The following is a 72,089-nucleotide window of genomic DNA, read 5'->3' as shown; positions in this document are numbered from 1 at the left end:
CCCTCTTCATAAGAGCGAGGATGTCAAGAGCTCTTCCAATTACCACACCATCATGGTGAACCCTCTTTTGGGCAAGCTTTACAGGAGTATGTTAGAGTGTAGAATCAATGGTTGGGCAAAAAAATAGGGAAAAAAAGCAAAAGGGCAGGCGAGTTTCAAACCAAAACACTCCACCATCGATCATTGCATTACTCTAAGATATCTCATTAAGAGAGTGTGGGAGAAGCATGGAGAGGAGGCTTTTTTTACTTTGTTGACTTTAAGAAAGCTTTTGATACCATCCCTAGGGATAAACTATGGAATAGAATGGAAGAATTGGAAGTCCCAATAGAGTACATGGTTTTTGTTTATAAGCTTTATGAACAGGTTAAAGCAAAAATCAAAACCAAAGAGGGCATGTTAAAGTGCTTTGGTAGAAATGTGGGGGTCAAACAAATTTGTCCACTATCCCCCACCTTGTTCAGCCTCTATATTGACAAGCTAGAGGATTGGCTAAACAAAGCTAATGGAGAAGGAATTCAATTAGCTGGTTATGTGATTAGGTTGCTTCTTTATGTTGATGACCTTATCCTCATTGCTAAAATGACCCATGGAATGAGGGAATATTTGAGTAATTTAGAAACCTTTTGCATGGAGGTGGGGATGGAATTCAACACCTCTAAGACTAAGACCATGGTCTTTTCCTTGAAAAAAAAAAATAGTAACTTACCTTCATATTTAGGGGCAACACTTTAGAAATTGTGGAAGAATACAAGTATCTGGGGATCGATTCCCATTACCAACTACGTTGGGAGACATGCAGATCAAAAGCAATACAAAGGGATGGAAGACCTCTTACCTTCTTCAAAATAGATGTAGGAAAGCAAATTTATAAGATTGGAAGACTAGAAAATCCCTCTTTTGGTTGTTGGTGACTCCAATTGTTCTTTACGATAGCAAGGTATGGGGGAGCAACATATCAAACCACAAATGGTGACAAATAGAAAGAATTAAAAAAACATTCCATTACCACTAACCTCAAAGTCAAGTCAACAGTCCCCTACGAGATTCTCTTGGCAGAGGTAGGCATGTTCTTGGTGGAGGCCTCGACAATTATTCGACTACTGAACTATCTAAAAAAAAAAGGTAAAATGGATGCACATCACTGGCCTAGAATGGTGGTTGATGAGGAGCTAGATCGTCGAAAGAGGACATGGAAGAAATAAAACAACAAATGGAACATTGACTACCAAAAGTGCCTAGAAACCAACTTAGAAATATAAAAATTGGGTAGTAGAAAAAAATCAGGTTTGCCATGTGGACAAATCAAATAGGTAGAAAAAAAACTTACTATGTCAAAGAATTTAACCCTACATGTGAACATGGTGACAAAGAATACTTAGGAGTTGAGATTAAAGGAAAGGCAAAAAAATTAATCGCCCAATTGAGCTCTAGATCACACCATTTGAGATGTGAAACTGACAGATGGAAGGTTCCTAAAGAAGAGTCGGAGGACAGAATTTGTAGGTTTTGCAACGAGGGAGTGGTGGAAATGGAATGGAATTATGTGAAAGATTGCACCACATATGAGGATATATGCAACCAATATAAGGACACTTTACAGGTAAACAACATAAAAGAGCTTTTTAAAGGGCCAAGACTTCACAAGGGGGTCATCTTACTTATGCAGATCCACAACAAAAGGGACAGCCTAGAGAATCTCAGCTGACTAATTAATGGGTCTTCTTTTGGTCCCTTAGACCATTGGTCTCATGGACATCATTAAAAATCTTTCATTTCATTTTACTTTAACATTGATATTATGCATTATAATATAAGTATCTTTCACTATTAATTTGAATATTGACTAACCATCGCTTAAAAATCTATGCACGTATCTTGAAAGAGGGTTCTAAATACTTTTATATGTCTCCTAAAATATAGGAGTGTGTCTCTATACATAACTATAACCTAAGAGGCATATGAAATATTCATTGTTAACACTGAAAACAACTATAAATTAGGAGTGGCCAAATTAACCCGAGATGAGCTAAGGTTACCTGATTGCAGGAGACAAAAATGTAGGTTAGAGCCAACAAAGTCTTATCGTTTATGAAGAGGGACCTACCAACCAAAGATAAGGTCAATACTAGGGACTGATATACTCAACCATATCAAACCCATTGACAAAGCATACAAAGAGGTGGGTCCATGTTAATATGTTAGGATAGTGATAAGACGAATAGATAATATAATTAGAGATTATAATTGTGTGTGTGTGTGTGTGTGTGTGTGTGTGTGTGTGTGTGTGTGTGTGTGTGTGTGTGTGTGTGTGTGTGTGTGTGTGTGTGTGTGTGTGTGTGTGTGTGTGTGTGTGTGTGTGTGTTTTACACTTATACTATTACATATTATATATTATACCACCAAGAATTAAGAAAAATATATCTAATGAATTTAAGTATATTAAATATTATCTGACATAAACTATAAACATTAACAAGTAGGAGATATTTTTCTACAATAAGTTAAATTGTGATATTGCTATCAGGATTTAACTGTGTAGTTTTTGAGTCGAACTCATTTGCACATGTTTAATGAGTAGTGATTCACATGAATCCATCTCTCATGATAATAAATGGAACACTTATCACTCATTGGATCTAAGTGACTCATAGAGTTGAAGCATTGGGACTTCCCAAGAGGTCATGCATCCCAATACTACTCTAGCTTGAGCACGCTTAACTACAAAGTTTCCTCCATGGTTAAAATCACTCTACTTGTAACCCCATTTTCAAAACCTTCACCAAGTGTTGTGCCTTATGAACCATTTATTATAAATCCCCTCAAGCTCATCAATTGATTAGTAGGAGATATTTTTCCATGGTGAGTTAAATTATGATATTGCTATCAGGATTTAATTGTGTAGTTTTGAGTAAAACTCATTGACTCGTGTTTAATGACTATTGATTCACACAAATCCATCTCTCAAGAGAATAAATGGAACACTTAGCACTCATTGGATCTAAGGATGCTAGTAGAGGTGAAGCACTGGGACTTACTATGAGGTTACCCATTCCAATACTACTCAATTTCGAGTGCGCTTAAGTGCTAAGTGTTCCAATGAGTCCTGAATGTTCTATTTATTCTCATGATATATGGATTCATGTAAATCTATACTCATGAAACACAAGTTAATGAGTTTGACTCATAAACTACAAAATTAAATCCAAATAACAATATCACAATTCAACTTATTGTAGAAAAAATATCTCCTACTTATCAATTGATGAGCTTTAGGGGATCTATAGTAAATGGTTCATGAGGCACAACACTTGTGAAGGTTTTGAAAATGGGGTTGCAATAAAAGTGGGTTTAACCATGGAGGAAACTTTGTAGTTAAGCGTGCTTGAGTTGAAGTAATACTGCGATGGGTGACCACCCAGGAAGTCCTGGTGCTTCACCTTTGTGAGCATCACCTATTTTGGAGAATTGTTATATTCTCATTTTGGGGACAAAATGGGAATAAAAATTCCAATTCCCAAGTCCCATTTGATGCACCAAACCAAGAATTAAAAAAAAGTTCCAATTCCCACATGTGAATCACAACTCATGAAACATGAGTCAATGATTTTGACAAAAAAATTACATAGTTAAATCCTTACAAAAATATCACAATATTTGTATATGTGAGAGTTATTCTTCTTTGTATTTTTTTATTAGAAAGGGTTTCCAAGTAAATCTAATGTTCTGTGTGTTTGATGATTTCTCTGATATTCATGTTTGCATCTTAAAGGACCAAAGCAAGTTTGGCAAAACTAATTTTTAAACATTGATAAGTTTTGTAGAAAACCGATCCCCCAACCCCAACAAGAAACACCAATGTCAAATCACATAATCTACACATAATTATTAAAAATATTTCCAAATAATCACACTCCTCGTTTTGAGCATATCTCTACAAAAATTTTATTTGTAATTATAGCACCACAAACTTTAGTACTTTCCTTAAGAAAAATAACCACATCATTCTTGGAGTCATAAAATAGACAGTAGTTATATCCCATAAAGATACATTTCTCAAATGCATCTACTTTGAAAAGGGAGGGGAAAATAGCTTGTCACTAAAACAGTCCTCTTCCTCCTCCTCCTTCTCCATCTGCTTCTGCTTCTCTTTCTCCTCCTCTTCCTCCACCTCCACCTCCTCCTTCTCCTTCTACTTCTTCTCCCTCTTCTCCTTCTCCTCCTCCTTCTCCTTCTCCTCATCCTCCTCCTCCTCCTTCCTCTTCTTCTTCTTCTTTCTCTTTATGTTCTTCGTCCTCTTCTTCTTCTTCTTCCTCCTCCTCCTCCTCCTCCCCCCCTCCTCTTCTTCTTCTTCCTTTTAGCTACATACCATGTTTTTGTTGTTAGCATCAACAAATCCTTTTGGTTGTTCTATCGAAACCTCTTCCTCCAATATACCATTAAAAAATGCAAACTTAACATCCATTTGATAAAATTTGAAACCTTTGTATGCAGAGTATGCAAGCAGAGTTCTTACCCCTTCTAATCTTGCAACAGGAGCGAATGTTTCTCCATAGTTTATCCCTTCTTCTTGTGCATATCCTTTACAAAATAATCTTGCCTTATTCCTTGTGACTTCACCATTTTCATCTAACTTGTTTCTATACAACCACTTGGTGCTAATCACATTTTTATCTTCTGGTCTAGGAACTAGAGTCCATGTCTTGTTTTTTCTTTATTTGTTCAATCTCTTCTTTCATGGCTTTACTCTAGTCCACATCTTCTAAGGCATATTTCATTATTTTAGGTTCATGCATGCTAAGAAAATATGTATCATTTCTCAAATTGTTCCTTGTCACTGGTCTAGCATCTTTATCTCCAATGATTTGTGATGCAGGCTGATGTCTCTTGACATACTTGATAGTCTTGGTTATGCTTTATTTTTTCCTCATTTGGTCTCTCAACTTCTAAATCACTATGTACATCTCTATTGGGTAGTTTAACATCTCTTTCATGTATGTTAATCTCATAACCAAAATGTGCCTCAACTTTATTATGTAACTCAACACCAGAATGTAGCTTGGTTCTTGAATTCAACTCAACATTCATAGTATGTGACTCGACAATCACTAAAACTTATTATTGATTTACAACATCTTCTTCAACAATCATACCTCCATAAAAATATACAAATGATTTGTATTCCTCTGGTTCCTTCATAGGTTCAACCTCATGTACTTCTATATATTCATCAAATTTCACATTTGCACTTTCCACAACTTTGTTAGTGTTAGTATTTAAACACTTATATGCTTGACTTCTTGTGGAATAGCCAAGGAATATACCTTCTTCACTTTTTGCATCTAATTTACCATTCCTAAAATCCTTGAGAATTTAACATTTGCTTCTGAATACCTTAAAATATTTTATATTGGGTGAGTATCTATACCATAGTTCAAAAGGTGTTGAATGAGTACCTTTCTTGACTTGCACAGGGTTCAAGGTATAGACAGTTGTTGTTATAGCTTCTCTCTAGTATTTCAAAGCAACATATTTCTCCACCATTAGTGTCCTTGCACAGTCCATTACAGATCTATTCCTCCTTTCAACAATTTTGTTCTATGGAGGGTTCCTAGGAGCAGATGTTTGTCTCTTGATTCCTTTGTCATTACAAAACATCTCAAACTCATTTGATGTAAATTTTCCTCCTCTGTCAAATCTCAAAAAGTTTAGACTTTTACCTGTTTCCTTCTCAACTCTTGGTAAGTACCACTTAAACATTTGGAAAGCATCAAATTTATGTTTCAAAAACATAACCATCATCATTCTAGAATAATCATCAACAAATAGCACAATGTATTTATCTCCTTTGTAGCTTTGCACATTGATTGATCCACACAAGTTAGTATGAACAATCTCTAATATTCCTTTAGAGGTATGAGTCTTACTCTTAAAATTTGACTTTCTCATTTTGTCTAACTAACATTGTTTGCAAATTATATTGTCAAGTTTCTTCAACTTAGACAAACCTCTAACTCTTCTCATGTTACTGATACTAACCAAGTTATCAAAATTAACACGACATAACCTCTTGTGCCATAGCCACACATCACCAAATTCTACAACTAAATAAGTAGCATCATCCATGTCAAGGTAGAATAGATTACCTCTAATTTGATCACCTTTTCTAATCAATTTTCCACCAGTATCATATATCTTAGCAATCTTGTTCTCAAACTCAACCTTACAACCTGAACTATTCAGTTGTGACACACTTGACAATTTGTAGTTAAGTCCTTCAACATAATAAGCATTGTCACATAAAATATTTTCTATCAGTTTGATGGAACCTTTTCCTTTTATCAGACAGGGTGCATCATTACCAAACCTTACACTATTTCCATCATAATAATTCAAGGTAATGAACTTACTTTTATCTCCAATCATGTGATGTGAAGACCCATTGTCAATGATCCACTTGTCATTCTTGTTTACATAAGACACTAGTGTAGTTGCCTCATCCTCATCATAATCATCCTTTATTGTAACATACACCACTTCATCATCATGATCGTCAGATCCATCTTTAGTTTCCTCTTCAGCAATGTAGCAAGACTTCTTGCCTTTATCTCTGTAATCTTTGTTGTCTTCATCTCTTCTACTTTTGTACTTGTCTCCACCTCTGTAATTCTTCTTGTTTGTACATCTAGAAACAATATGACCAACCTCATTGCAATTGAAACATATGATAGGTAACTTGCCTTTGAATTTTCCTTTTCCTCTATGAAATCTCCTTGCTAGTGCTTCAAGTTGTTATACATCTTCCTCATCTGTATCACTATCACTGGGCACATATTTTACCTTTTTTGTCTTCTTCTCATTAGGTTCCTACAATGACAGCTTGGCTTTGAAAGTAGGTTTAACATTGTTAGATTTGAAATTATCAAAATTAGATAGCTCAAAAGCAGTGAGCTTACCTGCCAAACCTTCAAGAGTCAAATTAGAACCTGGTACACATCCTAGTTCTTGTATTACAGAAAGTCTAATATCATAGATGGGCATCAATGTTCTCAAAACTTTGCTTAGTATAGTCTGATCATCTATCTTACTAGTAGATCCCCTTATTGCATTAACAACATCCTTTATCCTAAAGCAATATTAAGCAACATTCTCAGCTTCTTGCATTCTCATATCATCGAACTTACCTCTAAGACTTTTAGATTTGGCTCTTAAAATATTTGCATCACCTCCATGAATGGTGTGTAGAGCATCCCACATTTTATTTACACTATCACAACCCTTGATATCATCAAACTCAACATAACTTAGGGCAGATGCAATCTCCAACATTGTCTAATTGTGTTATTTCTTCTTTTTTAGATCTTCAGCAATTAGGGTTCCAGTGGGATCAACATGCTCATTAGCAATGGTAGATTGTGCAGATCTCCAAGACCTCCCATATGTAGCTTCATCAGACTTTTCCATGCAGAAAGGTTATCTTTATTAAGCTTGGGTACATCTCTTTTTGATATCTTGATCTTTTTGCTTCTAGCACCTTCAAACTAGTCCTCTTAAGCAAATGACTTTGTTACCAATTGTTGGAATCCTTTAGAATAACTAAGAGGGGGGGTCAATAAGTTATCCAAGGTCTAGATATACAAGTAAATTTTTTCATAATTTAGTGAACCCATATCCATAAAACATATTCATCATGCATGCATCCATTAGATCATACAATCACTTAAACTTTATAGGTTACTGTCAAATCAACTTTGCAAAAATGTAAGCATGAAACATAACAAATTCAATAACACATTTGACATAATAATTTAATGTGGAAACCAAATTTGGGAAAAACCACTAGTAACATGCTGCTATTCTCACTCTTCTAAAGTGATGCCCTATGAAAGGCCAACCCTGTTAAAGGTTACAATGTACACTGTTAAATGTGACCTAGTTAAAGGATTTCAATCACCCTATTAGGACTGAGCCTTTTTAGAGGACTTTAGATCATTCACTTGGAATGTCACCCAATTAGAGGATTTACAAATGACTATTAGGTCAATCTTAATCCAAAGAATTTATCTTATATTAATACAATGATTAGAAAGTAACAATAAGGCTTGATTTGATAACAACTTACAACTCCATTTTGCAGATTACAAATCTTTGTTTCAGTCCTCCATTTTGCTTGGCTTTTACACACTTCAACTCTGATAGCTTGTTCACCCTTCAAGCATCCATACCCTTAAGCCTTCTTACTTTACTTAACAATAATAGTCTCTTCTCTTAGGTCACTGAATGAAGCAATACCTTAGACTCCTTGTCTTCCTTAGGTTCTTGCACATGACAACCTTTGCTTCTAACCAATTATCTCTATAAATAGGAAATTAGGATCTTTTTTTGTTCATCCTCCACTGTCCATTTTAGGGTTAGGTTGGATTAGGTAGGATTCAATGAATCTACCCATCTTTTTCATTTTATTCCCTTCTATAAACTTATCTTTCAATCCTCTTTGAATTCACCTCAAAATGGTTTTTCTTGAATTTTGTGCCACCAACTCATCAAGCCTATCTTCCACATGGTTCACAAAATCCAAGAAATCAAACTTGTCAACTCAGATTCATCGAATTCGTGATCTTTCTCATAATTTTAACACTCAACATTGACTTGTTTCTGATGCTGGGCACACACTATGTTTCTTGGCATCCACTATCAAAACACTCACACAAACAAACAAAAAAATTGGTGCTTGACAATAACTAAACTTTACTCGGCTTGCACTACATCACTCGTCATATACTGGAATTTGACTTTGCTTAGCTCCAATGAAGTTTATGCTTGGCTTACGCTAACTTTTCTCAGCACCTACTATGCAAATTGTTAAGCTTGGAGACATACTTCATTTAACTTGTTCTTCTGAACTTAATCAGTGTATCCATCCTTTGTAGCCTTAAGTAGATTATTAATGCACTGTAATATTACTGTCTTAACTAGTCCTTGTACAACTTTTCAATATCATAACTCAACCTTTCCTCCAGGTGCTATTGTTACCTCATTTGATTAAATCCTCTTCATCAATCAAACAAATGATAGTACTCAAATCATCTAAGCAATTGTCTTGCCAACAAGTAGCAAGTTTGACATCAGTGACAAACACATTCTCATACTTGTATCAATCTGTTTTCAACATTTCTTCCTCTTCTTCTTCATATTCTTCTTCCTCCTCTTCCTCCTCCTCTTCCTCCTCCTCCTCTTCTTCCTCTTCCTCTTCATCTTTCTCTTTGTCTTTTGTGTCTTCCTCCTCCTCCTCTTCTTCTTCTTCTTATTCATCTACTTTGTCATCTTCTTCCTCCTCTTCTTATTCCTCATCCTCTTCCTCCTCATCCTCTTTGTATTCCTCTTCCTCCTCTTATTCCTCCTCTTCCTCCTCATCCTCTTTGTATTCCTCTTCCTACTCTTATTCCTCCTCTTCCTCCTCATCCTCTTTGTATTCCTCTTCCTCCTCTTATTCCTCCTCTTCCTCTTCCTCTTCCCCCTCCTCCTCTTTTTCCTCTTCCCCTTCCTCTTCTCCTCTTCTTCATCTTCTTCTTCTCTCATCCTCATCCTCTTCCTCTTCTTACTCTTTCTTCTCTTCTTCCTCTTCCACCACCTCCTCCTCTTCTTCTTCCTCCTCCTCCTCTTCCTCCTCCTCCTCCTCTTCCTCCTCTCCATCCTCCTCCTCCTCCATGTCCCTCTTCCCCCTTCTCATCCTCATCTTCCTCTTCTTTCTCTTCCTCTTCACATTCCTCTTCCTAATCTTCTCAGTGCCTTTCCTATTCCTCTTCTTCTTAATGTTCCCCCTCCTCCTTTTTATTCCCATCCTTGTTGTTCTTCCGCTTCTTATTATTCCTCCTTCTTCTCTTCTTTTAGTGTTAGGTCATTATTGTTATCAATATCTATTTTTATGCATTAGTAGTTAGATTTCCTTTTGTATGTTTTTAGATACATCTAGATATACTTTATATGCACTTCTATCTTTCTCATGCTACAATTTAAATCATTTTCCCACCATAATTCTACCGCCTTTGAGAAAAAACAACATCCTCCTATTAAGTTGCCTTTGCCATATGTTCCCACTAAAAAGAATCAACTTAATGTATGTGATGTTGTTTTGTCCTCTTTTATATCACCGTATAAGGAACCATTGCAGCAATAACACAAGTTTGACATTTCTCTCAATGATCTTCCTCTTTGTGGAGGAAATTTAAGGATTGATGTTGACTCTTATCCTAATATAAGCCTTATGTATGGGGATACTCTTTCTAAGGATGTATAAATACCTTCTTTCAATTCTTCCTATTTTATGGATCACACTTTGATGAACCATGACTATTGCTCTTCTACAATGTGCTTTCTTAATAGAGATTTCCCTACCATTGATGATTCTCCTACATGGGACAAACCATTGGACAATGACATGAATTACTTTCTTCCCCATGAATTAACCTTGGTCCAAAATGATGATATGATGGTTAACACATCCTCCATTTCCTTTCAACATGTCATGCTTAATGTTTCTCTCCTAAAACATACCCTCCTCCTATAGATATTTTAGAACACAAGAAAGACATAATAAATACTTTCTCTTCATATATTCCTAGTCAAGATGAATCCTCAAATGATATCTACATTCTCTATTGTAAGGATATCTTGGAAAAAGAGTATATTATCAATCTCCTTAATGGTCTCCCTTTCAGAGATTAAACAAAGAAGAACAAGAGCCTAATCAAGTTAATGTTCTCAACATTCATGCTCAACCTTCTATAGTCAACAATCCTATGGTAAGTGTCAAACGATAGCCCCGGTATAGTAATAGACATGTTATCACTATTAGAAATTATCCTCGATAATAAAATCCTAAAAGTTCTTTTCAAACTCCAAAAAATCCTATTATGATAATGAAAAAGAAAACCTATCAATTATTTGGTGTTCTCTTAGGATTATTATGCAGTAGCTCACACCCATCATAAAAAAAACAATCCTCAACCTACATCCTATTCTTCCTCCTCCACCACGTCTTCCCCAAAATCTTGGAAAGGAGTATGATTTGATAGAGCAACTATGTAACAACCCTGCCAAGATTTCTCTTTGGGATTTCTTCAAATGTTTCCTACATATCATGAAGTCTTGCAAAAAACTCTAACTACTCTCCCCCCTCCACTGTCTGATCAAGATAACATTAAGTCCCTTTTTCAATGCATGAATGCTACCCCTGTCCCATCTCAAATCACGTTTACTCAACATGATTTACCTCCTAAATATTTTCAAGATTGATTTGATGCTCTTATGGTAGTTGTCCTCATCAACAATAGTCTTATTTTAAGGACCTTAATTGATAGTGGGTCTGGGCTTGATGTTTGTAGTATGGATATGCTCAAAGAAATTAAAGTTGACCTATCAACTATTCAACATGACAATATCTCTATGTCTAACCTCAAGAATGTTTATAAGAAAATCTTAGGCATCATTACTTTGCCTATTAAAGTAGGTTTGATTCTTCTAGGTAATCATATTCATGTGATTCCTAGACCTCTTAATTGTAACCTTCTTCTTGGAAAACCTTGGCTATAGAACCTACATGTTGTTCCTTCAACTCTTCATAAAAAAATCAAGTTAATCTACAATAATGTGATGTACACTCTTCACATAGATGATGAACCAAATAGTTGTTTACATATTGAATCAAGTAATACTCCCATGTATATTGAGGAGAAACGAGCCCGAGAATCTAATGATGATCCTTCTTCTTGAACTTATCTTTCAGATTACAATTGGGATTCTTAGATTTCCCACCAACTTTTATTAGAGAGTACAAAGTTCTAGGTATTTAGTTTATGAAATCTAAATATAACAAACAATTCAAAATAACTCCTCTTTGTATTGATCTTAGTAGTAAATTTTCCATTCATTCCACTCGCAATTATTTTGTTAAATATAATTGTGATGACATGATGACTAGTGCATTTTCATTATCTCTTTTTGATATGGTTTCTTGTTATGGTTCTGGTTATCATTTAGTACGAAAACAAGGATTCATTAGGAATGGATGTGGTAAGCATGAACAAGGAATTAAAATGCCCTCAAGAAATGGGGGACACACACATTCTTATGGAATAGGATTCAATCCTTATAAGCAACCACAAAAAGTTAACATCACAAATAGAACTTCAAAACATGATTTAAGATGTGTGTAACAAAGTAGGAAGAAACTTATGGAAGCATTTGGTTTTCAGTCTTCTTATTTGTCCACATCCTTTCCTTCATCATTGAACATATATTCTCTTATCACTATTAATCAAGAAATAATTTTGCCCAAGTTTTGTCATGCTAAGGTGATCACAATATCTAAATGCAAAAAGAAATGTTGTCCATATATTATAACTCTTCCTTTTGCTTGTATCATCAGTATCATTATCACTCTACTATTGAATGTTGAGCTTTACATAAAAAATAAAATTAAAAACTCATTTGTAGTGCTATTATTTGAACATTATCTTGCATTAAGTTAATTTTCAATCCTAATTTCTCAAAATAACATCTAAGTCCCTATTATGTTGCCCCACACCATACAAAATTGTTAACCTATTCCTTAGGGCATCATTATTGTGTATGGTCCATTTTGTGAGTAGAATAATATGTCCTTCTTTAAACTCGTTCATATTCTTTGGGGGGTGGGGGGGGGGGGGTGGCATCATGTATATCTTTTTATTCTCTCAACGATCCACGTTTCCCTTGGTTAAGTTATATTTGTTCATCATGTGACATCCAATCTTGCATAAACATATATGTTTACATTAATGATACACATCCTTGGTTGTAACCTTGTCCATTATTTGTAATTGGGTTTCCATGCTAGATAAATCCCCTACCTTGGAGCCTAAACAACCTGTCTTCTTTTGCACAGATCCTTTTCATTTCTCGCATGGTAACACTTTGCATTATTCCTTTTCCATGGCCTTGTAGGAGTTGTGAACTCTTTGGCTTGGACTGGGTTTTGCTTGTGGATATTATTTTGATGTTGAAATTGCTTTATCCTTGTTTATATAACTTCCTTGAGATGACAATAATGAACTAATTTTTCCATCATAAGTTGGTTGGGGAGTGGGGGGGGGGGAGGGGCACATACACATCCTCCTTATTGCATGTATTGTTTTCACTTCATGCATGACAAATGAAGTACACTAGCATACCCCAACTTGCTAGGTCTAGTTACTATCCCTTTTCACATATTTAGGACTGGTTTATAGCATAGCACAAATTGCTAAATCGTCTGACCTATCCCAACACACACACATCCAATCTCCACAGTGATAGATAGATTGATTTATGGGGTGCATAGACTAATCAACTCTCATGGATACAATGGACCCTAGTTAATTCATGAGGTGCACACATGCACAACCATTAGAAGGCACAATCATTTTATAGGATTGACTATCAACCACACAAAACTACTAGTTTGTTCAATCATATTTTTTTTTGTGGTGCTGAACAAGAGATGCACATCTTATTGGGAGAGACAATCACACCCCTTTTTGTTTTTTGTTTTGTTAACGATGTTTTTTTGTCATGATTTGGAATTCAACAAGGACTCAAGTTGTTGGCATCTTGATTGTTTTTTTGTCTCCTTAGTCGTGATGAGATCATCTTGTGCATTTTGATATAATTTATCATGAGTTTGAGTTTGACTCATATTCATGCTAAAGTGGGGGCTAAACGTATCATCTTTAAAAGTGCACACTTTCTTTGCAAGTCCCATTGGCCCTCCTTTTATTGATCTCCTAGAAAATGGGTGCATTTGTACTTGAATTACACTTTAACCCTGAATTTATGTATATTTTTAGCCATTTTTTCTCCATCCCCAAGATCCTAGAGAGCATCCTAATGGTTGAGATTGAGGTCAAGGTCAATATTCACTCAAGGCACTTTGCCTTGAGATCTCAGGTCCATTGTTTTTTTTTCTAATTTGGGTTCCCTCCTACTGCAGTCGACCCTTTGTATTTTGATCTACAAAAATGCTCTATAAAAAGGCTTACTCACTTCATTTGATCATCCATCACATCAATCAATTACATACACATGAGACATAAGCATTTTGTCAATTTCATTTTGCAAGTAATATTTCAAGGTGCATTCAAGGATTTAAAGTTTAGCAAACAAGGATTCATTGAAGGCCCTAATTTCTTGTCATCAATCATGCATTTTATTCTCAAGATTAGGAGATAGTGGTGTTGGCCATCAAGGAAGGAGATCTACATTCATCAACATTACACACACATTTATCCTTCAAGCATTCAAGAGTGTACTTACATACATGGTCTATAATTTGGCACTTGTAGATCTATTCCATTTCTAGAGATATCCTACATTGTCATTCTACATCATCCATACATCTAAGTACAAGCATTCATACATTTTTGTGGATAGTGGATCTAGATCCATCCATAGAGATTTGGTAAGTAAGGTGAATATTTACTTTTATAGGTGTTGCAACGATTTGTTTATGGATTCAATTGTGTTAAGATTTTTACCATCAATGATTCAAATCACACTATATGATCCATCATCAGGATGAAGAGCAAGAGATGCAAATCAAAGTGATGATGGATCACATTGTTTTACATCTCTTGCTCTTCATCTTGACGATGGATAATGCAGTGTGATTCGAAATGTTTTTCTCTTCATCCTGATGATGATAAAAATCTTAACACAATTGAATCCATAAACAAATCACTACAATACAATGGATTGTATAAATTTGATTTGTTTATAGGTGTTGTTGGTATTTGATCAACACCATGAATAGCTTTTTCTAGATTTTCATACAATTGAATTACAAAGGCAATGTATCATGACCAATCCCTTAAAATTTAAAAATATTAAAAACAACACCCTTTAGTGGTGAAAATGACTTAGGATGATTAAAGTATAAAACTAGTTTGCTTTTAGAGTATCAATTATAGATTGGATATACAAACCGTGTTCTTCATTATTCAATAGTTATAATGAATGTAATGAATTTCTTTAAATATAGGGATATGGTAATTTACCATACAAACTTAAGTTTAATCAGCCTTATACGGAAAGTGTAGAGATGGGAAATAAATCAATTTTGAATTGACTCTGTGATCACAAACTAGTTGTGGTATATAAATGACATATTATAGTAGATAGTGTAGATACGTGACTTATTATAACATAATCGAATTTATTAGTGACTTTCAATGCATATAAGACTCGTCACAACATAATAGAATTTTCAAGAAACATTCAAAGTATATAAGACTTGTTATTGTTAAATTGAAGGGCAAAATATACCTTGTATTCCCTCCAATAATGGGGTCTCTTCATCTTACATGTATTGCATTGTATTTATATGTGCTGCAATTGTATCATTGTAAATTCAACTTTTGTTTAATCAATGCAATCCCTCTACTCTCTGTGTACATATCCACAATTATGATGAACCATGATAAATTTTGGTGTTCTCTCTCTCTCGTGAGTTACTGTCATATTTTGTGTTATGTTTTTGTTCTTCATTATTTACAATTGGTATTAGAGCAAGTTAGAGCTGCAAATTAGAAATTTGGCGATTGAATTTCTTGAAGATGGAAGAATAAAAAATAGAGAAATTTATTGGGAAGAATTTTAGTTTGTGGAAGGTGTAGATGGAATCTCTATTGATTAAGCAAGATCTGTTGCTTGCATTAGAAGGCAAAGCAAAGAAGCCAACAATGATGTCAGATGAAGACTGGGTAAAGATGGACAAGAAAGCGAAAGCAATAATCATTCTTTCACTGTCTAGTAATGTGTTGGTCAACGCATCAACTAAAAAGAATTCCAAAGGATTACGAGATAAATTATCTTCCATGCATGAAATGGCTTTAGCATCTAATAAAGTATTTATTATGAAAAGACTGTACAATCTGAAAGTGAGAGAAGGTGAAATTGTTACAAACCACCATAGTGAATTTAACACCTTTAGTCAATCAATCAACTCCAACGGGTAACAATTTGGATGATGAGATTAATTTGATCCTCTTGTTGTGCTCATTACTTGATAGTTGGGAAAGAGTTGTGATGACGATAAGTACCTCGACAACTGGCACAACTAAATTGAAATTAGATGATGTTGCAACAACTCTTTTAAGCGAAGACAAGAGGAGAACACATAAAGATCTTTCATGTTGTGATGCTTTAATTATGGTCAACATTGAAAAAAGGGGAAAAAATTATGATAGAGGCAACACTAATAACCAAAGATCATCTAAATTTGCAAAGAGATCGAAGTCAAGAAGCAAAAATGGTGAGTGTTGGTTTTATGGAAAGGCTGGACATTCTAAGAGGAATTTCTGGTCTTACAAAAGGGCACAAGAAAAAGTGCAGATAACTGAAGACAATAAAATCTATGACAAGGATGACATTGTCTTAGTCCTTGCAACATCTAACACCTCTTTAGATTCTTGGGTGTTAGATTCTAGAGCTTCTTTTAGTCTATCTCTTATATGATACATTTTACAAACTACTAAGAAGGGTAGCTTGACAAAGTGTTTCTTAGAGACAACAAATCATGCAAGATAGTAAAAAAAGGTGATGTTATATTGTAGCTAGAAGGAGGAGACCAATGGGTGTTGAAAGATGTTCACCATGTTCCAAAATTAAGGCAAAATCTGATCTCAGTCAATCAATTATTCACACAAGGCTACCATACCTCTTTCCTTCTAGATTCTTGGAAGCAAACCAAAGGTTTTGTGGTTATTGGTTGGTAGTTTGTATCTTTTTGAAAGTTCCACTGAAGTAGGAGCTGCTATGACTGTTGTAGGCAACGATGTGGCACTTTGATGTCAAATGCTAGGCCGCATGAGTAAGAAGGAACTTGAAGTTATGCTCAAATATTATCAACTACTAGATCTTCAATCAATAAATTTGGAATTTTGAAACATTCTCTCTATGACAAATAAAGACGTGTAAGCTCCTTAAAAGATGGAACTATTGAAACTAGTGCACTCATAACTTCTTTAAGAAGGGGAAACTACTTTGTTACTTTTTCCTTGATGATAATATAAAAATATTAAACAAAAAAATAAAAATGAATTGTTGTATCTATTTTTGGCTTAGATTGTGTACGAATTTTTTAGCATCAACGTTTCGGATCACACTCTCTGATCATCATCTTATGTTCTGCCTTGCATCTCTCATCCTGATGATGGATCATAGAGTGCGATCCAAAACATTGATGGTAAAAAATTCATACACAATCTAAGTGAGAAACACATACAAGAATTCTAATGGATTGTGGAAAGCTGATGATTTTAATATATGAATTGGCCAATAGAAACCCCGAAAAATAAGAAAATCAAATTAGGTCATTTATCCACCTCTACATAAAACACTCCGAAAATAACTATTCCGTGATGGGTGGAAAATGGCCATTATATACAAATCCGCCATCACAGAACGTAGTTTTACATGGAAGCAATCGCATGTATTGAAGCGGCGAAACAAAATAAAGTCAAGGTTTTATAGGTTTTAGGGTTTATCTGGCATTTTATCAAGTAACCGAAACCATTCATACATCAATGGCAATGGGGTCAAGGGCTTTGCGCAGAATTTGTAGTTTTCCTTACATTCAATCTTGTTTTTCCAGCACAAAATCTTCGTCGCTCCTCACAGCCGGGGAGTATGCAGGACCTTCCATGTTTCGCCCAGGGTTTTTTGGATCCAGAGGTTTAACACCTAGAGTAAGTCCCTTCCAATTATTATTAATTTTTTTAATTCAAAATTTTAAAAGCCTACGTAGGCAGATAAATGATTATAGCTTTCTTTTTGAATGTAAAATGACAAAAGACAAAAAAACGCCGAAGTTGAGCATTCGTAAAGAGCATGAAGCAAGTTCTTACCCCATCATGTAAGGTGACCTGCAACTCAACAGACGTGATCACGGTAATACATCTATAATGTGAGCATGTTTACCCCCAGTGATGGTGGTGACATTCTTTGTTAATCTTCAGCTATGTTGTCCGAAATGCGATGATTCAGGGTGGACTCCCATGGGGGCTTTATGATCTTTTTATAAGGAGCCGTAGGTCCCTTGAAGTCAAACAAAAATTGCTACATATTTAATTAGAAAAGAAACAAAATCTTATGTAGAAAAATGGAGCCACTACATTTCAGTGTTGTGGATTTGAGTAGATAAAAGAGGTGGGGGACCAGTTAGATCAGGGTTTTTTCTGCCATTTTTCACCCATCTCAAGTTTTCCAATTTTGTATTATTTTTTTAATATATTTACTCACTTGTATTGGATATTCAAAATAACAAAGTTCATGAGATGACTAGATTACATAAATTTTGAAGTTTAAGCTTAAAAGTTTAAAGCCTGAACTCAACTACAAAATTTATGGGACTGCCCAGCCCACCATAAAATAGGCCTAAAAAACCAAACTTTTTTTCTGCCACTTCTCATTCATCTTAATTTTTTCAATTTGTATCAATTAATTTTTTATATATATTTATTCACCTGCATTGAATATGCAAAATAAAAAGGTCATGAGACCACCAGCATTCATAAATTTAATTTAACTTGTGAAGGCAACTGCAAATCTCATGGGACTGCCCACTTTAAAATAATTCTAAGAATTCTTTCAAATGAATAACATAGACCATGGAGTGTTACAAGGATACAAATTAAACTAGTCTGTTGTTGTTGATGATAGTGATTATAAATAATAGCAAACGAGAAAATGGTAAAAGAAAAGAATAACATGGGCCATGGAATGATACTTGCAAATAATTTTTTAATAGGAGATGAGTAAAGCTAGGTTTTGCTAAGAGCAATGGTTTTGTGGGTTTTGAAGTAGTAGCTTGTATTGCTTAGAAACATGATGGCCAAAGTGTTATGATCTTGTTAATATACATTGAAAGTTTTCTCTAAAGCAAATAGGAGAGAATTATTGGACACAAAGTTGATGGTTCCAATCTCAAAACATCGTCTTCCGATGCTCAAATGCTATTCATTGAAATTTGTACTATAAAGTTAAATGCATCTATTTACAAACTAGTGATATATTGGATCTAAGATTTAGCTTGATTTTTAATTGAAGAACATGAACACATACTAGATGAAAAACTATAGAGTTTGTGACATTAAACTTCAAAGAGGGGAAAATGACAAAAAAAAAAAACAAAAATATATTATAGCATTATAAACCATCATACTTAAAACTTGACAAAAGCTGAATTCGTGAAAGGTTGATGAGCCATCTATAAACAAAAAGAATATGCCTATATCAATCAAAGGCAAGGTTAACTTGACATCATTTCCATTGTCTAGAGACTTTAGCATTTCAAATCATCCTTTAATTATATTCACACTTCCTAAAGCAAGAACACTATGATGAAGTTCCATATGAAAGAATGTGAAGTTGCTTGACAACAACACGTTAAGTTGAGATAGTGAGATGTTCTATCGCATTATTTAGATCTTAATAAAGCACAATGAAAGTTTTGAAATTAAGTTGTAACTTTTTTCGCATCTTTTCAAACCATTCATTGCCTTGCTCTCCAATTTTTTATCATACAAACCAGCCTTTATATACATTAGACATGCCTTTGTCATAACATTGTTTGAAGGTATCAAATACTACTCTAGAGTCTAGACTTTTAAAGACTTCCATAGACAACACCTTATTACCTACATTGGCTGAAAACCTAGATTGGATTGAAGCCGAAGAATGAAGAATGCCACCATCCTCAAACCCTCGTCTTAGGATGCTTATCACAAGATTTTCTAATGAAGAGGCTTATTAACATCTAATTTTTTTCTTAAGCTTGCGGTTAGAGACCCAATTGCAATGAACTTGGCTGAGATATTTTGTAAGTGACTTAGCCATGAAAAGGCTTATGAAAATCTCTAAACATAATCCAAAAACACTCAAATAACACAACCCTAGTAGAAAGAAGCTATGCTACAACTACCATCATTTACATTTCAACATTCCACGACCAACTTTAGTTGTAGAGGAGTCTTAAGAGATTGGATGGAGCAATAAGTAGACTAGTTCCTCTACAATTGAAGATTGAGAAGCTTGAGATAGCAGACGAATGGCTAGTGTGGTAGTCTTTGATTTCTGTCTATGACAATTTTACCACAAAATTGGGTCATCTTGTGCCATAGCCCCTATATCTGTCTTTGTTGCATCCAAATAATCCCCACGAGTGGCAAATTTTGTCCACAAGATGACCTTAGCATCTTGAATCAGTGTAACTCTACTAGGCCTAGGCATGTGCATGTTGAGTTTTAATGCATAATCAACCATATGCAAGGGAGTGTGTGGCCTATTCCATTTGCGTTGAATGATTGGACGATTGTGCTCATTGCAAAATGCTAAAGTGGGGTCCTCTTACACAACTATCCTCATCTAGTCATCATAGAATTGATGCACTCATACACCTCTCCAAGGGTAGATGCATCTCCATCCCCATATCTAGTAACTTGGAATGTGAGAGCAATGATAGAGTCTGTGTATTTTGCATCACTCCAAAATACACCCCCCTTCACTATAGCCTTAACCCTCTTGCAACTTAATCATTCTCTCTAAGAGAATGAAACAAGATACATATCTAGTCTCAATTGGTTTCAAGAACTCCTCTGCGAAGCTCCTAAAGAGTGCATGTGAATTTTGGTGGTTGTAGGTAACCATCTATATGTCTCTCGCATAGCTAATCACTCCTCTAATCCAATCAATCTCCCCCATGTCCTTGAGTGCATTGTTCATGGCATGCATACAATGTGGAATCCATCAAATTCGGCTACAGGCTGCCACAATAAGCTTTCTTGTAGCTTTGCATCCATTTGCTATATTTGTCCCTGCTTAGACCACATTTTGTGGTCTGATGTCCTCAATAACCCTCTTAGGGACCTCAAATTGAAAATCAAAATTTTTGCAATGCTTTTGACAAATCAATTGCTGGAGAAAATATGGGCCCTCTGCATATGTAACCATGATTTTGGTGAGTGGACGATGCCTAATGTTCACCCTTCCATCCATAGCTATGTTACATCCAAACTCCACCCAACACGCCTTTATCTTCTCCATCAAAACATTGATATTGGAATAGTATATGTCCAAGATTATGATTCTCAATTTGTCCTCAGTTGGTGGCACACGTGGACTTCCCCTTGACACCGTCGATAGCATCTCTTTATAATAAGGAGATCGAGCTACATGAAATGGGATGCCATTGGCAAAGAAGTGCTTGCCAATGGCATCATCTATCTCATCCCTAAGTTACACATTGAACAATTTAGCTATGGGATTACGTCTTGCGTGTCCCTTTGTCCTCTTGTGATTTAAGCACAACACTAGAGTGGATGAAGGTTTTGCCATCATTCCTATTGTCTGATGCAATGCACAAGTAGGAACATGTGACTGGCTAAGGAATAGTTGAATAGCTTGAACCCACATTCTATGGGACAAAGTAGTAGGCATTGGAACTATGTTGTTTTTAGGAACACCCCATAGCTTGTTGAACTCAAGCCTATAATGGTCATTTTTACACTCTTCCAAAATTTTACATGGATCCACACCTTTTTTTGAATAAAGAGGAGATGTGCATTAGCTCTGGTAATGCTGCCGACCATTCCATACTACAATGTTGCATAACGATTTCCTTGTGCCATCGCCTGTTGATTCTAGGGCTGTTATTTTTGTTGCAAACTGTTTGTGATGAGACTTAGGATCATAAGGACTTCTAGCAAACTCTGCCAAAAGTTGTGAGGTGCAAGTTGTAGCAAGTGGCGCACTTGCTGTGGAACTAGTTTGGCCTTCACGATCAGCTCCATGCTTACCCTCTCATCGTCATGCTTAGGTTCATATTTTGATTGACTTCCACCATGAGAAAGAATTACCATCTCATTGTCAATCATATCATGACAATGTGAGCTTGTTGTGACACTGCATTTCACAAAATGAAAATAAATTCAACAAGCACCTAGTTTCAGCCTACTTAAATAAAAAATTAAAACTCTAATTTTAATTTAAGTTTTGACAGATTTCAAAATCAAAAACAAAATTTAAATTTTTTGGATTTTGAGGTCAAATAGAATAATCAATCCAATGTTAGGTAACATTGGGATCATTCTTCATTTTGCCCTCATGATTCAATATAAAGTCTGATTAAAAAAATGAAACAAGAAAAAACAACAAAAACAAATGAAAATAAGAAAATATAGCATACAAAAAGCCTACCTTGTGCTTGGAAAATTTCTTTAGGAAGGTGTAGAATCTTCCTCTTGTTCATGTTGTACCTTGACACTATTTCACTTGCACTCACTCCTTTCACTCCTCCAATCATTGTTTTTTGTTCTTCTTTTTTCTATCTACTATAGCAAATAATGAGAATGAAGGTATGAGTAAAAATGAAGCTTGGAGGGGCCTAAATGGGACCCACTACAAATTAGGGATTGAATGGAACCCAAAAGAAAATTTGCAATTTTTAAGAAAAATACACTTTATGGGTTGTCTTGTGATGGGGAATGCGCAGACCTCCTTGGGACAATTGAGTGATGTTTGGCCACACGATGTCTTGGGGATGTTGTACCAACCCCCATTCTTGAACGGTGTGGCAATGGGGGGGGGGATGTATTGCCTCTCCCCCCACATCTTGAGGAACTTGAGGGTCCGGGTGCGGAAATACATTCCTATGGTTCACTGGTATCAACAAAAAACACTTTACACAGCCATTGTTTGATTCACAAGTTTGACTTGACTTGGTGGAGCTTGTTGCAATGAGTGCTCTATCTATACGATCTCAACACTTTTTCAAAACTACTTCCAATGAAAGACCAAAGAGATTATCTCCGAAATTCCAAAGGTAGGCTAACAATTTAACCTACATATTAGAAACAACAAGGAGAAGAGGGAACCTGAAAAAAATACTTCCATTGGTGCACCTATGTCTCCTAGTTATGAAGAAGCACATAAAACCCCATAGGTGGAGAGCAAAACTGAGTTGCAACATTCCTCCTGTGCAAGTCTTTTATCATGTATGATCTTCTTGTCAAGTGTTGCCACCTTCTAGTACTTTCTATGTTTTGCTTTCTGAAAGCACTCTAGATACTAGAGTCTTATTTTGTAATTATGTTTACACATGAATGGTTCTCTACATGGAATGCCTTTACATCATGCCATACATTCGAAGCAGTCTACATTACAAAGGCAATATGAGGTCATTGATTTTTTACTCATTCATTGCTCATAACATGTCAATTATAAGTTTGTCATTGTGTGTAACTACTAGAGGTTCTTCACATGGAATGTTTATGGCATGGAAAACATTCTACATTACCAAACAAACAACTTCCTCTTTGATAAGTAACATGGATCGTTTCTGCAAATGTAATTCTATTGCCATTGTTATAGATATGTTCTAAATGCAAATCCCAATCTCTTATAAATATAAGAGTAGTAGACATGTCTCATGAAGAGACATGTCTCTATGATTAATCATTATTAGTTAATATATATTAACAATACAAATCACAATATAACATGTATATATATATATATATATATATATATATATCTCTTAAGATTAAAGCTATAATCTTAACACTCCCTCTTAGCTACAGAGGATTTGTTATAGAACACAATATGCTGTCAAGCATATGGAGATATATCATCTCAATATGATATTCCTGGAATGACATATTTACAAATATCAACATAAATCCATCAACACACACACACACACATATTAACATATATTGCATATGGAATTTACTTCAATTCACTATGAGGCTAAATTTCTCAACACTCCCTCTTTAACAAAGAGAGAATTAAAGCAATTATAATACAAGATTTGAACACCACCTTAAGTGTGGTTTATGATAGATTTAAGTTATGGTGTCCGGCAAGATCCGGTCTGAAAAACCATAACAAACTGATTTTCATGGTGTTCGGCCAAATCCAGCCTGAAGAACCATGATGAGTTGATTATCAAGGTGTCCAGCAAAATCCGGCCTGAAGAACCATGATAACACTTGCTCCAACACATTTTGGTGTTAGGAGATAGATCAACTATTCATAAAGTTGTCACCTTACAATATTTAGCTTTTGTTTGCTATCATGACATCGAACACTTTGGGACAACAGCTTAATGAAGGCTATCATCATAACAGGTCTACCATTTATAAGATCGTCACCTTACAATGGTTACCTTCTATTTATATATGTCAATGAAAGATCATCACCTTTCATTTACATATCATATGTGAAATAGTAACCACCATGAACCAGGTTAGAGGGTGGTACAAAGGCTTTCACCTCAATTCTATCTCATAGAGAAGAATACATTACGATAAATTTTACTTAGAACTTCTCCCCATAGAGAAGATATCAGTTACAAAGGATTGGACCTCAAAATTCTCCCACTGTACATCGATTGTGGGAAGTCAGGTCCTCTAGTTACTTCCTTAGTAGTTCTCTTCACCCAAGGATGCCTGTCAAACTCATTTTGAATTTGATATCAATCTTTTGATTTTCTAGTGATAAGTCAATACTTCCTCATGATGCACTCAAGAGTAGGCCCATCAAAATCGTGTATTTCTAGACTCCCTCTGAGATAATCTTCTAAACTCCTACGTTGCCTTCAAAGAAGTGTCATACTCCCTCTTAATGTAGAAGAATATAATAAACCCCCAAGGAACTAATATTCAAATGCAATTCTTTTGGTATTAGTGCAAATACATGGAAACGAGATGTAACAATGATGCCAAAATTTTTGATTTTGAATTATTACAGCGAAATCATATGCTGATGAAGTATAATGATAATAGTGATGCTCGAGAATAGAAATGAATCAAGCATAGACACTGTAGCGCGGCATCCTGCATGCGTACTATAGCAACCAAAATTTATTCTCCAATTTAAGCACAAAATAGAACTCCTGAATTGAAGCTCTCCCAAATACCAAATTCAATGGATATTTCACCACCTCAAATGGTTGCAACATTGAAGAGTTCACGTTCTCCAATGGCTGGCTGAAATCGGAAACCTTAGTTTCTTCTCCCAACTTGATAACAAATGCAATTCACAAAATCGGATGATAAACAATGAAGCTCTCACCTCTTTTTATACTTTTCCTTGACCCTCGTAGAAGGAAATAAAATATTTATTAATTGCATTCTCTAGAAGTTTCCCCCTTCCAATAATTAATGCTCTTGCTAGAAGCTTCTCCCTTGCAATACAATAATTAATTGTGCTTCTAAAAAATTAAATTACTAGAAGCTTCCCCCTTCCAATAATTAATTCATTCTCCAATAAATTAAATTAATTAAATATAATCATTTTTTTTTTCTTTTTTTCTTTATAGAAATTAATTTAATCAATTTCTCCTTATTTCTCCACTTAGCCTTTGGAGAATGTAAAGGCTAAGAACTCCATTGATATGCTAAAAAGATGGGGACATTACAAAGAATCTCATAATCTCAATCATCAAAGATGTTTGCTTCAAGAGCCTCATTTTATCCATCTTGATTATCAGGGTCTTTGGAGCTACTATCATTACGTTGAGTCTGCACAATATCTGGTAGCATGTGTAAAGTACCAACTTTCTTTTCTTGTAAGAACATCCTCAAACATAAAGGAAAAGATCAAGGCAAATAACCTTTATAGTATGTATAGAAATTACAAATAAGAGAGAGATAAATGTAAAAAATAAGAATACTAATCTGCACATGAAGATTCAAAATTGGCTTCTTAGATTATTGGAGAATGGAACATCTCCCCTTTTAAAAGTGGGAATGGAACATTGACTATTATTCCACCCACAATGTGAAGTTCCCATTCCTATATTGTCGATCTATTTTGCGTCATATTCAAGTATGGAAAACTTTATTTTGTCCTTGTTTGCAAAGAATCATCCCTGGGGTCAAGTAAAATAACAAGAACATAATAATAAAAAAAGTGCATAATAAAATCATCATGAGATGCACCGTGAACTCCTTAATGAATGCCTTCAATTAAGAAGTTTGTTGCTCCCACCAAATTGAATTGATCTCACAAGGAATACATCCTCCAATGTTCCAATATAAGTAATTTTGTCTGTTATCATTTCAGTTTTGGTCTCCACAATCCTGAGATGTTCTCTAATTTGCTAATATGCATTTGTGTTTTGTATTTGATATAAAATGTTTCCAATAGGCATGTCTATTCCTACTTCCATCTCTTCTCAAAGGATCACATCCCTTTATAATATAATATTGGCTATTTAAGCAATATCTTATATTAAGATGAGTTAGCTTTAAGAGACTTCACCGATATCACGAAGTAATCAATCTTCTCAGTTATAAATAGAAGCATTAGAGTATTCTTTATAGACATCTTCCTTAGTTTTCCTTATGCCAATCTTTACTGTGAGTTTGTGTTGACCCTCTCCTTAGTCGTGTTCCCTTTATTAATTATAATTGATCCCACACTCATAACATTATGTCCATGATTGAAAGAATGTACAATAGACTTGCAGTCTACAATTGCCCCAATATTGTGTGCTATCATCTTAAGACTGCTCAGGTGATTTTCAGAAGAACATTCACATCTAGTGTTTTCAATCATCTTTCTTTATAGTGGACGACACTCGAGAGCATGAAGGAAGAAATAAATAAATAGAGGGGTTGAACGTATAAAAAAAAATGTTTTGAAAGTCTCCTTCCTCGTATTGCCCTTGGGACATCCTTGTCCATCATTGTAATTAGTTTATCATAACTCCTTACTAGCTTTAAGAGTGTTATTGATTCTCTCTTATCACCTCTCTTCTGAGAATTGACTCCTCATTATCTTTTCCTGATTCTAACTCCTTGTGTGAGTCTGTTGTCTGAGTTCATGAAGGACATTGACTGGTTTGTTTTGCTAAAATAATGTCCAATCTTTATATCTGTCGAATCCTGTGATATTGGTGTGCGCTTCCTCCTTATTTATGTTTTATATGAAGAGACTTCCCTCTTCCTTAATAGCCCCATGCCGTTCGCTCAAAGATGAGATCTCATCTAGTGTTGAATTGTATGATTGTGTCTCCATGCGTTGTTCAATGTCTCACCCACTTAGCACTTTATCCGCTTCTCATGGTGACGTTTTTTGCAGATGTGTGGTGTGAGTGTCTTCCTTTCTCCAATGTCATCCACTCCTTCCTATCTAATCGACAGTAAGCTATAATGATTTCCTTTGACAATGTAGTATGTCTCCTTCCTTTTAACACGATGACCACCTTTTCATCCATGAGGTTTTATTGATCTGTATCTATGTTGTCCACGTGAATAGCTGGCACCTTTAACACAGAAAATTTTCATCGCATGTGTTTGCAACCGATGGTATTGGGCAAGTTTTACGGAGATGATATATATTTGATCTTTATGATTACATATTAATGTTAATCCTCTCCATAAAGATTTATTTCTTTGTATATGGCCATTCTTGTGTCAATCAACATTTACTTAATTTTGCATAAAATCCATCAGTCTTTCTAATTTTGACTCTTAATCGTTCTTACCAACTATGATTTATGGTCACACCTGTGCAGGGCTTGCTGATATTTCGTAGATGATATTGGCCATACAACTCCAATGAAGTGTCTATGGAAGACTCACTGCCATTTCACCAACTTTCCAATTTAGATGTGACTCTTGTCAAACGTACTGCCATCAGTTGCAGCTCTTTGATATCAGAAAAGTTGGTGAATATTATTTAGCAACTCTCATATTCCACCATTCGGTTTCGGTGATCTTAGGAACATTTGATGCCATCATTGGATTGGCATACAGCAATATTCTGACAACCTCATCGTGGACATTGCTTCAACAGATCTGATAATATAGTCCGCACGCAACTATACTCATATTAATCACTGCTAAGAAAAGACTTCTCACAAAGATGCTGCATACACTAGATATAGAATCATATTATAGATCTTCAATATTTCTCCTATGTTATATAAAAGTGAGTTGCATAAATGCAAGTTGATGTCATATCTCATTGATGCCATATTCAAAGTGGCCCTAACAAGTGCTTGCACAATCAGACAGTTTGACACAAGACTTGCAAGTCCCATTTCCGTACACCAAATTCCATTGCAGACCACCACCACTAAAAATAATCTCAGGTCAGAACCTTTAGCAGACATAGATTATGTTGGTTTTGCAGACTATAATCAGCGATAGCAGAAACAGTCTGTTCCGGGTGATAGATGAAGTCGATAGTCTCCAAAGACTCTAATTTTATTTTACATAAATAGATGTCTCCCTAATGGAGACTGATAAGCCACGTTGAAGGTAGGTTCGATTACAGTTGTTAGGTGACAACCCATTAATATGTTAGGTGACAACCCATTATATTATGCTATCATCAAGAGACTCCTAATCCATTTGCCATTGATGAACAAAGGAGCATCCACACTAGGAGGAAATCATAATCTCTCATTCTCATTTCGTTTTCTACATTTGCAGCCTTGCTCTGATACCATGACAAGTAACATGGATCATTTTTGCAAATGTAAATATATTGCCATTGTTATAGATATGTTCCAAATGCAGATCCCAATCTCATATAATATAAGAGTAGGAGACATGTTTCATGAAGAGACATGTCTCTATGATTAATCATTGTTAGTTGATATATATTAACAATAGAAATCACAATATAACATATGTATTTATATATAATATATATGTATAATATGTTTTATATATATATATATATATATATATATCAACATTGCATCTTAAGATTAAATGAATCTGACTGCAGCTATAATCTTAACACTCTTCTTATGATTGATGCTTTGTTTTGGATTTGGTGGTGAGTCATTATCATTGTTGCTGGGTAAAGGGCTCAACTAATGATAAGGCTATCCATGACCTAAACATGATTACTGAGGGATAATATTCAGTTTTGCTACTCTGCCTCAATGCAATTATTCATAAGATTTGGTGGTATTTCATTATCTAGACAGATAGAAATACATACAAAGAATGATAATCTTGTAACAAAAACCCAAGTTATTAGTTTGGGTTTGGATATGACGGTATGACAAAAAAGCTGGGGTAAATTCATGTGTACAAAAAACATATGAAAATAATAAATGTACACACATGTAGCCTAAAAATAGGGTTTGAGTTCAGATAACACATAGCAAGTAGCATATATATAATAATAAAATCAATTTTAAAAATCTTATAAGAGTGTGTTTACATCAATATTATAACCTGTAACAATCTTTCCATGGATCCTACCAAGATGCCCAATTCATGTTGCTTAAGGTGTGGTGTCTAGGGTAAAATATAGCAAACTGTGAAATTAGAACAAGTAAAACCATGATACGAATGCAGTGGACACTTGAAGGTACCAAAGGTAAAGCAAGCATTGTTTTTAAAATTATGAAGCGAGTTTTTTTTGCTTTTTACAGAGATGCTGCAGGTAATATTCCTAGACTAACCATAAAATGGCAAGCTGAATACAGCAGGAGCACCAACAATAATAACACCTCTGACAAAACACCATCATATTAGTGCACACTGCACATGCAAATTGGCCATCATTGAATGGAAAATAAAGTGGAAGAACAAATAGACTCAAGGAATGATGACCTTCCTACAACAATCAATAGACTCAAGGAATGATGACCTTCCTACAACAATCTGCTTTGCTTGCTAATTGTAGCAGTGCCAATTTTGCATTTTTCCTGCTGTTTCCCCCCACAGAACACCACCCCTGCCACTTCTGCCAGGTATGCCCCCTGGTTGCTTACAATATGGCACATGCCATTACATATAAAATGCATCTTTTAACTTCATAAAATTAGGTTTCCATTCATTGGGCATTTGCAGAGATGTTGTGTTGTAGATTTTGCCTTGAAGATTTCAATTCACTTCAATTTGCATATCAGTTCCACCCCCTTCACCGGTGGTCCATTGTCAACCCCCTGCCGTCTCCAAATTCAGGCCCTTGGTCCCCCTGTCTCCAAAACCTGTCCGCACATCCCCCTTTTCCCCCAGCCGGAAACTCCATGGAATTATGCTTATTCTTTCTATGAAATGTGATGACAAACAAAAATTACAGCGTGAAGAAAAATCAGGTAAATAAAATAACAAGAGTAATAAAAAGGATTAGTCTGCAGAGGGTTTGCCCTGGGTGCAGGATTTGGACCCCAGAATTGCCAAAGTCTTACAGTTTGTACCTGGCTGAATCCAAGGCTCATAATCCATTCCCTACCACCCACAGCATAGTGGGCCCAGATTCTGGGCTGGTGATGAACTGGAGCCGGATCTGGGTTTTTTTTTTTTTTGGTAATTTTGGCAAACACTAGAGAAGATTTGAACAAGCTTAATTTGAGCTCAACTATTGAACTGTTGATGAGAAGTGACATCAATAATACAGTAAATTACTGGAATTCCAGCAGAAATATGAATCTGTTCTTACTTAAATTAAATGTTACTATTTTCTTGATGATTACTTTGGGTTATGAAGTTGAGTTTTAGATGTTTTATATGCAAAATGGACATCCTGTTACCTAAAGATTGCTACTTCTAACCATATAGTCAATGCCATGGACTTGTGGTATGATACAATTTATTCTAAATTTGGACTAGCTATCTGCAGATCTTATTACAAGAAGGATATGCGAAATTTGTCTATTCAGTCACTTTGTGTAATATGTCCACGGATTCTACTAAGATGGAAGATTATCCTGATAAACAATTTGCTCCAGTGCCCAAGAAACCAGTAGATAAAGATGGATCAGATTCTGTATCCTTAAATGCTACAAGAGTGGGAGAGGAGAGTTCAAACGAACAACTTCCCCAAAAAACTAAGAAAGATGGCAATGAAAATGGATCGGACAGCACAAGCTCTAAGGGAAGGTCAGTTCGAGAAGGGGTAAGTAATAATTTGCTACCTCTATTGGTCTTTGATTTAGTTGTTTAGAGTTTTCTGTGCACTATTTGTTTTGGTATTATTCATATTTGATGTGATCTGCAAGTTACATTTTTGTGCTTTTAAATATGTATATTTGTAATTCTTGTTTTGAATTGATCAAAGTTGCATTTTCACTTTTTGATTGCAAGATGAAATATTATACTGCTCTTCACTTAGAATGCCATGCTTTCCGATTGTTGGACATTGGCTCTGGTAATTTTAAGACAGAATATGGTCTAGAGATGTTAAAGTATGAGCTACAACAACAATTCTTTCCTTCTCATGTCCATTTTGTCATTTGACAGTTTGATCCACCTAAACCATAGAAGGGTGCTCACGCAACAGTAATGATGCGAAGGATTTGATTATATTGGCCAGTAAAAGCTGCCATTAATTTTTTAGAGTTAAAATAGAGTAGTCCTAATAGTTTACTTATGGGTATAAGAAAGCTTTTGTTTTTCTAAAGCCTGGATGACTAACACATGTATGAGTTTCAGAATAAAACCTTTAACTCATGTTATTGACCTGCAAAAATATTTGTTTATAAAGATCCATTTTCTTTGAAAAACTAAGAATATTGCTGCCATAAAGGTAGTTTTGACTTGTAAGTACATGCTTATTTGCCCTCACATAAAAGACATGGCTGATGGTTGTACACACAAAGAGACATAGCTAGTTATCTTTGGAGCTGCATTGAGGATACAATGAGAATACAATGAGAACTTCAATGAGGCATGATCACCCTGCACCTAGCTCCCCTATGAAACTTGAGATGTCACCTAGATTTCCAATGAAGCTTGAAATGTTAGGAAATGACAAAAATTAGAAGCTATTTAATCAGCTAAAAATGTATTCAAATGTACAAATTTTTCTATATGTCTCTTTGAAAGAATTACATTTACAATGGTTGTAAAATGGCTTTGAGCTTGTGTGTAAGTGGCCAAATTTTCCGTAAAAGTTTATTAAAATAAGGGAAAAAGCTAGCACCACTTTGCCCATACTTCAACAAGAACAGGACATCTGAAATGGAAAATCGAAAGGATTATAGTTGTAATAAAGCTAGCTGCCTCGCAACTGGGACATTGGCATTTTTTTAAACATTGTCTTCAATACTTCAAGCCTTCCATTGAACACAGTTTAGCTTTCTTCGCCAATCTTTTTGTGAACAGCTATCTGCTGGAAGATCATCTTGACCTTGAGCTCCAGAATGTCTTCCTTTGCTGCACAAACATATTTAATAAGCTAAGACACTTAAGATTTCAGTTATAGATACCATGGAAATCAAGAAACAACCAAGATCTGGTGTAAAGATAATCACATGAACTCCATTTGACAAATGATTTAAGGATTGGAATAGCTTAAATGAGAGTTTCAAGAATGAGAGAGCATGCAAATACTCATTAGACTGAAAATGGTTCAAAGCAATAATGAATAAGCAAAAGATCACAAGGAAGTTATCAAGAATGACTACATTTGGATAAAAGTGGAGGCAAATACAACCAATAGGACAAGTTATTCCAGCTACCAAAAATTGGAAGGAGTTGCTCACATGGACAATGGTATCTACTTTGATAACTATCCTCTTTTAACAACCCAAGCAAGCTAAAGAAACATTCAACAAAAATACATAAACCTAATGTAAAGGAAAATAAAGACCTACACTAACATCTCCGTTTAGCTAGTTTACCCAACCAAGGCAGTATGATACTTGTTGCATAATGAGTCCTGTAACTGTAAGTATTCTATATGTAGTGGAAAATCTACTTGGTTGTCTTCTAGTGCAGTGTGTGAGGTGCTTGCATAAACTAGGAACCAATTAAATGTGAAATGTAGGGCCCATGTGTGCAAGTCGGTTAGGCGATGCTTCCAACAAGCTATCAAAACAAAGTAGGATCAACCAATGGTGAAGAACATTGTGATTCAAGTTTGTGAACTCTAAAGACAATTGAATATGAAATGTTGGGCCCATGCGCGAGTTAGGTAGAATGGGCTGCCAACAGGCGATTGAGACAAAGTATGATCAATCAATGGTGATGACCATTGTGGCTAAGTTTGAATCTTGAAAGAAAGGTAGTCAAAGCAGGATTTTAATCAGCCATGTGCAATAGTGAGAGCAAATTAAGAGCATATTAGGATTGTGTAATGCTAAGTTTGAAAGAAGCCTAAGACATCATGATCTTAAGCAAATGCAAGTCCTAATTAAGTCGATCAAAATCTATCATGAATGGTAGTTACCATTTTTCAAATCTAATAGATTTCCACAATCCATGTGATATTGCATTGATAGATTGTGTAGAATTATTTTCCATCATCGTCTTGAGATCACACTCCGTGGCCCATCATCAGGATATGCAGGAGAAAACATAAGGTGAAATCCTTATATTAGAGAGAATGATCGAATCCTCGTGGTAAGTAAGACATCAAGATTTAAAGTTGAAAGTAAAAGATAATTGGCTTGTTGCAAGATCTAGACATTTGGATCAAAATACCATTTGGTGGCTTAACCAAGAGAAAGAAGGCTGTCTTTGTGTTTAGCTTGAAATAAAGGAGAAATCAAAACAGTACTGCAATGGCGATGAGCATGGGTATGGACGGAATGGAAATAGATAGGCACATACATTGAAATCCTCCTCAACGTTCAATTGTAAAACATGTTGCACATGCATTGAAATGGGTCTAGTTATCCAGATCCTCCACAGTGTGCAAAAAACCTTAGGATAGGGGATTATAAGTCCTAAGGGTTTCTGAGAAGGGGAAAAATGCAATTGTGTCCTTTAACTAAAACTGATTGCTTAAGATGGAGGGATATATTCAATACTTGCTCAGATATTGCTTTAAGTGAACTGAGTTAGATTTGGTAGGAAGTCTTGATTACCTATAAGGGTAGTACGAAGTGTTCTACCATCAGGCATTGCATTAATTATTAATTTTGTTTTTCCTGAGGACCTTGAGAGTGGTCAAGCTTCAATTTCTCTTTCTGGCCAATGACTTAGATTAATACTTTAAGTATTTATATCAATGTGTATCCCTTAAAAGGCCATTGTGATCTCTAAATATACATCCAGCCCAAATGAAGCCTGAAGTCCCTAAAGATGCACTCTTAAAATTTCTGATTTAACAAATCTTGGGAAAGGGGATGGCTGTTTCGCCGGTTCTCTTGAAGCCTTAGTATCTCATACTCCATTGCTAGGGTGGCCATTGAGTTTCTCTTTAATTGCCATACAAATTAAAACTATAGTCACCACACTTCGTATTTTTGATATCAAGCTTCTTGCATTTTATTGAAAAATATCTGAACATTTACAAAATCAATTTGGAATATATTTCCTGCTTGGTTTTCTGTGATCACATAGTTGAACTATGTAAATTTACTGTAGTTGATTTCATGATTGGAATGTTTCTGGCTTCAATTGTGTGCTCATTGTGTTTCTGGGAAGATTTTCACTCTTTTTGTACTTTCTCATCTTGATTATGGATCACAGAGTATGATCTGAAATGTCGATGCAAAAATGAGCACACATTCCAATCAACTAATGGATTGTAGAAAATTAATGCATTTAGTCAATTTCATGCAATGGACAAACTCGATAAGGTATATTTGCATTCTCATTAAATTATAAAAGCCTTTCAATTTCAAATTGCTTAAGGTGCAAGGATTTGTTAAATTCATGGATCTTCAACAAATGTATATTCAGAATTTGATTGAGGTAGATATTAGTAATGTTTACTGCAGGTCCAGTCGTCTATATTCGATCTTGGATGATTAATAATATCTTTGCTATGTAATTCGGAGGAAGTAAAATGCTTGGAAGATCAGACCGCTGTGTATGTGTGTCTTCCAAATTGCATTCACAACCCGTACATATATCCTATCCAGAGGGTATGTCCCTCAAGGGACATAACCCTTGGCATTAACAAACAACTTGTTATCCCTAAGCTAGCGATCTTTAGTAAATAAATTAGTTATGACTAACTAAGTTAACCAAGAACAAATAATGTATTTGTCTAGAAATCGTCAGCACCTTTAGAGACAATATATATTAAATTGAATGCCATTCATTAGGAATATATGTATAGAAGAGCAGGTACGATCTGTACCATCAGACCTGTAGGTTTATCTAGGTTATATTCTTAACACTCCCTCTTAAACTGATAATCCTACAGAGAGATATCATATCTAGCAACATCAATACAGATGTTTAAGCAAGAACTAATACTCTATATCTGTCTGTCTCTTCTTAGTATGTGATATCATAGAACACATGATACAAAGTCATATTACTAAATCTGTGATATGACAAATCACTGCTACTAGTGATAAGACACATGTTGTGACTCATAGAAACTGGTATTTCTATATCACAACAAGATCTTGAGTTTAAGATCTACCAGAATACAGGATAAACCTGGAGAATTCTAAGATTCTTCCTTTATCCAATTTGTGACTCATGAACATAGCAATGTCAATGTCACAACACGATCTAAAACTCATCTGAATTTTACAATAAAATCTACTATTTAGTACATTATCTAAGAGATTGTCATCTCTCATAATGCCTTTTACACAAGTATTCATTATTTCAGAGATCGTCACCTCTTTAAATAATGATTACACATGGTGGAGCCCATAATAGTCAATAGTCTGACAAAATTTAAATTATCATAAGAATACAAAATAATTCAATCATACCTGGATCTTTCCTAAGATGATCACTCTCGGAGAGGTTTGATAAGAATATCTGCTTTCTAATTTCCAGTACTTAAGGATGAAGTCTAGAGAATAATTAAATTCTCTCTTTATCCAAGTTGTGATTCATAGACATCGAAATGTCTCTTTCACAACACAATCTTGAATCTATTCAAGGTTTGCTAGTAGTCCTCTACTGATTAAAAACACCATAAGATCATTTGATATCACATCAAATTCGTGCTGGAAGATTTTTTCTTTTTCTATTACTGTAAACTGATGCTGCAAGACTGTTTGCTGAAAAATGCTTCCACACCATGATGTTTATAAAGGTAGGCCCATCAGATGGTTGCTCACTTTAGATTTTCAAGACTCCTACTGGATATCAAATCGTCCGAGCTCCTTATTCAAGGTTGCCTTGATGAGACGTCGGACTCCCTCTGAATCCAAACTTCTTTCCTACAGGAACATTCTTCAGAAAACTCAATCAAGGCATATACTCTTCTTATAAGAAATACAAATGAAAGATATTATAGACATAAGGTAAAAGACGAGCTCAAGTACAATAGATACTTATCTTTCCATCATAACCTTGATGAAAGCTTTTGTACTTTATGAGTATACACCATCTTGACATGGTACACTCACTCTGAGTTTGTATAACCTAGATCTTGGGGAGTCAACTCGGTCTTCTAAGTACTCTCTCTGACATATAACCTTCTTATAAGTTGATACTTATGATTTTTGCTACAAATTCTTTATTACTCGGGAATAAATAAAGCATGGTCTACTCCCTCTTGGAATTGAGGAAAGATAAAAAATGCCTTGAGTAAAATGTTTTGATATTGCATATGATATCATGAGTATTGGCCTCCTAGAATATCAACGATATTTACCAAATACTCTTTGAGTAATGGCCTTCTAGAATGGTAGATAGTCACCAAATATTACAATGAATTTTGTGCTTGACTATAGTTTCCAGCAGCCTAATGTATCCTCCTTTAATATTCCCGACCTGACAAAGCCTTACCAAAAATATCTCCCATCTAGAGATCACAACCTTCATTTCTGGCCAATTCCATAGAATTAAATATGCTAGAATCCGATTTAGCTAATTTCAATACTCCCTCTTAGCTAGGGAGGATTCAAAACATTCAAAATATTCACATAATCACTATGCCATTCTCAGAGGGTGATATTGAACATTATGGACTTTCTATGATACCATCTTGCATACTTGCAAAGTATGGATCTAACTAGCATTGCCCACAGAGGGTGGGAGATACAACTAAATGTATCAATGAAGCAGTCTACATATCTCTCATCTTCCCATTGCATTCCTCTTATGAAAAGTAATTGCTCCTTGGTAGAAGAATACTTAGATACATCTGCTACTCTAACCTTGGCGCCATCCTGACAGATTTTCACAGAGATTAATAACAGTCCAAGAGAAATATCAATGGTTGAATCATTCATGATTCATTATCCAAATAATATAGCATGAATTAATAACAACATGAAGGATTGAAGAGCATTGTTCAAACATTAAGAATACTTATCTCTTTGTACTTCTTGGTCCATCCGCAGTCAACAGATATAAGCATTCAGCAACATAGAAGTCAAACTAGATCACAAGCTCCAATCCATGGTATATTCTGAAATCCTTTACTTGTATTGATCTTGAAGTAATTTCAAGTGCAGACCCATCTCAGTTCATTATGTTTTCATTAAAATGTAAAGTGTTGCTAGTTAGAGTACTGAGACTTCCAAGAATATCGAAGGTGTAAAAAATATAACTTCCACAGTTTCAAGCTGAAGGACCTTCACACTATGCACTTTATTAGGATTTGGAATTATCTCCATTAAAACATCAACATCCTCAAGCCTTTTAATGGCCATTATAACTCTTGCTATGCCTTTTGCAGTCTTTCTGCCCATCAACTCTGTACTGCCTGGAATCATGTGGAGTCGTTCTGACAACACTCTTGTTCAATATTTCCCTTGATGGCTAATTCCAGAAAAACTTCACAGGCTTCCTTAGTGTCTGCTGATTATAGACTCGAAGTACAGAAGTCTACTATCTTATTTTCTGACCGAGTTGTTTCATCCAATTACAACTTTTGAGGGTTTCAACCCTAATGGGAAACAATCCCTACTTAGAAAAACTTTTTCAAAATTACAGCACCCACTCAATCAATTTGAGCACCAACCCGATGCCAACTTACAAATGATTTGAGGAACCAATTGCATTAAGTCTGAAGTCATATTAATCCAATAATATTGCTGTAACTTCCATTATAATCAAACTGAAATTCTGATACGGTAAACTGTTTATGAACAACTTTTCAGTACAAGAAATTTAACTTGGGATATATGGAGCTTCCTTGCAAATTAAATCAGATATTATAGGGAAATGTCTCTAGCAAAATTGAAGCATGTATTGGAGAATATCACAGTTATTTCATACATGAACTGAGCATTGATCTGTTCAATTTATTCTTTAAAGTCTGAACTGTATTATTGAATCTTCTTTCTGTAGTACATCAATGATCACAACTTATCTTGTCAGTTTCAGCAGCATTGAGTCCATATCACCCTTCAGCAGACATACTGTGAATATATATATTTTATTTCAGACATAGTTAATCCATCTCTCAGTCTGTTTATATGTGCAATTGAATTTCTTCAGATTTTACAAGGATGCTTTTCCTTATCCACACAGACGTCATAAAGGAATTGAGAGCATATGTATATACAAGTCGCTGTTTGTTTACTCACACGTGTTATATTTGATATAACTGATCAACAAAATGAGTTTTATTTTCTATTGAGTGTTGGACCTTTAAACTGTAGCACTCATATCAACCCAATCTGCATGTGGATAGGACCATGTGACCCGTCCCAAGCACAAGGTTTTTACGGTGGATTTGGTCAGATCATATCTTATAAGCCCCAAGTACACCATCAAGGGTGTTGATAGTCATATCAGCGTATAAGAAAAAATCCCTGCACCGGAACTGCCATATGGCCCCATTTGTGGCACATTGGTGAAGACACACGGGTTCCTTGGCATCACAGAGCATGAGCCAATATGCTAGCAGATCCACACTCCTGCATACAAGATCTTTACAACATGAGTGATTTTGTACATCAACTACGATCCAAGAATCAAATCTTCTCCGAATCTAGATGCCCAACATCCCATGGATTGCGTGACCGATGGTGGAAAGCAATTTTTGATCAAAGACGCATCATTGGTTGTGAATATGAGCTTGATTCATCTTCATTGATATATCCAGCGACTTGAGTTCGCTAAGCTTGAAAATCATTGGTCTGATTTCACCAGCGAACCTTCCAAAACTCTGTTGAGTCGAATGAGTTCAAATACTTAACAAACCTCTTATCGATATTATTATGAATCTTTACTATTTCCTGCGTGATTAAGTTCATAGATTTGTACAGTAGGTTTCTGTAATTCAACAACACTTGTAGATGATTGCGCCTTATAACCTTATCACTTGTCAACAATTAAAGTTTATTATCATCAAATCCCTGATGACAACAAGAAGTCTTTGTGGTAAACAGAAATAAAACTCCAGTTTTTTCTAATGCTATTATGTCTGTATTATAGAGGTAATACTGTCATGATGAATTTGGTTCCAAACCTTACATTTGCAGTTGGCTCTGATACCATGTAAAATTCATGGATCTTCTACAAATGTATATTCAGAATTTGATTGAGGCAGATATTACTAATGTTTACTGCAGGGTCCAGTCCTCTATATTCGATCTTGGATGATTAATAATATCTCTGCTATGTAATTTGGAGGAAGTAAAATTTTTGGAAGATCAGACTGCTGTGTATGTGTGTCTTCCAAACTGCATTCACAACCCGTACATATATCCTATCTAGAGGGTATGTCCCTCAAGGGACATAACCCTTGGCATTAACAAACAACTTGTTATCCCTAAGCCAGTGATCTTTAGTAAATAAATTAGTTATGACTAACTAAGTTAACCAAGAACAAATAATGTATTTGTCTAGAAATCGTCAGCACCTTTAGAGACAATATATATTAAATTGAATGCCATTCATTAGGAATATATGTATAGAAGAGCAGGTACGATCTGTACCATCAGACCTGTAGGTTTATCTAGGTTATATTCTTAACAGGATTTACTTGTGATTTGTAAACCAAATGGGGATCAGTATCTCTTAAGTGTGATTGAAAACTTTGATCATTATTAAGTGTGTTTCATTGACACTTCTATCTGCTCTTTGCTTAAATGTTAGCTTGAATTTTAAAACCCTATAGATATCCACATATTTGACTAGAAAATGGAAGCCAAATTAAGATGGTAGTCTCTTTTTGACATGAATAAAACTATTGGGAGGATGTCTTGAGTGTTATTACAAAGTTTATCTGATTTGTTTTTTAATATTCACAATTGTATTTTTGCAACTGTGCACAGAAACGTTAAGCACTGGTTTTCTGATGCAATAGTTTCTGTAATGCATGCAGCCTGTTACTTGGATGAGTTTGCTGCTATTGATTCTTACTGGAGGTGGATTGATTATCTACTATGATCAAGAAAAAAAACGCCGTATTGAAGGTAGATTGCCAATGGTGAGTAGGGATGTCTAAATGTGTAAATCTAGTGGAAAAGCCTGAGAAGAAATTAATTTTGGACAGAATGGATTGCCAAAATATGCATTTTTGTCTTGCATTACTTTTTGCTGTTATCACTGAAACAATTCATTCCATTCAAATGTGACTGTAATTGTATTTGAGTTCTTGATGTTGATGTTTTTTGTAGTCAGCAACAACAATGCATTTTCAAAAATCAATAGATAGTTGTGCTTATTGCAGAAAATTAGATAAGGGGAGATGTTATGTATTCTTGTGAAGTTTATCACATGGCCATCTACATAGCATATGTATGCTACCATAGCACTGCATGCTTCTTCTAAATGGTGATCATGTTTAGCCTTTAATTTATTTTTCATTTTTTGGATTAATGGGCAGTAGGCTCTTGTGGGTCTTTAAGCTCCAAAAATTCCAAAGAAGTTGTCTCATGGTGGAAAATATTATTCAGTTTCTGGAATTGTCTCACTTGGTTAACAGTTAACTACAAAATGCACTAAAGGCCTTTATTTACCACAAATGACAGAAAGAAAAGCTTCAAAAGCCCAAATGGCATGGACTTATTTATTGAATCTTGGTTGTCTAAAAAAAGTTTATGCTTATTTTTCAAAGCTTGAAAACATAATACATGAGTGATGGGGAAAACTTCAGGTGGCAACAAATTATTTGCTTACATATGTTTTATCTGCTATTTCTTTTCACTCTTTTCTCATGTGAAATGAAAATAATTTTCCTATTCAAAATAGGTATAAAATCTTGTGTGTGGAAATGATAAATTTTTTTTCTAGAGCAGTAATTAAGTTTAAAATACACAATGCATAGCATCTTATACATCTAATAAACAAAATGTCATCATGATCATGATATTGAAGTTTTCATCTTAGTGCTTTTATCATGTTTCTATCTGCTTTGCCAAATAATTCTAGTTATTTCATGCTTATCATATGAAATTATTTACTTGAAATGTTTTTGTTATTCCATTGTGTTGTACCAGTTCATATGCTACGGTCTTTGTGTAATACAATGCTTTATGTTTACCTTAATGTATTGCAGAACTCCAGAATCTATCTACACAGGTAAAAGAGGGTCCATCTGTAGGCAAAGCTGCAATTGGTGGGCCATTTAACCTTGTGAACCATGAAGGCAAATCTGTAACAGAACGTGATTTCATGGGAAAGTGGACGCTAATCTATTTTGGCTTTACTCATTGCCCTGATATCTGTCCGGATGAGCTCCAGAAAATGGTTGCAGCGATTGATAAGATAAGTATGTTACTGATTCATGCTATCTGTATGTTAATGTCTGTATTATGCATGAACATTGAAAAGCCATGTTAGGGGGATTGGAATTTGGCTACCAATATGGGTACACTGTCCAGCATGGATGCTGCAAGTGCATTAGTAGTATGAGTTAATTTTGAATTTTTCTTGACTATCATGTGTATGGAGAAAATTGTTGTCTTTTTAAAATCTCCAATTAGTCATAATGATCTAACATCTAAAAGTAAATTTAACAACTTTTATTAATGCATTCTCTCATCCTGATGATGGATAACAGAGTGTGATCCGAAACATTGATGGTAAAAAAACTTACACAATCAAATCCTGAAATAATATTTACACATTTCAAATGGATCGTGGAATTCTGATAATGTTAAAAGTAAATCTGTTTATTTTAGCATGTATCTAGGTGGTCATAGTAAGGTTGGAAGTGGTTTGGATTTCTCTTCAAAAAATCTGGACGAGCTTATTCTGGCTCAAGTCCTCTTCTGTTTGGTACATTGAAAATATCAAATATAAGTGATACTTTGGAACAGTTGAAGAGAGTTACTTTTGTGTAAGCAAAATGTATGACTGTGAGATAAAATAAGCCCGAGTCTGGTCAATATCTGTGCCATTCTTCTGGAGATTCAATTGGTTATGAATTGGAGAAGAATATGCTGTGTTGAGGAATATGATATGCCATATTTTTGGAATTAGAGCAAATCGTACCAGTCCAAAGCCACATCTGTGTAAGAGAAGAAAATAGATTGTGCCGTTCTAAATCGAAGGAGGATCGCTGAAAAAAACTGTAAAAATGTGTTATCATCCATATAATCATGAGTATTAATAACATGGGTGTAGAAAACCGTATTATATGAAAAATTCATAGACATGGTATTTAAATTTAAGCTTTATGGTAAAAACTATCTTGTGATGCATATGTAAATTGGCTTCAAAGAAATATATTCCAATCTGATAGACGTTTTTACATCTCAAACTCATCAGGCTGACAATACAATACAATATTTTCTTGCTAGCAAGGTCTTCGACATACGGCTAGAAGATTCCATTTTGGCTTATACATATATTAATTGCCAGCTTCCAATCAAATTCGTTAGAAATGATAACTTTCTAATATTTTTAATAAACTTTATGTTATTGATTTGCTTATAACATTTATTCATTATTCACAATGTTTAAAGAGTTTTGATTTACAATTTTACTGCAAATACCATTTGACAAAATTTATATTTTCTATAATGTAGATGAAAAAGCATGTTTAGAAGTCGTGCCTGTCTTTATTTCTGTTGATCCAGATAGGGACACTGTTGAGCAAGTCCGTGAGTATGTCAAAGGTAATTTTCTCATACCAATATAATCTTGGCTTAAATTGTGTTTTTTGATTATGTACAAAGTAGAATTTGATGCTCACTCACTTTGCTTGTTTGTCAAACTTCATCATTTATTTTATAGTGCCATTTTCAACACTTGCCTTTTAGCAATCATCTAAAGGTGAGAGAAGTAGATGGGAGGTCATTAAAACTTTTGCCTTAGTGCATATTTGTTATGTTTGACTTCTATGTTTTTGAAAACAATGATGTCTTTGCTGTAATGGGCTGCAGTAAAGTTCATCTTAGAACAACCTGGTCGTCAATTGCTCATATTCTGGTATAGGATGAATTGGACTGGTCCATAATGCTTGTATAGGTTGTGGTCTGTGTGATGATTTGTTACTTAAAATAGCTTTAGCCTTTAGATTGATTTATTCAAAGAATTATAAAGTCAATTCTTAACTGCCGTTTTTTCATGATATCAGAATTCCATCCAAATTTGGTAGGTCTGACAGGAAATCAGAGTGATATAAGACAAGTTGCTCGAGAATATCGTGTTTACTATATGAAGACAGAAGAGGAAGAAGCTGATTACCTTGTAGACCATTCTATTATCATGTATGTAGAATCTCCTGTATTCATGCGCATTAGTAATTTTACAAGGATAAGATAACTTAAGTTGTTGCTTCAATGATGAAAAATGATGCCTGTAAATTTTGACTTTTAGTTATTACTATTTTTATATTGTCACCATTCTTCAAAGCCTAAACTACTTTAATAGTTTACTTTTCTGTATCATTGACAATTTAAATTCAAGCCCAATTGTCATCCAATAATTATGCGGGTTACATTTACTCTACAGTTAGGGATTCATACTGTATGACTTTTGGAACATGTTTGCCGTTGCACCAAAAAATTCTTAAGCAGTTGTATTGAACAAAGGAGATGAAAGCTCCTTATATAGATTTACAAAGGTGATGTTTCTAAAAGAAACAATCGTGAGTTAAAAATGAAAATAGAAACTACCTAATAAACTAAAGACTAACTAAGATGACCATTAAAGAAACATTATAATATTCTAATACCCTCCCTTAATGGTCCTTGTCCAACTAATGTCTTTTGGTCACCTTAGTTATCGGATTCGTGCCTTAGAGGCTGGATTTGGATTCGTGCTTGGATTCATGCAGATTCGGGTAGGATCCTTGTTTTACACAGTGGATTCGTCCGGATTTGTGGGCCATGAATTTAGAGGAAACCACTTTGTAAAACAAGGATCCTGCCTGGATTTGCTCGAATCCTCAAGGATGACGGTTTTAAGCGGGTCTAAGTTATTTAATATGACTTTTTTAAATATAGTTTTTGCTTTCTAATCCCACAATGACCCTTTTATGCATTATATATACTAAAAACTAAAAGAAATATACATAATTCTATATATATATATTTACGAATCCTCCACAAATCTTAATTTAGAAAAAAGAATTGCGAATCCACGGATCCGATTCACGTGCTCGAATCGGATTCGTATCCTAAATCGGTAACTAAGCGAATTCTTCAAAACATTTTGCTGCTGCTGAGACCCTCCTTGGATTTGCAAAATGTTATTGACCAAGAAGCCAAAATCCACCGAGAAATGAACAAAGAAGGGTATCCCCTTCTTCAGAATGCTTTGCAATAGATTCAAAATTTTTTAAAGGAAAAAATTATGAAAACCCATTATTTTATTAAAGGTGGCAAAATATGAGATTTCACATGGTAAACCAGCACATGCAAGTACATGCAACCCTAAAAAAAGAGACTTTTGCTGTAACCAAGAAATCAGGGGATCAAAACCCTTAACTAGGCTTGCAATTTCGAGCAAAAATTCTCGAAGACAAACCACAAAAGTTTCATAAAATACCTCTTAACGATATTTATTTAAAAAATAAAAAAAACAATTTCAGGAAAAAAATCCAGAGCAAAAGAGACCTGAGTTTTTCTTTAAAAAATCCCCAAATTTTATGAAATCCCATCAATCTGCTCTGATACCATGTTATGGACAAAACCGTTTTGGCCGGAAATTAATGACAGAGGGATGTAAAAACCCTAGACGACGCAAAAGACTACAGAAGAGCGATCGAAATGCCCCAAAAAAGAAAAAAAATAGACACCGTGATTTTGTAGAAAAAATGGCCACAAATTTGCAGAGGTTGTTTGTAACAAAACGTGTACAGATACTCGAAAAAAACCAAATACAAAATGACACCCATATAACCTACTCGGGTTTGAAGAAAAACATAAAATTCTTGCAAAAGATTGAACACACCCAAGCAAAGATTTTTGAATATCTTAAAGAGTCTAAAAATTTCATGAAAAATAATTTTTTCAATTTCAATAATGAAATTATTATTTTTTGAAAAAATAGCTTTGATACCGTGTTATGGTAAATTGAGTTGTTGTAGTTGTATTAAACAAAGGAGAAGAAAGCTCCTTATATAGAGTACAAAGATGATGTTTCTAAAAGAAACAATCGTGAACTAAAGACAAAAATAGAAACTACGTAATAAACTAAAGACTAACTAAGATGACCATTAAAGAAATATAATAATATTCTAATAAAGATAAGACCTATTAACCCGTGATAAAAATGTTAGAGAAACTTATCTGTGGGAGGCAATTTGTTCATGTTCCAAATTTGAAGGGAGACACTAGTGCTTAGTCCAATCCTCCCTCAACGTCATCCAAGAGGATTTGGACCTATCACCTGACTTTGATACCAGTTGGAACATATTTTCTATTACACCAAAAAATTGACCTATTAACTCCTGAGACAAATGCCAGGTATAAACAAATCCATGGGAGGCGATTAGTCCAAGTTCCAAATCCGAAGGGAGATGCTAGTGATTAGTCCAACAAGGACAATATGCAGTGCACAACACTTTAAATTTGTAGAGGATGATGTGTTATAATAAGCAAATAATACTAAATAATCATGCAAAAAGTAAAAAAACCATTAAGAGGTAAGGTGGTAACATAAAGGAAAAATATGTAACTGTAACATTAATTTTATAACTATGCATGACCACCTCGCTTTATCTACCTTTTTATTTAAAGCTAACTGCCACATATATATATGAAGAAAATCATTATAGAAGATGAAATGGATGCTCTTTCAATGGTGAGTGGATATACATTGAGAGTTTTAATTCACACTTTTCAGCATGACACAAATGAAAAAGCATGTGTTGTGGAAGAGGAGGCTCCCTATTTGAAGCCCAACTTGAACAATGTGTACTTTTTTACAGTTTTTTTAAAGTTTTGATTTAAAAGATTTTTTTTATTGCATAATACGTTACAATGCTGATTTTTTAAAGCTATAGGGTTGTAATCTTTCAATTTTAATTTATATTTTACCTTGAGATAAAATGCTGCTAGTTCTAGTACAATTGCCTTCTCAACTAGAGAGTTTATGTAAATTTGATGCATCATCATCTTATTGTCGACATTCTAGTCAATGTGGAATTTAATAAATAAACTTGGGCAATTGGGTGAAAATCCCCTTGTGCTAATTTATGCTTGGGAATACGCGTTTTGCCAAAGCAACAAATAATGGGACACATTAGAGAACAAAAGGGTGCCAACATTGCAAGAAAGAATTCACAATCATTTGGCCCACATCCTTTCTTGCAATTGCCATCATCTTCTTGAAAAGAGTGCCCTTTTTCTTTTGTGTAAATGAAGTCCTTTAAAAAAAAGCCTTTCAAGAATGGAATTAAGCAAGTTGTAGATGAGTCTTTGCTCGTTATAACAAGAAGCTTCCTTCCATTTTTCTAAATCACCATATATATGTGATATGGTGAGGACCATTACCAATTAACTTATATTAGTCTCGGTATGAGGAGATGCACACCACTTTATTGGAGGCATCATTGGGAGCAATTAGGGATAGATGACTGAAATCGGCTGTGTCCATTTCTGATAGACTGAAAGCTTGAAAAAATAAACAACAAATTAATGTCATTGCATTGTCCCCATAAGTGGCAAGGTTTTTGAAGGCTGTTGCATTTTAGATACCATGTGCTATTCATTCAAGGCAATATTGCAAATGATTGGCATACATGTGTGTGTGTGTGTGTATAGTGAGTGGGTTAAAGCAATCTATACAAAGGTGACCTTATCCAACTTGGAGTTGAATGCAATTTGAATTTAATTTTTTATTATACTTTATATATATTTAATTTGTGTATATGTGACATGTTATCTATCTTTTTTATATTTTAATTTTAATTATTTGTAACTAGGTAGGTTGGGTTGTCAAAATTTGATTCGCATCACACAATTGTTTTAAAATGACCTGTGAAGGTGTGCATTGAGTTCTATTGTCAACAACAGTCATTGGAGTGTTTAGAGGCAATCAAGTAGGGGGGATAATCCAAAAGGTCATTTGGAGCAAGTGGTTGTGTACCCTGTGGAAGGAATTACAGCAATGGACGTTTGTGTTAGTAGAATAAAACATTGATATCAACAAGGCTTGTCAAGTGATTGGTAGGTGGCATAACAATCTCCTTTGTTTTCGAAGAAGAATCACAGTGATATAAACAAGCTTGTAATAAGTAGTAAAATTTTCAGATTACAATAAAGGCTCTAGCATATTGCAATTTCTTTGAAATTCTACTGTCTCAATTCATTGTAAAACCTACATTGGTACATGTATAAAATTGCTTATGATCTGAAATGAATCTCTTGAGGACATTTCATGATTAAATTATCAATTTTCAATAAATCCGAGTATGGGATATTTCAGTGGTATTAGAGTGACAAGTCGTGCCAGCTTGTGAGGGTTTCAGTTGCAAGTCAAAATTAAGAGTTGCAGGTCAGGTAACTTATTGCTTGTGTGTCACACCCTTTTATCAGTCAGAGAAGAAAGGTTTCACCCCATGGAAATCAGAAATGAAAAGTTTTTAATCAGTAAAAGAATACACATCCCAAAGTTGATCAGGAATCTAGGAATGAATTGAGGAGGAAGCTATGCTATTATTGCAAGGGGCCATGGGAGCTGGATATTGTTGCCTTGGTAAAGGTAAACATATTTGATTGAGGTTATCTTTGATGATGAAGACGAGGATGAGCAAGAAGCTAATATAGATGAGGACAATGCACAAGAGGAACAACCACAACATACAATTGGAAGATACTACAGCCAAAGAAATTCTGCGTATTGCCACCCTGTTTGGAATTCTTGGCAACCGTCCTTTCCGACTGAAAGGTATCCTTAAGGGACAACAAAAGTTTTCCTTAATAGACAGTGGAGGCACACAATTTTGTTGATGAGGGACTAGTGATGAGACATGGGCTTCAGGCTGAGGAGTTCCCATGATTCACATTGGAGATTACACCTCGACAGGTGATTTTTATGTGCTAGGACTTTAGCAATGTAGATGCTATTTTTGGGACTTTAGTGGTTAGAGTCACTTGAGTGATACGTTTAAGATTTTAAATAGATGCAACTGGAATTTGACTGACAGTTGAAATTTGTGGTTAAGGCTATAGCAGATGGTAGTCCTCGAGTGGTTTCAACAAGGAGGACAAAGTCTCTATTCAAGCATGGCAATGTGGATTGGGCAGCCCAGTTGTTTGTATCTGACTTATCTTGTTCCAATAGTGAGCCACAGTATCATATTGATATCTAGACCATAGAAACATAAATTTTTCAAGGAATAAATCATCAAACAAGAGGATTAGGATTTTTTGAAAAAAATTGGGAGAAAACAACAAAAAATTGGGAAAAATCAGATCTACGAAGAAATGTGAAAAATTGAAAAAGAATTCAAGAACTTACTTTTTTTAAAACCGAAGGATATATCCATAACATAGATGATAAATGACTTATATAATGTTTCAAAGCACTTGCACAACCTCCTAAAATGTCATGAAGCCAGGAGATTCTTCATACTCCATGTATATCTAGATTTGCTCTATTCCTTCTGGCCCTCTAATTTCTTGCCTCGATAGGAATGCTCTTATAATGACTTCCCTGTTTTTTTTGCTACTTTTGCTATATTATGGCAGAAAAACAAAGTTTTCAGCCTTTTGTTGCATCTTGTTTTATCTTTCATTTTGGTAAATTTGTGTGTCGGTTTAGAGAAGTCGGCTAAAACTTACTTAATCTGCTGCATGTTTTGACAGATTGTCAGATTTTTGCTCTTCTTCCAATGCTTGTGTTGAAGTTGACCTGTGGCTTTCCTCAACACTTTTTGATATCTACTGATGTCTTCTACCTCAATACTCTCTACTGAAGGCAGGGTTTGAAAAGCATTTGTGATATGTTCCAGCTACTGTACTTACCTTGCATCCACTGATCATGGGATGGTCAATGGGATTTGAATTGTTGAGCGATGAGTTGCCAGCTTGTGTTTTCTTGTGTTAGCCTTTTTGGATATTTGTTTTTTCGTGGAGCCTTTTTGGTACTTGGGTGCTTTTTTATCATATTGACATTTGATGGCTTGTTTGTTTCTTTTGACCATGCTATTTTCATATTTTTGCTAATGAGTTTTGTTCCTAACTTCATCTTTTGTTGGTCTACTTTTTTTCGGCAAGCTTCAGCCAGACAACCATGTTGGTGCAGATATGACTTGATGGGAATAGTCTTTTAGTCAATTAGTTGTTCCCACTCAAAAGCCTTCATTGTACAGAAATACTCATTTTAGTAATCACTTTGCCAAATTAATTTTTGAACAGATCGTTGTGTAATTGAGAATCCTCAGTTGCTCTGTCGAGTCAGATAATCCAATGTATTCTCCACTAGCTGTTCTCTTGAGGATAATACTCTTGCCAAATTCACTCAGAAGAAGTGATTGCTGTATTTAAACTTGAATTGTACCCGGGTGGCCTTCAATTTGCTTGAATACCGGGGACAGTATACTAAAACATGTTTTTTTTCATAAATCACTGTCCACCTTAGAAGGCAGCAAAACAACATTTCTGGACCAGGTTTGCAGTTCTATTTATCCTTCACTTTTGTTTTTGGTCTTGTGTCTAGCTACTATAAATCAGCTTTTTCTCATTCACTTTAATGAAAATTTGATCCACAGGCAGGTTTGGATAGCTAGCACTCATTTCCTTTCCCTGTAGGAAAATTAAGAATGGCATATGAGCATGGTGGTATTTAAACTAGAGCAGGACATCTTTGAATATCTAAAGTCAAACTAAAACTGGGGAAGGGGTTCGCTGTGCCTTCAATGGCTATCAATACAATAATATATATTATTTAACATGGATAAGTATATATAGGAAATGGTGATTTACCAATAACAAGAATGTATATCACAACGAATCAATCCGACTGAAGCTTCAACTTTAACACTCCCTCTTAGCTAGGGAGGATTTGTAGAACACATTATGCTCTCAAATAATATGAAGGGATGTCATCTTAGTATGATATTCAATTCACTATGAGGCTAAATTTCTCACCTTTTATAAAACATAATTGAAGCATTTTCCATAACTTTAATATAAGCTTAAACACCACCTTGAGTGTGGTCTATAATAGTAACAATGTCATGGTGTTTGGCAAGATCCAGCCCAAAGAACCATAACAAGTTGGTTAGCATGGTGTTTGGCAAAATCCGGCCCAAAGAACTATGATGAGTTGGTTATCATGGTGTTTGGCAAAATCCGGCCCAAAGGACCATGATAACACTTGCTCCTAGACATCCAGTACATTGAGGTGGTACAAGTTAACGTATCATATCTAGGTGATAGGTCAAACTATTGATAAAGGTCGTCACCTTACAATAGCGACTTTACACACATGAAAGATCGTCAACTTTCATTACATATCATATGTGAAATAGTAACCACCATGAATTAAGTCAGAGGGTGGTACAAGGGCTTTCACCTCAATTCTCTCTCACTGAGAAGAATTTATTACAAGGAATTTCACTTAGAACTTCTCTTAGAGAATATATTATTTACAAAGGATTGTACCTCAAAATTCTCCCTTTGAACAAGGATCCTAGGAAGTCAGGTCCTCTAGTTACCCCCTCAGAGCTCTCTTTGCCTAAGGATGTCTATTGAACTCCCTTTGAATCTGATATCAATCTTCTGACTTTCAGGTGACAAGTTGTTACTACCTCATGATGTATACATGGGTAGGCCCATTTTAAAATCATGCAGTCACACCATGTATTTTAATAGCAACCTTCTGAACTCTTATATTGCCTTTGAAGAAGTGTTAGACTCCCTCTTAATCATCATCAAGAATATTCACTTTAAGAGCCTTACTTTATCCAGTTTGATCATCAGATGACTAATAAATTTTAGATCACAGCCTTCTTTTCCTGCAAGAACATCCTCAGAAAAAGAAAAAGATCAAGGCAAATAACTCTTTTAGTATATATAGAATTACAAATAGGAGAGAGACTATAGTAAGTAGATGAATGTAAAAGAGAAGAATACTTATCTACACATCTTTGATACAAGCTACTTCAATGAAAGCCCATATGCATCAAATCATATGATGATTCAGATTTGAAACTCCGATGATGCCCCTTCCTGGCATCTCCCCCTTTTAAAGATGGTTTAAGTGGGAATGAAACATTGATTATTATTATTCCCCCTACAATGTATAATTTCCACTCATTTCATTTTATGGAGTCTGAAAATTTCTACCAATTTGCTTTAGGAGAAAGCTTGTAATCTATTTGTGATCTCAATGTATATGCACCCTATTGAGAAAACATTGTTCAACTGAATCACATATTTCCTATCTCAGCTACCACTATGATGACCCCTCTCCTTAGTAAGTTTTCTCTAAAAAAGGTGGGCCCACGGTCCCTAGCACCTTCTGTATTAAATGAAATAAAGTTTTCGCTCTTGATTTGTTTAAGGTGGTAGTTAATATGAATATCTTATTTTGACAGTAAATGTACATTCTTATTCATTGAATTGACATTCCCATTTCATACTTCCTTATCACTAAAATTATGCTATCAATTACTCCCTCTCAATATCAATGACATTCACCAAATACTCTTGAGTAATGGTCTTCCAGAATATTGAGATGCAAGACATTCATCATTTACTCAATTTATTTGATCTCATAATACAAGTTATTGTAAGATCGTCACCTTACAACTTCTCCAAGTACAAGTGATGATCATGTGGAAGTCCTCACTTCCTCATGATGTACACAAGGGGTAGGTCCATTAAAATCACATGGTCACAATGTATGAATCACAGTCCTTTTGACTCCGACAATTTATTGATCACTGGAGAATCCATCTCATAATTGTTTACTCCTTCTGAATCAATATGATCAAGATCACCAATGGTTGACAAAATCATCTCCTCTATCTGCTCCCTTTCTTTCAAGGTTGCCTTTAATGAAATGCCAGACTCCCTCTAAATCTCAATCTCCTACTTTTTCCTACAAGAACATTCTCGAAGGAAAAGATCAAGGCACATGACTCTTATAGTATAATAAATAAGAATGTTTAATTTGAATGTTAGTAATTTTAGCTCATGCTTGATACTAACAACAACATAAATATATTTCTCATTAATATTATCATGATTCACATTATAATTCTCAATTGTATAAATTCATATATTTATACTTTATATAGAGTTGTATTCAATAGTCTAAAATTGTGAGAAAGGGATTTCACATTTATAAAATGAGAATTCATAATGTTCTAATTATATATAAAATATAATTTCCTCATATTATATATGCAAGAAAATATTATTACCCTCTTAACATGTTTCAATCACATAATTCTTTGTTATATAAAACACATGATAACATATTTTAATTGTTATGGCATAGTAAAAATAAGGGGTTCGTACCTCACATTATCTTTAAATGCCACGTTACTTAGTTCAAACCTTTCCTTATTATTAGTTCTTATGTCACCACACAGCATGCAAACCCTAGATCCCTCTTTGATGATGATTGTGTGTGAACTCAGAAGGACATCTCATGTTATTCAACACATATAATATATTACATTGTGGGGTCATGCCTTCTGCACCCCATGTCAATGTACACTCAAGATATTTTGGGCGTTGCAATTCATAGGGATTGAATTGAATGTTTGCTCATATCACACCGAATGTCCATGCATATTCATTAGGGGGTCAGCCTTATATATTCCCTTATTCGATCTTATTATCTCCATACTCCACATCAATTTCTCCTTATCTCTCCCTCATTCCACGTATTGCAATTGGATGTCGTCCTTCTTTACATATTATTTGATTATAATATTATAGTCCTTATCGCTCCCTTATAAATAGTTGTTTGGCGCACTTTCCTAGGAACGAGTTTAATATCTTCCTTTTGTCCTTTAATACTTAGTGGTCAGATTGACTTATCTCTTCCTTCATACCATCGATGTCCTTCATTCATTGCTGTCGAATAGTTTACGTTCTATGTTCCCCAAGTTTTTGGGGCAACAATTTTTTTTGGGGACAGTAGGGAGGGCTATATATATAGGGAAATTTTAAAATATAAATTGAAATTTGCAAATATACATGGCATTCATATGAAACTAAGCAAAAAGCATTTCATTTAAACATTATAGAACCTTAACATACACCATTTGAATGCCATCTAGGAAATAACATAAGTTGATTTCAGTACTTAATTTGTCAATATGCATATCAATATGTGAACAAAAATATTTAAATATAAGTTTAACAGTGAACAATATCATAAAAATTCGAAAATCTAAATATGCCTTAAGGGTAGAGGGATTCCATAAAGTTTCATCATCATGTTCAAATTCAACATAGAAAACAAAATATAGAAAATGAAGTAGACTGCTACTTAAGCTCTTGGAAGCAAAAAAATCATTTTTTTTTTGCAAAATGAAAACCTCAGCCAGCTGCAACACACTCCAACTTCATAGGCAAAACCAAACAAATGACAAAACAACCACAATGTGGTATTTTTTGACCTTTTAGGGCATTTGGAGGGGCAGAGCCTACTGGACGACTAAGTAGGGACAAACAAAATAAAGTTATTGGTTAATTTTTTTTGAGCTTCACAAAAAACATGGAGGGGACTTCTGGATGTACCCTTTCTGTACCAGGGATGGCCAGCTGTCCCCTTTTTTTCTCTCAGAAGTCTCCAAGTACTGGGGATGTCCCCTGCATTTTTTGCCTAATCGGGGATCGTGGGGGGATGTCCCATACCCATCCCCAAGTCCCGGGGACGTCTCCGTCTTGGAAACCTTGGCTTTTAGGGCTGGGATGCGTCCCCGAGGTACATAGTTTACGTGCAATAGACAATATCTGAGATAATGGATATGCTTTAGGGGATGTGTATGCTTATCTCGATAGTTTCCATCGAACACAATGTTCATGGATGACAGCAATCTCCAAGCTGGTCATCTATCAAGCCTTTGTTGCAATCATATAGTGCGTAAACCATGGAAGATGTCACCTATGACTGTAAACCTCCATCTCTGTTTTGAAAATGTATTTTTGGATCTGCTATGAATTATCTGTGATGGCTTGGTTTTATTAAAATAATCTCTGACTTCATTTTATAGAGAAAATGTCTCTTTTGTAACAAATGTTTGATGTCTTCAAAGAAGACAACTTGTCAATGTTTTCTACCAAGGATAAATAGTGAACTAATGAATGCTTGTAGGTATTTCTCCTGAAACACATTGTGAGGTGCATGCACAGCTCTGTTTAATACCTAATCTACGCATGATTACTCTTCTCTGCCAGTGGAATTGTGTTGATTATTGTTTTAATTTTCTCTTCACCTGGATAGTTCGAAGGTCTAGAGATCATTGCCAGTTCTGTATATTCTTATATTTCTCATGACATCCAAATGGTAGATTTCCATTGATTACTTTCCTACCAATTAACACTACTGTTTATAGTTTCTCATTTTCTTAGTCCATCTAGGAATGCAATAATAATTTATTTGAAATTAACAATATTATTTGTGCAGCAGTGATTCTGATTCGATTTTAATCTTTCTGGATTCCCATCGATAGTTTATGATGTCAATTCCCATCATTTTTATCCTGTATACTCATCCTTTCAGACCAACCAATATGTTACTCTTCATTTGATGATTTTGGTGTGCTCTTTATTTGCCACAAACTCTTCTCTTACATTTACAGTTTGGCTCTGATACCATGTTGAGTAACATGGCTCTTTTCTGCAAATGTACTAACATGGCCATTGTAATTGATGTGTTCCAAATGCAGATATGGATCTCATATAAATGTCTCATTATATATATATATATATATATATATATATATATATATATATAATTTAACATGGATAAGTATATATAGCAAATGATGATTTACCAATAACAATAATGTATATCAGAACGAATCAATCTGACTGAAGCTACAACTTTAACAATGGTCATGTCTACATTTCATTTAAAATGTTCATCGACTGATTTTGGAGTAATCAACGACTTGATAAAAAGTTGTTTTTTATCCTTTGGAAAGAGGATGTAATTGGTATGAACAAGCAGATCACAGTAATAAATGTAATGCAAAGTGGTATTAGTAACAAAGAGATATGTAAGGATAAAACAAGACAAAATGCAGCCTACTTTGACTAAATAATTCTTAAATACAAGAGCATTGAAAGGCACGTGGGTCCCATTGGCAGGAACAAAGTTTGTCTGGAGTTTAGAACATGCAGGTTTTTACTAATTTTCTGCCTGAAAATAGTTCATTGGAGAAGGGGATAAATATGTTAATTTAATGTTCTATTATGTGATAACATATTAAGGGAAATGGATGCTCATTGGTTCTGCAGTCTAGTTTATCCACTTGCTCAAGGCAATAATTTTAATCAATTCAGTAATGAGGTTCCAAACCCGAAATCTCCCATTTGCGTATCTGAGTGCTATTTTAGGGATTTCTCAACTACAGTTTCAGAGTTCTTTTGATTATAAATAATGACATAAAAAATAATGTGGAAATCATCATTCAGTATGTACGGTGGATTCTTTATGATTGTAGTTTGTCTAGATTTTACACCTTACCATATGGTAAAGATGAATGGCTTCTTGATGCACGATGCCAATTTACCAATGAAGTTTTATAAAATACCACTGTTTTTGAAAGTATCACTGTCTGCTTGTTCTGTTTATTGATAGTTCACATTCGTGGTCTTATCCGTAGAAGTGAGACTTGGACATGGTAAAAACTCACAACAAACTTGACATGATGCAAATTTAAATTGAACATTCATGGAGACCTAAACATTTGGCACTAAAACGAAGCAAGCACTAATTAGAGGCTTTGGTTTAGGGCTTTAACTTTTCCCTTAAAACAAAAAGGTGTTATTGTTTATTGTCATTTGTTTTTAAAGATATTTTAAAGTTTCTTTGTTCCAGTCATTTCACCACACCATTTTACCATAACCGCCGAAGGCTACAATTACCTACAATTCATTTAGATTTTATCTTTTTAACTTTTTTAGTTAACGCTTTTGGATCCTTGATTTTAAAATTTTTAGTTTAATAATGTTTTAATAATAATATGACTACCTTTTATAATAATAACAGTCAACAAATTAATGGATAAATAAATTTAATATTTAAGAAATAAAGTAGGGTGCACAGTTTTCTCTGCCACATTGATTGATATAACTAAAGTATATCAAATTCTTTTGCTTCATTAAGAAATTTGAAGGACAGGGTCAGACAAATGCTATATATAATATATAACGTGCTAGAATTATGAATCGTGGGTATTTAAGTGATTATGCTTATTGTGATATTGCTATCAGGATTTAACTGTGTAGTTTTTGAGTCAAGCTCATTGACCCATGTATCATGAGTAGTGATTCACACACGAATCCATCTCTCATGAGAATAAATGGAACACTGAGCACTCATTGGATCTAGGTGATGCTCACAAAGGTGAAGCACCAGGACTTTTAGGGAGGTCACCCATCCCAGTACTAACTACTCCAGCTTGAGCGCGCTTAACTATGGAGTTTCCTCCATGGTTAAACCCACTCTGCTTGCAACCCCATTTACAAAACCTTCACTAAGTGTTGTGCCTTATGAACCATTCATACTGTTGATTATGCTTATCCTTTACAGTATTTCATACTTAGTGGCAAGCACTAATTGATTTGAATGTTAATAATACATCAAGGAATAATGGAGTTCGAGAAATGGATAAAGATTACATAGTACATTAAAAACCAAATGTTACATTAATATAATGGGAGATGAGTCGGGTGAACTCTCTGCTTGCCCTCTGCTAGTCTAGTAATCTCCATGCTATGCTTTAATCTTCGTTTAAATCTTGGTATGATTTTGAAATATTGTTTTGGTGTGAAATACACGTGTATTTACAATTATTCCATTTTGCTGCTGCTCAGTTGCATTTACATTTCAATATTGTGTTTGCAGGTATTTAATGGACCCGGATATGGAGTTTGTCAAATTCTTTGGTAAAAATTATGATGTTGATGCTTTGACTGAGGGTGTGATAAAAGAAATCAAGGGATACAAAAAGTAACTCCACAATCAACTATGAGTGCATAGATCATGTTATAGGGATACAAAAGTTAATGTCATTGTGAAGCAAGGGTGGCTGTGATAAATAAATTGAGAAACAATATACTATGAACAACTTATTTTTAAAAAATGCCGGCTAAAATTTTAGCCCAGTTTTTTGGTCTATTTTATAATTATTCGGACATTTCTATATGTGAACTAATTTAATTAATCCATCTCACTTCACACACTAGTGTACAGAATCCTGGGATGTTAGACTTATTTCTGCATTATTTCATGTCAAATATATTGCAAGAGGTTAGTGACATCAGAAACTAGCATCACTTCACACACCATGTGCGTTGCTAATGCAGTTAATTAAAGTTGGTCGATCTCATTTAGTTGTAGTATTATCTGCCGTATTCTCTTCAATGTAGTTTATCCTCAGGTTGGATAGTTATCTCTGGAGTACAATACGGCCTTCTCACTTGTCTGAATCTTTCTCATTATGGAAAAGTCTCTTTTCTATGCATTTTATCTTCATTTTCGATAGCTATCAATGGAACACAATTTGGCATTCTTACTTGCCTGAATCTATATGTCGTCATAGAAAATTCTCATTGACTTTCTATTTTATATTTTGAAATTTCTTAAATTTGTCAATAATATCAGGGTTCTGGAGCGTCTCCATGCAAAATGAATCTTTTTTTTTTTTTTTGTATTGAGGAAGATTTGAACATAGCACCATCCAGATATCCACAACATGACTTTGCGCCACTAAACAGACGGCCATTGGCAATTTGAATCATCTTTGTTATTAAACATTGTTTGAAGAAAGCTTCTATTGTATTGTTTTCACTCAACAAAGTGACGGGCGTGGATTTTGTGCTCACATTATCCCTAGTTGGAGCCCACTATTCTTACAGACAAAACTTGGAACTTCATATCATTTTTAAGTGGACGAAACAAATTTTGAATAGTTAATTTTAATAGGAGCTTGTTGGTGGAAAACTTTATTCAGCGTTACTGTAGGTGGTGCTTCAAGATACATTTTGAAATGGTGGGTTCCTGCGTAGGCCTGCTTTTGTTTGTACATTGTTCCTTTCTATTGTTTTATTGTTCTAGGAAAATGATTTCAAGTTCAAACTTTATTCTGTTTTGGTAGTTAGAATGGACAAAGCAAAGACTATTAAAGTCATGGTGAATAACGTTTCATTTTTAATTGAACATGAACGTCCATGAGACCGGTCTAAGGGTCAAAAGAAAAGTATGCAGTCTTAAACAATTTCCATATTCATTTCCATTGATCTTTTTACGAATCTTAACCAGCAAGCCAGCAGTTTGTTTGACCTTATCCTCTTCTAATAAACTGTGCATGTGGTTAATTTTCAAGATGATTTCTTATTGAATTCGAATATGGTCATAAGCTATGCATTCTGTGATAAATGAGGAGGTGGCAATTTTTTCAGGGAACATTTTCATCTGATGGGGTGTCTTTTTCCAATTGCAATTTAGATTGCTTGTATGTGTTTCTGTATTAATGTGTATTGCTTTTTCATACAATAAAATTGACTGTCGAATGAAATCATGGTTGCATCATATAATATTCAAATATGATGAAGAATGACTTGGAATTTCATTAAAAAAATATTAAACATAATTCTGGAATATGATGCGGGGTTCCGAGGAGCAACAGAAACCAAGGCTACAAATGTGCGTTTCAATTTTAAAAGCTAAAAATAGGCACACAAAAAGGCTAGGTGAGCTGTATTCATGAAAGTTTAGTGTCGAGTCTAGGAAAGTCCATAGCATTTGGAAGGAAGAGAAGAGACACAAAATTGTTTGATAGTGGAGGATATTTTTAATCAGTGCCGTATAAATAGCCTCTTCATTACCCTCACGATCTAGATTGAAGCCGCGGGACAATTGAACATTGTTGAAGCTCCCAGAAACAAGACTAAAATATGATCGAGAAACGCAGTCAACTCTATACAACAATAGATGGTCAACATATTATCATACACGATGATTAAAATGTTGTGGGCATGCAGATGCCAAATTAACAAGTTAACCGTCTAGATGGTATGGGTGTGATCTGAAATATTGATGTCAAAAAATGATATTGATGTTATAAAATGTCAGACAGTTGAAATTGAAAATAGAAGCAATATGATTTCAAACATTGACTTCTTTAGTAATTTACTAGTTTATGTTCTTTAGGTGTGCTGTACAAGGCTTCCTAGATGTGTTATAATTTGATAGACACACCGTTAACTGTCTAGATGGTATGGGCGTGATCTGAAATATTGATGTCAAAAAATGATATTGATGTTAAAAAATGTCAGACAGTTGAAATTGAAACTAGAAGCAATATGATTTCAAACATTGACTTCTTTAGTAATTTACTAGCTTTAATGTTCTTCAGGTGTGCTGTACAAGGCTTCCTAGATGTGTTATAACTTGATAGACACACCAGTCTGCATTCTTTTTTAGACCCTAAAAAATGATATCGATGTTAAAATATGTCAGACAGTTGAAATTGAAACTAGAAGCAATATGATTTCAAACATTGACTTCTTTAGTAATTTACTAGCGTTAATGTTCTTTAGGTGTGCTGTACAAGGCTTCCTAGATGTGTTATAACTTGATCGACACACCAGTCTGCATTCTTTTCTAGACCCTATGTTTTTTTTATTGATTTCTGAACTCATTATTTCCTTGTGTAATAAAGACCACAAGATTAGTTTGTATAATGTTTATGATGTGGATTAGCTTATAAGATGAATTTTTGATGTTTTAAAATATAACAGTCTGAAAAATGAACTCCACGAGGTCTTCCAATCAAGAGATACGTTTTACATGGGAACTTGTTGAGAAGGCCATAAAGGAAGATTGCTTGACTCTACTATCAAAATCTAACCTATGCTAAAATTCATGGCAAATCTTTGTAGACATTGATACACTAGAGACCCCAATATACATGTGACTAAATGCGGTTAAACATTTTTCCTATCAAGGACGAGTTACGATATTTGAGAGGTTTCTACAATTTTGCAGCTTATTTTGAACTCAAGATTTCCTTAAAAATCACTTAAATGTGTCATAAAAGATTAAAAAATAAAATAGTTTGATAATTTACTAATGGAAAAGGCTGCTGAAATGAACTCATTGTAATAGTATAGGAACTAAACCATTGTAATAGTATAGGAACTAAAGTTAAGGTATCATATAGTGTAGAAATGGTAAGTAAAGCATTTTTAAGTAGAGAATGTTTAATAAATCAACAATTAAGCTCATTTCCAACTCTTTTGCTAAATCTTTTTTTTACTCTAGTTAATCAAGAAGTCATAAAAATAAGAAAAAATAGTTACACAAATGAATATTTTTTAAAGTCGTGAGATTGCACGATGCTAAAAGTTTATTTCATGAAAATCCTAATTAATGTGAGTTATTTTAAGTTTGACAAACAAATGTAATAGAAATAACAACATTCAACAACAATATAAATGGAACAATTTCGAGTGTACATAAGCTTTAATTGGTTCATCAATTTATGTAAGGAAATAAAAGTACCTACATACATATATAGGAAGAAATTAAAGTAATAATAAATAAACATATCTAGATGTTATGTAAGTTAAAAGTATTACAAAATATATCAATAAATGTTAAAATCGACAATAAAGATTAGAATGTCTGATTGTAGGTTTTAGTGAAGAATATTTCTTACAAATAATGCATACAATTTGTTCCCCTCTCTCTCTCTCTCTCTCTCTCTCTCTCTCCACTTTCTTCTCCTTCTCCAAGTCTACAATTCCTATAACATTGCAGCCATGGTTAGCCGTGCCCTAGCCGTTGCAGAGGTGCCATGGTTTTGCTGTTGCAGGTGCCATGAGTGAAGCCGTTGCTGCAAAGGTGCTTGACATTCCAAGCTCTTCTTTGTCGTGATCCAGTGATCCAGTGTCGTCTCGTGCCCTAGTCGTGATCCAACTATTTGTGGTCATACGCGAGGGTCTTCCCTAACCATTGCTAATAGTCCTAATGCCCTAGTCGTGGTGCCTTGGCAGTTGTGTTTGGGAGCCGTCTATTGGTGTCGTGCTGATATTTCTAGAGACGTGGGTGCATCTCTTCTCGTGTTGTGCTTCTTAGGTCGGGATATTCCTTCTTTGTGGTGACTAGTGCCTCATTTGTGTGGCAGTGGCTTCGTTTGTATCTAGAGGGGGGTTTCATCACATTTGAAAGCCATTCTGGTTTTGGGGGAGGTTGCGTGTGATCTGTTTGACAGGATATTTGACGAATAGATTGTCTAAACCACGTTGAACATCATCTAACTGGGGTTTGCATTTGCATTTTTGACTACGAGTTGCTTGCAAATCATTTGACAAAATGTCAAACCTTTGTACATCTGCTATGAATCCCCAACTAGACCTAGTCACATTCGAGTAGCTACTTGACTGCATGACAAAAGTTGAGACTGACAATGTAGCCATGAAAGACATTGTTGCGGCATCATAGCTCTCTCTTAGGCTCTTAATCAGTTGAAAGAGGTTGTATCTGAGAATCAAACTCTTCCTGATACTATGCAGTCCCTACATGAGACAGTTAATGATTTGAAAGAACACGTTGACAATTTTCTCAAAGGTATACAGACGGATTTGAAGATGCAACTTGACTGCCACCTACAACAGAACTCGAATTTACTGAACAAGCTCAATACAACTATTTCAGACATTACTGACCTCAAACTTAAAGAAGCAATCCAACGCACAATGCAAATGATAGACATCCATGATTTGAAGTTGAAACAAGAGGAACTCGATAAAAAACAATGCTCCCTACAAATTGAAACAAAACAACAACTGAAATCATGGGCATCTATTTGTAGCAACCCCCTTTCTTCCTCTCCTCCTTCCTTTGCTACTCTCTCCGACATAGAGATGCTAGTCCAGACTAAGTTAGCAGATGAAAGGGTCAGGCATGCCCGTGAGCTAGACTTGAGGGTCCATTGCCTCCCTCTTCCTTGCCTTGAGCCTCTTGTAGTAGGCTACTCCTTCCTTAAGGACCAACTGGATAGTGCTGACATCTCACTTGATTGCACCTAGGTTGGGCGTGACAATACCCTATTTATTTGGTTCCTTTCACTTGTTGGTCACCTTCGGGCTCTTAGGGCAAAGAGGAAACTCTTCTCTCATTTCACCAGATCGTAGGTGGCAAAACTTAAGGAGACTTGGGCTCTTGTTGTGGCTGCCAAACAAGAGGGTAAATGGGCAGTGATTAGAAACCTCAAAGCTGTGATTTGAGACACTTTCCCTCCTAGTTGGGAGTCGAGATCGAAGTAGGTCCCAAAGGCTACAGACATTTCCTAGACCTCAGCATGGGCTCCTCAGACGGCGACTCTCTACCCCCAGTGCTACACAAAGACAGTAATGGTGTCGGGCCCTAACCCTTACTCGTCCCAAGCCTTATCCTTCTGTGTGAGATTTCTTTGTATCTTGAAAGAATTGATGTTCTTTCTCTCTTCTTGTTGTTTTCCCCAGACATCTTTTGGTGCTCCTGCTGTTGTATTCTTCTCTGTACTGTTGTATCTTTTAGTCCCATAGGCCCTAGTTGGTCTCTTGTTGGACATTAATATCATTATCTTATTTGTGATGATGGATCATGAAGTGTGATTTGAAACATTGATACTAAAATCATACTCAATCTAATCCAAAAATTACTATATATTTTATCATTTATCAAAATTGCACCAAATAATTCTTGATAGACAATAAAATTTAGTTTACACAACTTTATCTAAATTTTGGAACTATATATTTTTTCTATTTTGCTAGGTTTTTCCTACACTTTTAATAATCTCGCTTAGGTTAATAAAGCATGTCTTATTAGGTGAATGGTTGTGAGGTGTCACCTTCCTACATGTGAGCATCCGTTAGCTATCTTGGGAAGATACTTTGCTATCTTTAGTCCGATAGATGGTTGCTCCTCATTGGTTGGTGTTGCCACCTCCTCCCTCTTCCTAGCCTATATAAGCATGCTACCTGGCTTGTATTTGCATCTCTTGTTTATGCATCCTCTTAATGCTATTTTGCTTCTAGCATTTGCATTACTCTCTTGGAGACTAACTCTATGATGCTATTTTGATTTTGTATCATTTGCATTCATAGTTTAGATATTTACTCTTTGCACTAGTTTTCTGGGTTATTAATCTTTTCAGATTCTAACATGGTATCAGAGCTTTTCTATGTGCAAGAGTAGATTTTAGTTTCCTTATTTGAGAGATTCGGGGGGGGCAAATAAACTTTATTGTAATTTTTTGAAAAACGAAGTATGCTCTTCTCTTGCATCTTTGGATGATCCTGAGAATCAGAAAAGTTTTGACAAAAATAGTTTTTCTCTGAGGTTTCAATCTTAAATCTGACAACCAACTTGCATATTTGGAGTTTTCAATCAGTTTTGCAGGTTCCAGCATGCCATTGATGGACTTAAGAAGCTAATCCAGCATTTGCATGTCAAATTTTGGTTGCTGGGGTCGTTTTCTGATTTTTGGAGCCGTTTTTTACTATTAAAGACGTCTGATTTACACTACAACATCTTCTGTTCATCAGCAAGAAAAACGCTTTCTGGGTTTTGTTCATAGCCCCAAAAAACCATCTGGGTATCTTTTAGATTTTGCATGCAAGCTGTATATTTTTCAGAATCGAGCATGCAAAGCTACAGCCATACCCCTCTCCGTTGGCAGCCGCAGATTTAAATGCAGTTTTCAAATGTCTCGTTCTTGCTCATACGGACTCCGATTTTGATGATTCTTGTTATGAACTTGGCTATTTTTTTGTGCTCTATCCACTAGTGGAGTTATTTTTTGATTTTCATGCATGAATTCTTCAGAAATTGCAGATTCTCAGCCGTGACTGTGCACAGTTCTTGTTTTGGAAACTTCGGAGGATCATAACTTTCTCATACGACCTCGTATCGAGGCGATTCTTTTTTTGAAAGTGCATGATTTTTTGAGTAGATCGCAGTGGTGTTATTTTTTTCCTTGATTATTGTGCCCAAGTTTCACTTTTAGCATATGCTCTTCATGAGGATTTGTAATGCATTGAAATCAAGACCTACTTGTGGTTTTTTGGCCATAACTTTTGCATACGGAGGTATTTTTCCAATCCGAAAGAAGCGTCGAAAAGCTGGTTCTGAGACGGAGATACTGGTATAGGTGTTTTTGAGTTTTGATACAGTTTGGTTGCCTGTTATGGCAATCAAAGCCAGATGTTCTATTTTGCACTCCGGTAGGCATATCTTGAGCTTCCGATCTCCGATTTTGGACTTCTTTATATCAATGGAAAGCTCTTTCTATACTCTTTCCATTGATGCTGGTTATTGTTCCAGATTCTGTTCCAGACACATCCTATTTAGTCTTTTGCATTTTAGCATTCTGGTGGATATTCTGTTTGTTTCAGGTCTAGAGATCGATTTTATTGCTTCAGTTGCTTCGTTTTGGGCTTTACCTTCTGTTGTTTCAGCCTTATGTTTTTTCTGATCATTGTTGATATTCACTGTAAGCATCTTTATGCAACGCACTGAGATAAAGTGCCACTCTTGCGATTCGGGATCCTTTTCATCATTGTGATTCGTTGTACTCGCACTATTATATAAAGTGCCATGGGGGGGATAGTTGTTTGCCGCTTATAGGCCCTCTTTCTCTAATTCCTCATGTAGTGTCGATGACACATGCCTTTATTTGTGTTTGTACCTCACTCTCGATGTGTTTGGCTCCTGTGTTGTAGGAGATTTTTGGCCCATCTTTTCAGCTGCCTGTCACCTCACCTATCTTAAGGGGAGGTTATATTGTTGTTCTATGCTTCTTTGGTTGATGGTTCGTGCCTTCTATTTCCATGGAGGTTCCTTTGGTTGATGGTTCGTGCCTTCTATTTTCATCAAGGTTCCTTTGGTTGATGGTTTGTGCCTTCTATTTCCATGGAGGTTCCTTTGGTTGATGGTTCGTGCCTTCTATTTCCATGGGGGTTCTACAGATCAGCATTTTGACAGAGTTTTGCGGTTCTTTATGCTTCAGTGATGCTGCTTCTTCATGATCACTCCTTGTTCCTATTTTAGGGGACAATTTCCCTAGCGGGAGACTTCTTCAGTTCTTCACTAGGTTCTTACCTCTTTTTGGGGGAGGGTTTTTCCCTTGTGGTTTTCTCTCTTTCCCCACTTTCAGAGGTTGCATCTTCTTGCATTGTACTTGGGTACCTAACATGGCCTCGTTGCCGGGACCCATTTCTACATCCACCTAAGCTTCGCTTATGGGAGGGTGTTAGTGTAGTTTTTTATTTTTTCTATTTTGCTAGGTTTTTCCTACACTTTATAATCTCGCTTAGGTTAATAAAGCATGTCTTATTAGGTGAATGGTTGTGAGGTGTCACCTTCCTACATGTGAGCATCCGTTAGCTATCTTGGGAAGATACTTTGCTATCTTTAGTCCGATAGATGGTTGCTCCTCATTGGTTGGTGTTGCCACCTCCTCCCTCTTCCTAGCCTATATAAGCATGCTACCTGGCTTGTATTTGCATCTCTTGTTTATGCATCCTCTTAATGCTATTTTGCTTCTAGCATTTGCATTACTCTCTTGGAGACTAACTCTATGATGCTATTTTGATTTTGTATCATTTGCATTCATAGTTTAGATATTTACTCTTTGCACTAGTTTTCTGGGTTATTAATCTTTTCATATTCTAACAATGATGGATCATGAAGTGTGATTTGAAACATTGATACTAAAATCATACTCAATCTAATCCAAAAATTACTATATATTTTATCATTTATCAAAATTGCACCAAATAATTCTTGATAGACAATAAAATTTAGTTTACACAACTTTATCTAAATTTTGGAACTATATATTTGATCCTCACAATTAGGGATTTCAACCCTTTCTATGGATTCAACCACCTTCTATGGATTTAAACTTGTAGGTTAATTTTCTTTGAAAGAAACGTGGTGGGTCCTAATAGATCTATAGAGGGTTTGTTTTGCTTCATGGAAAATGTGGTCTCCAACTTTCTTTGTCCTAGTCAATTCTTTAGATCAATTTAATATATTTGACAAGTTAAAAGAATATTTTTGAAAGATATATAAATATCTAATACACTATTATGTTTTCTTGGCTCTCTTTACTATCATGATGGATCATGGAGTGTGATTTGAAACATTGATGCTAAAATCATACTCAATCTAATCCAAAAATTTCTATATATTTTATCATTTATTAAAATTGGACCAAATAATTCTTGACAAACAATAACATTTAGTTTACACAACTTTGCCTAATTTTCATAATTATACATTTGATCCTCATAATTGGGATTTCAACCCTTTCTATGGATTCAACCACCTATGGATTTAAACTTGGTAGGTTAATTTGCTTTGAAAGATGTTTTCCTTAAGCATCTAAACGTGGTGGGTCCTAATAGATCCAGAAAGGGTTTGTTTTGCTATGTGTAAAATGTGGTCCCCAACTTTCTTTGTCCTAGTCAATTCTTTAGATCAATTCAATATATTTGACAAGTGAAAAGAATATTTTTGAAAGATATAAATATCTAATCCATTATTATTGATAGAGATGTTAATAACAAGTTTTTATAATGCAATAGATTTTTTTTCATACAACATTTTAACTTATAAATTTAAACATTTCATGCCCAATGTTTGAATAAAATTTATTAAAATTTAACTTAAAAATAATTTAAACTAGCAAGCGTTAAATCAACAATATATATATATATATATATATATATATATATATATATATATATATACATGTATATATATATACATATATACATGTATATATATACATATACATGTATACATGTATATACATATACATGTATACATGTATATACATATACATGTATACATGTATATACATATACATGTATACATGTATATATATATATATATACATCTATATATATACATCTATATATGTACATACATGTATATATGTACATACATATATATACATATACATATACATATATACATATACATATACATACATATATATATATATATATATATATATATATATATATATATATATATATATATGTACATATATATATGTACATATATATATATATATATATATATATATATGTACATATATATATATATATATGTACATATATATATATATATATGTACATATATATATATATATGTACATATATATATATATATATATGTACATATATATATGTACATATATATATATATATACATATATATATATATATATATATATATATATATATATATATATATATATATATATGATTTCTACCAATGTTATCCTTTAATCTGAAATGCTTTCTTGGACGTACTTGTTTTTGAGAAAATTAAATATCAATCATTCAAAACTTCGATTTTATACAGGGTGAGAGTGAAAGGAGGTTGGAAATGGAATCATGATATATTAGTACACTACACTTCATGTTGTAAAAGCCTAAATGACAAGCTTACATTAATCATAGTACAACTCACGTATCTCGCTAAAGATAAAAATAGAATATGATTTTTCAGTTGATTTTTAACACACACAGACACAGACACACACAGACATAGACATACACACACACATAGGTTGAGGGGTGATATGGGTTCACACGGGCACGATCCTGTCCTCATCCCTTATGGTAATTAATAAGATTTAACTAAATGAATTATAATCTCGTAATCTTTTGATATACAAATTAAAAAAGAAAAAAAGAAAAAATGGAAAAATGTTCACATAATGTCTTTAATCTATAGAAATAGTTATTTTGAGTTATGAGATATAAATAAGAATTATTCTTTATATGGTTTAGAAAGTAAACCATTTTGATATAAAACACCTTACTGTTATTTTTTAATTTGGAGCATTATTCATTCATTAGGTTTGTTTATGCCTTGAAGCTGAACTGATTTTTAAAGGTTGAAGAATTTTTTTTATTTTGAATAAATATAAATATCTATTATCGGCTCAAAAAATTTATGACATTGTTTAATATATAATTATTGATATTTTTAAAATTGTTTATGTTATTTTCCTCAAATCTTAATAATTGTGTAAGTTCATTGCTAGTCTATCCCGAGATTAGGTTATATGATTTGTCTTATTTTTTTCATTCAAGATTTAAATCTATTAGTTTTGAATTAACTTCATTGGAAGTTAGTTAATATTTTAATTAATTTTTACATCTAATTACATGTATTGAAAGTAAGGATATAATTAGGTCACTGAAATAACTTATTTTATTTCAATTTGATGTGTGGTGTTTAGAGTTTAAAAAGTTCATCTCGGGATTGGAATTCAAGAGATAAAATGATCTAAAAGCTCTAGTTTGTAACTTGTATGCAAGTGTAGCTGGCAATACTAAGTAGGATATGATGTCCACTAGATTAGACATGACCTACGTGTTGAGAATCTTAAATAGGTTCATGTTAAATCCCAAGCAAAGAGCATTGCACTATAGTGAATAAAGTTTTTTTTGATATCTTAATAACACACTTAAGTGTTTGAATTACTACAAGGGAGATTTTTTTTTAAACAAGAACAATGGGCATTAAAGGATTTGTAGACTCTAATTAATAAGGCAGGAGATCTAGATAGAAAAAACTCTAATAATATATGTCTATGTATTTAATGGTGTGATTAGTTGCATGGGCAAACAATTGGAATTATTTTCTCTTGTTTGTATTGTTTTGTTTAAAAGGGTTATTCTATCCAAATTATCTCAAGAATCTTAGGGGTACATTGTTGGAAGAGATTTAAATGGCTCATATTATTTGATTTAGTTAAAGTTGTGAGATCTTGTTCATTTTTTGTATTCATAGATGTAATTTATAAGAGACGATATTATATTTTGTAGAATCCTTTCATGTCTGTATTTGTATCTATTTTTTGAGAAAATCATTATGTTACCATTAACCTAATTTGTTCCACAATTTATTATTAGTAACTTATTTTTTTATATTACATGTAGAAAAATAAGGGTGTTGTCCCTTAGAAAACTAAAACTTGAAGGTGTTAAAACAATCATCCAAAGCAACTATTTATAACAAGGTCAAGAATAGACCATTACCATCATAGTAGAAACACAACCAAACTCACATCAAAAGTAAATAGACAATTCACCCACATAATGGGGAGGAGAATGAGAGACTAAAAAGTGGCTTTTCCTTCACTAATGGATAACCTCCACATAATATTTCAAAAGGGTTCCCACCACAATAGGTAGGTTGTGGAACCCTTAGTGAAAATGAAACAACACCAACACCAAGAGAAGCCATAGGTTGGAACAAATCAAGAGCTATAGCAATTATAGAAGGGTCCAAGCTGCCAAAGGGAATTGTACAAGCAACATGAGGTGGAGTCAAATTAGGAACTTGTTTGAATCTCTTGCGAGTATATTTTATGATAGTGTTTATTTTATGTTTTCATACGCTAAGGAGGTAGAACACCTTGTAAGCATAAAGTTGTGTATTTTCAATTTTAAATTATCTTTTATATATGTTTTAAATACAATTTTGTAGTATTTAACTTAAATTGTCTAAGTAGAAGACATTTTTCACAAAAATTGTGATGTATTTAATTAAAAATATATCTAATTGGCAAGAGATGTTATTCACAATAAATCAAATTGTTTAATATATTTAATGGGTAGTTCTATTCTAATTTATTATATATTAATATCAATCAAGTCTAATCTAATTTTGTAATTTTGTTTGTTTAGATTAGGTTGTATAATGGTTTTTTCTTTAAAAATAGTTAATATTCAAGTTGGTATTATTTTCTTTATTCAACATTCAAATAAAATACTTATGCGCAAACCTTATAAGAAGTTGATTTTTATGCTTGCATTCTATATACTCTAAATCTCAAATATGAGTAAATAATTTCATGTATTAATAATAAGGATGCAATTATACCACTAAAATGCCACACTTTAGTTCAATTTGATGTGGATTTCTCAAAATAAGAATATTTTATCATAGGATTGGACATCAAGAGTTATCAAGTGATTGAAAAATATATTAGCTAGAGAATGTATGGTAACTCTATGTTTTAATGGTTTAAGATGTATGATTGCAAACTAGTGAACGTTCCAATCCTATTTGAATAAATAAAAATATTTATAATTTGAACTCAATACTAAATTATATAGGTGAAACAAGTTGCACCTTCTATTGAAATGTAGTGTTTTAACAAAATATTAACCTTCTACAAGTACTTGTTATTTGATATGATAAAATCATATTATTATTTTTAAATCATATATTAAATAACTCAAATTTAGTCCAATTTCATACATGCTCATCATCATCACTTTCTAGTCCAATTTCATACATGCTCATCATCATCACATTCTAATTGTAAAATAGTAAATAACAAATAAAATTGTTCATCTTTCTATTGAGACAAATAAGGATTACATTACATATAATTAGTTTGCAACATTAGTAATTACATAATCAAACTTTCATGCCATACCTAATGCAATAAAAAACATACAACTATCCATATCTGATGTTGCACATGTTGTCTCTTCCACGGTTTTGACTCAAAGTATTGTTGATGTTCTGTTGCATGTTGACTCTGTAGTTTCGGACCCTTTGCCTGCTTTGAGTCAGAATTTTGTTGCTGTCCCTTTTGCTGCTAACTCTTTCCAAAACATTGCTACTGGTTCTTCGGCTAGGGTGTTTTTGGGGGTTAGTGGGGATTGACAAAAAGTTGCGAGGAAGGTGGAGGATGGTTGGACTTCAGTTAAAGGAAAAAAAGGTAAGTCCTCCAAACCTTCATTTGATATGGCCTTACGATCTCAAAAGAAGGGACCAAAATGTAAATCTTGATGGTCTATGTTTGACTTGGGTTGTTTGCCCTCATGTTGAGAACATTAGTGTCTCCCTCTAGTTTGTCGAGTGGTTCTCCATAGTTGTTTTAAGATTCTCATTGTTATATCTTTCTTGTCCCTTTGTAAAAGGTTTCAGGTCCTTTCAAAACCTGTTTTTACTTAATAGAAAAAAACATACAACTAAAAATTCATTAATGAAACTCCAATATTTTACTTTTCAATGAGATCACTCTCTAGAAAAAGGTATTACATCTAGAGACTTCAAAAGTCAAAGAATTATCATCTTTTGATCTTTGCATTCACCTTGAAGAAATATATATATCTTTATTTTGCGAGTGTGTTGAACAAGTAAAAGATAACCTTTTTACTTTTTAACACTTTAAAGTAATCACAACCCCAACAACCAAAAGTAGGATTTTATGACATTGCGTATGTTTTACTGTTCTTACAATTTCATAGGCACCAACCCTCAAGAGACATTGATACCTTGTATTTAGCACAAACTTAGTAAGAGAGACTACTCTCTTTGAATGAGAGGCATCAACCTCCCAATCTCTTAGAATAGAAGAACTCAACCTTTAAGATATTATAAAATAATTTTTTACTTCTTGTTGGATTCGCCTTAAGTTGCCTTCAAAATTATGTTTGTTCAAACAAAAGTGTCTTAAAATGTCTTAACTAAAATTTGCAATATGATCTTTAATGAGTGCTCATAAATCTACTCTTAAAAATGGGAAATACGTTCAGTAATTTTTCACAACAGCTGTATTAGGCAATGACCAGAGTTTTTCTTAACTAG

The 72,089-nt window shown here is 34.4% G+C and overlaps 1 protein-coding gene across 2 annotated transcripts; it reads left to right on the top strand.

Moving 5' to 3' along the window:
* The first annotated feature begins 17,471 nt into the window (after positions 1–17,471).
* HCC1 (electron transport SCO1/SenC family protein) lies at positions 17,472–57,581 on the top strand. 2 transcript variants are annotated; one of them, XM_089793605.1, is made up of 8 exons: positions 17,636–17,762; positions 17,869–17,964; positions 30,670–30,945; positions 40,195–40,285; positions 41,371–41,583; positions 42,845–42,934; positions 43,396–43,528; positions 57,309–57,581. In XM_089793605.1, exons 2-8 carry the CDS (start codon positions 17,905–17,907, stop codon positions 57,415–57,417), a joined length of 972 nt encoding a protein of 323 aa, XP_089649731.1. In that variant the 5' UTR covers positions 17,636–17,762; positions 17,869–17,904; the 3' UTR covers positions 57,418–57,581. The 2 variants fall into 2 exon arrangements, with proteins under 2 accessions (XP_089649730.1, XP_089649731.1); XM_089793604.1 differs by lacking the exon at positions 17,869–17,964 and having other exon boundaries at positions 17,472–17,762.
* Positions 57,582–72,089: the final 14,508 nt, after the last annotated feature.

The sequence above is a fragment of the Cupressus sempervirens genome, chromosome 7 (assembly GCF_028749045.1).
Source record: "Cupressus sempervirens isolate cs-2001-9-10 chromosome 7, ASM2874904v1, whole genome shotgun sequence".
Taxonomy (NCBI): domain Eukaryota; kingdom Viridiplantae; phylum Streptophyta; class Pinopsida; order Cupressales; family Cupressaceae; genus Cupressus; species Cupressus sempervirens.
Note: the sequence above shows the minus strand (reverse complement) of the source record. Positions and strands in the feature narration are given on the sequence as shown.

Coding starts and splice junctions, on each gene's coding strand:
- HCC1 (XM_089793604.1), top strand. CDS start 17,601: ATGGCAATGGGGTCAAGGGCTTTGCGCAGAATTTGTAGTTTTCCTTAC. Junction 17,763..30,669: donor CCAGAGGTTTAACACCTAGA/GTAAGTCCCTTC, acceptor AGCTATCTGCAG/ATCTTATTACAAGAAGGATA. Junction 40,286..41,370: donor AAAAAAACGCCGTATTGAAG/GTAGATTGCCAA, acceptor AATGTATTGCAG/AACTCCAGAATCTATCTACA.